General features: G+C 35.4%; 1 protein-coding gene and 1 non-coding gene across 4 annotated transcripts; one reads left to right on the top strand and one right to left on the bottom strand.

Annotated features, from left to right (window-relative positions):
• Window positions 1–14,354: 14,354 nt before the first annotated feature.
• LOC136234382 (small nucleolar RNA R71) lies at window positions 14,355–14,461 on the top strand. Its single transcript, XR_010691267.1, has one exon. It is a non-coding gene; the product is annotated as a small nucleolar RNA R71 (small nucleolar RNA).
• Window positions 14,462–53,207: 38,746 nt separating this feature from the next.
• LOC136232056 (uncharacterized) lies at window positions 53,208–61,591 on the bottom strand. 3 transcript variants are annotated; one of them, XR_010690264.1, is made up of 5 exons: window positions 61,352–61,591; window positions 58,260–60,243; window positions 57,026–58,100; window positions 56,809–56,918; window positions 53,208–53,740 (listed from the first exon to the last, which is right to left on the bottom strand). XR_010690264.1 is itself a non-coding variant. In XM_066021098.1 (4 exons), exons 2-4 carry the CDS (start codon window positions 58,435–58,437, stop codon window positions 53,729–53,731), a joined length of 1,482 nt encoding a protein of 493 aa, XP_065877170.1. In that variant the 5' UTR covers window positions 58,438–60,243; window positions 61,352–61,591; the 3' UTR covers window positions 53,208–53,728. The 3 variants fall into 3 exon arrangements, 2 of the variants coding, with proteins under 2 accessions (XP_065877170.1, XP_065877171.1); XM_066021098.1 differs by having other exon boundaries at window positions 56,809–58,100; XM_066021099.1 differs by having other exon boundaries at window positions 56,809–58,100; window positions 60,165–60,243.
• Between the last annotated feature and the right edge of the window lie 10,498 nt (window positions 61,592–72,089).

Here is a 72,089-nt window from a genome sequence, read left to right as displayed (position 1 = left end):
AGGCGAGTGAGGTAAGCAATTTTGACTCTATAGAAAACATGACCCCTCATTTACCCAATTCCACCCCCAACACCACATTAATTAAGCCTCACTGGTTTGACTCAACTACAGACCCACAAAGGACAACAACACCGCCTAATCCACTAATCAACATCTGCCCCATACCCCCAACTCTAATCCCCACTATACAAGACAAAATTCAGGGAGAAAAACAATCAACTTCTGACCTAGCCCCAAAATAACTTTCCAGTCTTCCCCAACCAATCAGCCACCTCACTAAGGATCTTGACTGCCCAATCAGCCCCAACCCAGTCCTAAATTCAACAAGAACCCCACCTCAACCCCTTGACTTACTCCCCCTAATTATCCTATTCCACTTAACCTACACGAAGTTCACATTCAGGCATACAACTCCAGCTCTGTCACTACCAAAAATGCCCTCCCCACCTCCAAACTTCTCTCCACCATTTCCAAAGGAAAAAATAAGAAATTTGGTCGAGGAAGGAGGCATGACCCTGCCAGCATTCAACCAGTTGATAGAATGGAAACTGAACCTATGGAGTTATGCTCAACCGGGAAAAGAAAGCTTAGTAGTAACCTAGCCCCTCAACAAACTGATGAAAATGTGTCCCTTTTGTCAAAAAACCTTTGTGAAGACATTGAATCACATGTTGTCCAAGGAACGGCGGAGGCTGCCAAGCAGCTCCGCCACTCACCATGAAAATACTAAGTTGGAATGTCCAGGGGCTGGGCAACCCCTGGACAATTCAAACGTTGGCTCGAATCTTGAGTCAGCACTGCCCAGATTTAGTCTATCTTATGGAAACTAGACTAAATCACAAGAGTATTGATGGTTTGAAAAGAAGATTCCCGGGCTATCATATATTTGTTGTAGCAGCAGTAGGAAGATCCGGAGGACAGATTCTAATGTGGAAACTTGAGGTCAGAACTAGCATCCTGGGATTTTCCGATCACTGTATACATTTTGGTATTAACAATGCTGAAGGAATGCTAGTTTGGAGGGGTACGGGAGTATATGGCTGGCCTGAAACTGTTAACAAGTACTGCACTTGGCAAATGATCTATGAACTTCTCCACCGCGAGCCCCTGCCCTGGTTATATTTTGGAGACTTTAACGAAATTATGTATTCATTTGAAAAACAGGGAGGAAGGGACGCAAATGACAAAATGATGCAAGCCTTCAGGGACTGCTTAAGCGATTGTGACCTTTTCGATTTTGGATTCAAATGGGCTGCATTCACTTGGACAAATGGACGCTGCCCTTCAGATATCATCCATGAAAGGCTTGACCGATTCGTACGCACGGTTGAATGGGATGTTATGTTCCCTAAGACAGTCGTCCACCACCTTGCCCGGGTAAGCTCAGACCACTCTCCAATTCTCCTTGATTCCGAAGGTTTTGCTATAAAGGGTCGCCGACCTTTTCGTTTTGAAGCTATGTGGGTTAAAGATGAGGGTTGCAAACATATCATCAACAAAGCTTGGTCTAGTAACACAGATACTTCACCTACAGATATTCTATCGAAACTTGAAAAGTGCAGCCATAATCTTATTCAGTGGAATAAAAATGTCCTGGGCAATATTGGGTCTAGAATATGAAAGCTTACAGACAGACTGGGCACGCTTCAAGTTATAACCCCCAATGATAGTCTAGTTCAAGAAACATCCACTATTTCCAAACAGATCCTGGTACTGCAAGAGAAGGAGGAGATCATGTGGCGACAGCGCTCTCGAGCTATGTGGCTGGCTGAGGGAGACAAAAACACAAAATTTTTCCATGCCAAGGCCAGCGCTAGACGGAGAACAAACTGCCTCAACAGATTAAAAAATCGAGATGGCGTCTGGTGTGATCAAGAGGCAGAAATAGATGAGATCGTGGTCTCTTACTGCTCCGAATTATTCACTTCGGCCAATTCAATTCATCCTACCAATATTTTACAGTCCATCCAATCTAGACTCTCAGACGAAGCAGTTAACAATCTCTCACTCCCTTTCTCAAAGGATGAAGTTAAGGCAGCACTTGACCAGATGCATCCATTAAAGGCTCTAGGCCCAGACGGGATGCCTCCCTTATTCATTGTGCTCTACCATCTTCTCCCACAAGTATCTGGGAAACTGCTCTATATTCAATGTGACTGGGCAGGCCGGTGATAGTTTTATCCGGCGCAGCCTGCTGTCAGTGAAGCATATCATTAGTGAAGGTGGGATCTGGCGGGTGGGTAATAGAGAGAATATCAGTATCCTCTCCTTTAAATGGGTGTCTGGTCTCCCATGCTCTCGACCCTTAGCTCTCAGGCAAGCAACCCCACCCCTCTTGTTGCCTGTCTTTTAGACGTCAACTCTAATTCTTGGAATAGTGAGCTTGTAAGACAATGATGTTTCCATGATGATGCGAAATGGATCTTAAAAATCCCGTTGAGGACTCAGACTTGTCATGATAGTCTCTATTGGGTGGATTCCAAAAACGGGGAGTATACGGTGCGACTAGGCTACCGGACTGCCCAATCTATCAATAAAGTGTTATCGGACAACGACGGCCCCTCATCGGGCCGAGCTCAAATCTGGTCCTATCTCTGGCGACTTCGCTTAGCTCCAAAGGTCATACATTTTTTGTGGGGCTTTTGCCAGAACTCGCTCCCGTCTGTGGACAATCTCATTAAACGAAAAATTATGATTGCAGGATATTATCTGTTCTGTGGATGTGTAGATTGTTCTCTTCTCCACTTATTCAAGCAGTGTCAAAGAACGAAACTAAGAAGGAAAGTCCTCGGGCTCTCAGTGAAAGTATACAAGGTTCAAGGGGGATTGGGCTATGATTGGATCAGTCAAGTTCAATGTGTTCTAAATTATGTGGAATTCAGTAAGTTCTGTGCATTTCTTTGGATGGCATGGTTGAGTACAACCAAGTTCGCCATGGTGGAAAAGGGCTGTCCAACTCTAGCTTCTTTCAAGGAATTTCCAATGCCTTAGATTGGTCCCCATCAGTGCAAATTCAGAACTTACCTGCAGAATCCTCAGCAAGCGAAGTCCCTTGGCCGGGTAAAACTTTAGTGTGATGCCTCATACGATCCCCACACAAAGTTGTCTTCAGCCGGATTCATAGTGAGATCAGAGACCGGTAAAGTTTTGTTAGCCGGTGTGTTGAGCGATTTCCACAAGTGCACGGTATACGCTTGTAGTAATAAAAGATATCGAACCCATAGGGAACACTTTTTAACTAAAAACTTATTCAATTTGGTTTTATTCACGTCTTTAGGTTTAACTAAAGAAAATCGTTTAATTGATTGTATTGGTTCGGATAAATTAGGATTAGATAAGAATATTATATTGAACTTAGAGAACAATTCTGTCTTGAGATTTTGATTACAAGACAGACGCTTTCGTATTTGGAATAAATCAAAGGTATAAAACTTATTTTCATTAAGCAAAGAAAGCAACTATAACTTTGGTAAGATTATGAACATGTAATAATACACGAATTTACGCAATTAAATGGCTTTGAACCGTAGAAATCTCTCTGGGTCGGAGCAGATTTCTACCTTAATCAAATTAGTATTTTATATCCGATAAGCTGCGGTCACGATCATATCTTCCGTAAAAACTAATTCTTTCAAGTGTTCAACAAAGTTTCTTTATAAATATGATTGTATAAAACGTTTTAATAAAAACACCAATTTATCATTTTGAAAACCATTTTGTCAGAACAATATCAAAATAACAACAAGAAGAATGTGTTGAATAAAATAAATATATCATTAGTGAATTGTGAATCTTCACAAGTTAACAGAGAGGAAGAAACATGGATAGCATTTTGACGAAAACTTTGAGATCCCGGTTGTCAATCTTTCCCTCAAACTCCGTAGGTTTGTCAGACCTCTTTGCGCTTCAGCCGTTAGTTCTTCTTGCTGAATCTTCGGAATAGAGACCGATCAGTCCACTACCAGAATGAAAACTTGTCTCTGATCAACCTTTGAAACTAAACTAATACTACTGTGTTTATAACTAATCTAATAACAACTTGTGTACATCAAGTTTGTTTATACAGAAATGAAATCTAACTTTCTGACTCTTTCTGAATCAGAAACTCAACATAATAACTCTCTGATTTCTCTATCTTTTCTAACTTAGCCAACTTTGATTTCTTGAAATGGATCACTTATTTATAGTTGGTGAAGGGTTGTAAATGAAGGGTCATGTCCGCTGGTGAAGGGTCACTTTTCTCCAAACGAACAGACGCGTTTTTTTGGAATTAAACATGTGAAATCTGTGCAGAATTCTTCGCTATCTCATATGAGATTCCGAGAATCTCAGTCGCGACAGGGGGTGAAGGGGCGAGCTGAAAACTTCGAATTTCCGGTGACTGGTGTTCGTATGTCGCGACTAAGATTCTGAAAATCTCAGTCGTGACAGGGGCTTCCTTCCCCGTCTCTCGGCTGCTTCTTGTCTTCTTTGAGTCGGTCTCCTGATTGATATGTATTCTTGGCACGTAATTTAGGTTTTTCCTCCGTTTTAGCTCCGATTTGGATTTAACCAAATAATTAAGTACCTTGCATCAAAGAAGTAAATAAAGACGTAAAAGTACTCTAAATGAATATAATTAGCACGATTTCAATGTAAATTTAATGTATTTATATATGATATTTTAGGTATATTTTGGGCTTAACAAACTCCCACACTTAAGCTTTTGCTAGTCCCGAGCAAAATTTCACTGAATTTATTCTTTAATCAATCTCTTTATAAATAGAACATATATCCATATATTCCTCTTTAAATTAGTTAAACCGAAAGAAAAACTTCCATGGTAAATTTATACGCAAAGTATCAAACTAGCTAGTGTAAAAGAGATATATCATTCGTCTTGTATCTCAATTTTTATATTGAAGTATTCGGGACGGTGTAAGCACGCATGTTTTTGAATCTTTCGTCTCAAGGCATTTAAAAGCACAAAATTTCCTTTCCCAAACCTAAACTATTACAAATATAGATTTATTAAGGACTTAGGTTTAATATATTTACTTAGTCACGCCCGTGATAAGGGTGGTCTCGTCCGTGACTTTATATGAATTAATTTGCTTTTGTGTTCGTTTAAGAGGTACCGACCATGTCATGGGTGGACGTAATCGTTACTTAAAACATTAAACACGTTTAATTTTGCTTTAATTTCTAACGTTCCTTTCATACCTCGACCGTGATAAGGGTGGTCGCAATCGTGGCCAAAAGTAAATGGTACTTAATGTTCTTCCCTTTCATACCTCGATTGTGATAAGGTTGGTCTCAATCGTGGCCAAAAGTTAAGAATACGACTACTTGATTTAATTAAAATGAGTTATAAAAATGAAAATTATAAATTGGGAAAAGAAAAATAGCACATTCATTCTATATTGACTTGAAATTCAACATATATTATGGCTAAAGTTTTCTTAAAAACTTCAATTGGTTTTTAATGTAAGACGAAAAATCATACCAAGCTAAAAAGCTAAAGTTGTTAGTTTGATTTATGCCTATAAACCTAATTGAAAATTGAAAATAAGATTTATATTTATCATGAATTCATGATATAAAATAGAGATTTGAAACTAAAGAAATTTTACTTATATACATTTACTCGAGACGTTTTTGATAAAATCGTATCGGAGATTTGTAAAAATATGTGTAAAAATATTGCTCGTATAGAAATATTATTTCTAACGATAATGATAACCTTAAAATATGCTTAACATTATTTTGAAAGTTAGAGTGTTTGAAACATATGAAATATATAGTTAACAAAAAAATTTTATGTTTATGAAAAATTGCTATTATTTTTGAAAAATGTTGCACTAAATATAAAAATGTTGCAATTGTTTTTGAAAAATGTTGCATTATATACTTTGCTTAAACTTGAATAACAACATGCATTTATACTTAAATAAATAGAATTCATTCTCATTCGTTGCATTCATTCGTACTTAAAATTAAAACGAATATGAAATATCTCCTCCCACACTTAATTTGGACCATGTCCTCAATGGTGCAAAAAGCGATAAAACACGAAAAATAGTACGAAATAAACCATACGAATTTGAATTAAAAATATGGTACGATAACATTCAAACATAATAATAAAGATAATTGTACCAAATATAAAGAGAAATATTGTACCAAACTTGAACAAAACATAATAATAATAACGAAAGATAGAAAGGATAAAACCTATCAAGGTGAACTCAGTGGTGAAGGCGTAGTCTCAACTCCTTGGCGTCGGAAGAAAGATAGCAACCGGCGACGAGTAGATTTGTGCTCACGTCTCAAAGTAGTGATATTGGCATCCACCGTGTTTATCCTCGAACTAATTTCGGTATTATTGGCAACGACTTCATCTAACCGCAAATTCATGTGACGGTTATGCTCGTTCATTTGTGTCAAAACACGTTACCATCCAACTTGTTCTTCAACATTTGGTTCCACATTTGCTTGCTCGTTGGTATTAACATCAACATTGTCCTCCTCCTCTTCATCATCAAATCCCTCATCATCTTCTTCATCATCATCTTGGGCACCTAAACCTTGAGAACTTGAAGCTTCACCACCCAAGGTAGCAAAAACACGTCTCGTACAATCTTCATAGGAGATAAATGCGGGTGGTCCCAATTTCTTCAATAAATTGGCTCTTTGAAGTGCCGTAATATCCAAGGAAGGTAAACCAACATGAGACATATTTTGATAATCCGCTAATTCACCCCGAGCACCCAAAACAATGCCGGTAATTAAATTACCCATTGGCACTTGCTTATTACGTGACTTGGAAGCTCGAACTAAATTAGTAAATATCATCTCAATACTATCAACGGTCAAATTCTTAAAAATACTATCCAACACAAACAAATCACGGACTTGCACCTTTGAACTTTCAACCCGACCAAATAAAGAAAAGGATAAAAACTTGTGAAAGAAAAAGATACAATTATCCTTAAGTAACTTACTAGAAGTGTTTTTCGGATGAAAAACATCTAAGCCGGTTAAAGTGTGCCAAACCGTGTGTGCATTAAAAGTCTTTGGTTTGGAATAAAAATTCCGAGTAGGAAAACCAAACCATCGGTTCATGGCCGCATACCCGACTTCAAAACGAATCCCATTATTTCGAAAAGAGATAATACCTTTCTTCTTATCATAGGTTAGAGTGACCAAAAATTCCAAAATATGCGATTTATTACTAGGAAAACGCATACTAGCAAATCTTGTCCAACAAAGAATGGATAGATATTCATCAATACGGTCGGTAAAAGAAAATATGTTTACCGTTTCGGTGTCAAGGAAAGGCATGTCGACGAACTCAACTTGGCTATTAGAAAAACGGTGAAATTTTCGTCCTTCGGCCTCCGTCGTAATATCGAACGGTGCTCCATATTGAACGCGTAATCTAGTGACCTCGGAGGCTTTGGTTTTGTTAGCAACTGTCTTTTGTCTAGGCATTTTTGTGTGTGAAATTTGGTGAAAGAGATGAAGAAATTTGAAAGAATGAAAGGAAAAGTAAAAGATAATGGTGGTGATTTAGGGAAGAAGAAGATGAATAAGGTAAAGATTTATGGGGAAGGTGAGTGAATCTTTGTGTTGGGAATAGTAAAAGATGAGTGATTGGTGAAAATAGAGATGATATAAATAGGTGTAAGTAGTAGGTATTGATTAGGATAGAGTAATAGGTATTGAATTAGAGTAGGAAAAGGAATAAAGGCAAAAAACCATCCAAATCCCGTCATAGCAGTCGCGTGTCGCGACTGAGATTTTCAAAATCTCAGTCGCGACAGCAAGCTTGCAGGGGGCTAAAATTCGCTGAAATTTTACTCCTTTTGCTGTCTCAACCGAGATTTTAGAATCTCAACTGAGAATCTGGAATTTCTGGGTAAAAATTGGACTGTTTTTGACAATTGTAACATGACTAATTCAACTCCTCTTGTAATTAAGTGACATTAATGCAAATTTTAATTCCTGAAACTGAGATAAACAAAACTGAAACATTAAATTAAAGGAAAACCAAAGGTTGTTCCTTAAATAAAAGAAATGAATTAAAGAATTAATGCACTTTATTAATCATAATGAAAAGAAATACAATAAAATACCTTATTACATATATACATAAAAACATCTATGGATAAAAACAACAAACATATATACACTATTTACAAACAAACAACATAAACTCAAATAGTATCCCTATGAATTGGAATACGACGAACAGTGGCCCGGTCAATCTTCGCTTGAATGAAGATTTCCCTTTCTGTAGGAGAAAGAAATTTTGGACCAGAACGAAACTCTCTCTTTACAAGTCCCCCATTTTCCAGAAACTCGTAATTCATTATGGGAAATGGTTCCTTATCAGTCCAAGGAACAGAAACTGATCCTTTGGAACCCAGAATGATTCCACATATAATATTCCAAACCCTATTGTCCGATTCTTCGAACGGGAAGCGGCAACTAATCCCTCCATCAGAATCTTTGAGGAATTAACTGTGTTACCTTGGAAGATATCACCTAGCACATACAAATCGGTATCCTGGACGACACTGCTTCGGACTCGACCAAATGGACTATGACAGAGAAATTTGTGCAAAAATAGCATGTAGTTAGAAGTTATTGCTTTGTTGTAGTCAAGACGTGGATTGAATCTCCAAAATCCCGTCAACATTCTCCAGATATCTGTAGAAGTCATATCTCTGCCAGGATGATGTGGAGTGGTGTCCCGTGGTGGAAAACCAAACCAATTATGAAGTTCAGGATATCCAAAAGTGAATATCTTCCCTTCACAATGAAAACTGAGACGAACACGCCTCTTATTGACGAACCGAACGGTAGATAGAAACTCTAGAACCCAATTCCCAATCATAGGAAACTTCATGGAAGCAAACTTGGTCCATCCCAAATTTGTCAGATAGCGATTCATGTCATCGGTTATCCCGAGTTCTTCGTTCAGGAACTCATCCAGATACAACATACCACAGAATTGTGCATATCTAAACTGCAAATAACGTTTCCCTTCGTCATGATTGTAGATTGGAAACCATGCTCCATAGCGAGAAGAGATATCAACTCTCTTGCTTCGAGCAGAAGTGTTCTTCCTAGCATTTTTCAGAGATTTGGTCATGTTTGTGAGATAAGATGGTGTCTGTAGGATTTAGAATTGAAGAAAGAAATTCAAAATTCTGAAATTGATGAAAATGTAATGAAGGAATTCTAAACCTATAGGAATATATAGGTGATATAAGTGAAAGGTTGTGTCTGTTAAAAAATAAAAGATGTCAAAGTGATACCTCTTGGATTTAACTGACTGAATTTTTGAAATGTGATATCTGTAATCTCTTACAGTTACATCAAAATGTTTTAAAATACTAAAAATCTCAACTGAGATTTTCGGAATCTCAACTGAGAATTCCCAAATCCTGAAACATGGAGAATCTCAACTGAGATTTCTGGATATATATTTTCAAAAACACTTAACACTTAATGAAAATTTTCAAAACATGACTAGATTAGAATTTTCATTTTACAAAACCTTATTTGTACACAAATTCAAAAATAAAAATAAATAAAAATAAAAACAAAAATAAATTAACCAAAAAAAATAAAAATAAAAATAAATTAAATTAAAAAGAAAGAAAATAAAAAATTATGAACATATAATAAGAAAAACTAAAAATTAAAAATATGAAAACTTAAATAAATTAATTTTCATAGAATTCGTCCACGAATTCAATTGCTTGAATTGGAGCTCATTCGTAATAAATTTTGCATCGATTACCATTAACCTTAAATCGATCGCCATTGGAATTTTCTAGCTCTAAAGCTCCATAATCAAATGCTTTAACAACCAAGAACGGTCCATTCCATCTAGACTTGAGCTTACCTGGAAATAACTTTAATCTGGAATTAAAAAGTAAAACTTTATCCCCAACATTAAAGCTTTTAATTTTGATTCTGGCATCATGCCATTTTTTAACTTTTTCCTTATAAACTCTTGCATTTTCGTAGGACAAATAACGTAATTCATCCAACTCGTTTAAGTCGAACAAACGCTTCTTTCATGCGCTTTGCAAATCATAATTAAGGGTTTTTATAGCCCAATATGCTTTATGTTCTAACTCTACTGGCAAATGACAAGCTTTACCATAGACTAATCTATAAGGTGTCATTCCTATAGGTGTTTTAAATGCAGTACGGTATGCCCATAACACATCGTTAAGTTTATGTGCCCAGTCTCTTCTAGAAGACGAAACTGTTTTCTCAAGTATCCATTTGAGTTCTCTATTTGATATTTCCGCTTGACCATTCGTTTGAGGATGGTATGGCGTAGATACACGGTGGTGTACTCCGTATTTTCTCATAAGCGACTCAAAGCTTCTATTGACGAAGTGAGTACCACCATCGCTTACCATAACTCTAGGGACTCCAAATCGACGGAATATTGCATTTAAAAACTTAACAACTACCTTAGAATCATTTGTCGGGGTTGCAATTGCTTCAACCCACTTTGAAACATAATTGACGGCTACTAATATATAATTTTTGCCAAAAGAAGTAGGAAAAGGACCCATGAAATCGATTCCCCACACATCGAAGATTTCAACTTCCAACATGTTCGTGAGAGGCATCTCATCTTTCCTTCCTAAATTCCCAGTTCTTTGACACTTATCACAACGGATAATAAATGAACAGACGTCTTTAAACAGAGTAGGCCAAAAGAATACGCATTCTAATATTCTAGCTACTGTTTTGCTTACGCTGTTATGACCTCCATAAGCGCTTGCATGACATTCCAATATTATAGAGTCATATTCAAACTCACTAACACATCTCCTAAGCATTCCATCGCCGCATGTTTTGAACAAAAATGGATCTTCCCAAAAATATTTCTTAACTTCCGAAAATAATTTCTTCTTTTGCTGAGAATTTAATCCATCTGGCACAACATGTGCAGCTAAGTAATTGGCTATATCCGCATACCATGGTGCTATGACACTTTTTACTTGCATGAGATATTCATCGGGGAAATCATCTCGAATGCCTAATGTTTCATCGATGGGACCGTTTTCATCTTCAAGTCTTGATAGATGATCGGCGACAAGGTTTTCAATTCCCTTTTTATCTTTAATTTCTATGTCAAATTCTTGTAATAATAAGACCCATCTAATAAGACGCGGCTTTGCATCTTTCTTAGCAAATAAATATCTTAAAGCTGCATGATCTGTATAAATGATGACTTTAGATCCTAACAGGTATGATCTAAACTTATCACATGCAAAAACTACCGCTAGCATTTCTTTTTCAGTTGTGGTGTAATTTAACTGTGCACCGGACAATGTGTGACTCGCATAATATATAACATGAAGTTTCTTGTCCTTCCTTTGACCTAATACACATCCTACAGCTAAATCACTTGCATCGCACATAATTTCGAAAGGTAAATTCCAATTGGGTTTCGATATTATAGGTGTACTGACTAAGGCTGTTTTCAATGTATTGAAAGCTTGTAAACAATCCTCATTAAATCAAAAGTCGAATCTTTCATAAGCAAATTAGTAAGTGGTTTGGAGATTACAGAAAAGTTCTTTATAAACCTTATGTAAAAACCTGCATGACCTAAAAATGATCTTACTCCCTTAACAGTAGTTGGTGGGGGTAATTTTTCTATAACTGAAGTCTTCGCTCGATCCACTTCTAAACCTTTTTCAGATATCTTATGACCTAAAACAATTCCTTCGTCTACCATGAAATGACATTTTTCCCAATTTAATACTAAATTCGTTTCTTCACATCTAGACAATACTTTATCTAAGTTCTGTAAACATGCATCGAAAGAATCTCCATAAACTAAAAAATCATCCATGAAAACTTCCATTATATCTTCAATGAAATCATTAAATATTGCTGTCATACATCGTTGAAACGTTGCTGGTGCATTACATAAACCAAAGGGTATTCTCCTATATGCAAATGTTCCATAAGGACACGTGAAGGTTGTTTTATCTTGGTCATCCGGGTAAATGTAAATTTGAAAGAATCCGGAATAACCGTCTAGGAAACAATAAAATGCATGACCGGCTATCCTTTCGATCATTTGATCAATGAAAGGTAGAGGAAAATGATCTTTCCTAGTTGCTTTGTTTAGGTTCCTATAGTCTATACAAACCCTCCAACCGGTGGTGGTTCGCGTAGGTATTAATTCACCTTCGTCATTCCTTACAACAGTTATGCCTCCCTTTTTAGGTACACAATGGATTGGACTAACCCATTCACTATCCGAGATCGGATAAATGATTCCATTGTCTAAAAGTTTAGTAATCTCATTTTTGACTACTTCTTTCATGTTCGGATTTAAGCGTTTTTGCCTATCCGCTTTAGGTGGCTTATCTTCTTCTAAGTGAATTCTATGCATTACGATACTAGGATTAATTCCTTTTAAGTCTGAAATTTGCCATCCCATACTTCCTATCCTATTTCTAACAACTTCTTTCAATTTTTCTTCTTGATCATTTGTTAATTTGTTAGAGATAATTATAGGTAGAGAATCGCCTTCGCCTAAGAAAGCGTACCTCAAATGACTGGGTAATTCTTTAAGTTCTAATTTAGGGGGTATTACAATCGAAGGCGAAACTGGTCCATCTTCTCGAATCAAAGGCTCTGGGTCCTTATCTTCTAATTCCTCACCCATTATAGGTTCTATTATTTCGTCATTTTGAATAACGCCATTGACACATTGTTAAACTAAATCAAGTTTCATACAGGCGAATTCCTCCATAGGATATTTCATCGCTTTGTTCATATTAAACTCGATTTTATCTTCTCCTATCCTCAAGACTACTTTCCCTTCCAACACATCAACTAGAGCACGTCCTGTGTTCATAAACGGTCTACCAAAAATTAGTGGACAATTAACGTCATATGCAAAATCTAATATAACAAAATCGGTAGGAAAAATAAATTTATCGACTTTGACTAAAACATCTTCAATTATACCATATGGTCTCTTAGTGGTTTGATCCGCTAATTGCAAAACCATATTGGTACGTTTGATATCTTCTTCTAAACCTAACTTGTTAAAAATAGACAACGACATTAAGTTTATACTTGCTCCTAAATCACAAAGACAACTTGGGAATTCGATATCTCCCAACTTACATGGAATAGTAAAACAGCCGGGATTTTTGAGTTTAGTGGGCAAATTACTTGACACAATTGAACTACAGTCTTCAGTTAACGAAATGGATGAAATTCCTTCCCAACTGATTTTCTTTGAAATCAAATCCTTTAAGAACTTACCATAGTTAGGAATTTGCGTAATTACATCCATGAACGTCAAATTAATGTGCAAATTTTTAAGTTTGTCTAAAAACGTTAAAAGTTGTTTGTCATAGTCCTTATTTCGGACTTTGTGCGGAAAAGGTGGTTTGGGTACAAAAGTTTTTGTATTTGAGTCAATTGGTGAACTTTTTGTGTTTAAGATATCTTCTTTGGGCTTTGGTAAATCAGTTCCTGGTAATGTTGCATCTCCGGGCATTTCCGGACCTAGATAATTTTTCCCTGAACGAAGAGTGATAGCCTTTACCTGCTCTTTCGGATTTTCTTCCGTATGGCTGGGAAGACTTCCCTTTTTTTGGGATGGAATTGATTTAGCAAGTTGACCAATTTGGACCTCCAAATTATGGATGCTAGATGAGTGGTTTTTAATAAGCTGATCGAATTTATTTTCGATCCGTTTAAAACCATCATCGTGATTACTTATTTTTCCACTGATAGCATCTATAAATTTGTCGATTTTAGAAGATAAAGTGCTAATCGTATCTCTTGACTGATTTTGATAATTACTAGTACGATTTTGATTAGCACTTGCATTATTATTATCTTTCCAGTTAAAGTTAGGATGATTCCTCCATCCAGAATTATAAGTAGTAGAATAAGGATTATTAGTTTGGTTTTGCCCTTGGACAAAATTTACCTGTTCGATCTCACTCATATTTTCATAATCCTCATCCGTTTGGATTGGATTACCATTGGTATCGCACGGTGCCATAAACCTATCAATTTTGTGTGATAAAGCAGAAAATTAGGCTTGTAACATCGCGACTGGATCAAGTTCCACTATACCTTTAACTGATGATGTGGTTGAGGATGATGGTTTCGCCACCGGTATATGTCCACGTTCCGCGGGCCACATACTGCTGTTGATTGCCATTTCCTCCAAAAGTTCTCTTGCTTGGGCTGATGTTTTCTTCATAAATAGCCCTCCCGACATGGCATCTAATGAACCTCTAGTTGTAGGATTTAGTCAATTGTAAAATGTTCGCATTAAAAGTTCAGCGGGTAATTGGTGGTGTGGGCATAAACGTTGAAGTTCTTTAAAACGTTCCCAAGTCTCATAAAGAGTCTCATTATCATTTTGAGAAAAAGATGTTAACTCTTTTATGACTCTTGCGGTTTTTGCTAAAGGAAAATATTTTGATAAAAAAGCTTGGGCTAATTGTTCCCAAGTTTCAAAAGTTGCGGCTGGCATTGAAGTTAACCACTCTTTGGCTCTATCCTTCAAAGTGAAAGGAAAAAGGCGAAGTTTGATTGCTTCGGCAGTCACATCTGGTATTTTAAAAGTGTCACAAATTTCCAGAAAATTTGTCAAATGAGTGTTAGGATTTTTGTTAGGTAACCCGTAAAATGTTACATTATTTTGCAACATATTAAGCAAAGCTGGCTTAATTTCAAATTGGTTTGCGGTGATTCTGGGTCTAACTACACTATTGGTTACACCGGCCACACCTGGCCTAGCGTAATCCATAAGTGTTGGTAGGTTTGCCATTTTTTCCGGCTCGGTATGTGTTTTTACTGGAGTCTTATTTTTTTTTCTTGTTTTTCTTGTTCTTTCTAATGGTTTTTTCAATTTCTGGGTCTATAGGGTCTGGTACAATGCCTGAACTTCGAGAACTGCGCATGAACCTGAAATCTTGCACGAACCGAAACTACCTACAAAACAGAATTTGAAAAATAAATAAATTAGTAAATTAAAATTAATAAATTGCAAAAGTTAAAATAAATATGTTTAAACCTAGATTCGAAATAAAACACGAAAAATCTAAAATTTTGTTAAAAATTTTGGCGTTCCCCGGCAACGGCGCCAAAAACTTGTTGAGCGATTTCCGCAAGTGCACGGTATACGCTTGTAGTAATAAAAGATATCGAACCCACAGGGAACGCTGTTAGACAAGGTGCCGAACGGCCTCGCCCGGGCGGACCGGGGGGTGGACACCTCATGGCGACGTAAGCTGTGATTGGCGCCGAAAGCAACCAATCATGGAATCAAGCTGCTCGGTAGGACCGGAGCTCGGAGTATGGAAGAGTCGCCACCCACGAATGGGAAAATGAACACCGATCCCTTGCGGGAGACCGGTGAGGGTTCGGGAAACTTAGGTACGAGCCGAGAAGGCTAGCTCCTTTCCGGAGAAAGGCTACTAGGCACCCCGACATCGCCCGATTATGAACCACCGGCCTCCTACTAAGCGTGTTAGGCGATAACGGACTAATCGCATATTTCTTTAAGTTTAAAATTCATTTGAAACCTTTTCTTTCTCGCTTTGAAAACCGTTTTGAGCATGTTATTTGAAAGCCATTTTAGTAAAGAATCACCTATTTTGCATAAATTTAAAGTATATAGGAGAGAGAGGGGGAGAAGAAAGAATTGATTTATCCACAGTGTGATTTTATGCTTTAGACTATACACTAACTCTAAGCTAATCTCATTCCCCAAAAACAAATTTATTTACATGGTTCGTACCTTAATCGCCATTGGAACGATTTAGGCACGTTTCAAAACCCCATTAATGACGTTCACTCGAATCGCCGTTGGAACGACTCGAGCGTTTGAAAACGTTGAGCAAACATTTTTAATCTAAAAGCGTGATTAAGCATACAAGTCAATTTATTTTGTACAAAAACCATTTAGTTAGGAAAACAATTCAAAACTTCATTATTCACAAAAGCAATTTTAATTACAAGGTTCGCTTAATCCGTCGTTGGAACGAATTAAGGTTTTAACACGTGATGTTTTAGGAAACGATTTAAAGTAATAAGAAAGCCTTTTATTTACATTAAGAACTTCTAGAAAACTTAAGTTTAAAAATAAGCAAATTAAACTCTCTTTTTGTGGTTTATTTTCCCCCTTTTTCACTCAATTGACCTCTAATCACAACAATTAAGAAATTTAGTCTAAATCAACCCAAATATATTTATAGAATATATACATATAGAAAACCTAAAAGGAGAATAAATATACATATTTATACATATATATAAGAAGGGTAAGAATAGTAATAATATATGTAGGTTAAATATATGGTAAGAAAATAATAGTACATATATATAAGTGAAAATAGAGATGATACTAATTAAAATACACTTTGATTTTGATTTAAGAAACAATGTAAAAATAGAGAATAAAATCCATAAATAAGAAGGTTAAGTTCATCCCAAAATAGTTTTACATAATAAATATATAGAAAATAACCCCCACCCTAAATAAAGGCTAATATAACTCAAATAAACCAAAAAACTATATATATGTACAAATATGTTACTTTACAAAACTAAATTGATGTAAATTAAGTTTAAAATATAAAGTAGATAGATAAATAATATGTAATTAATAGTTATATAACCCAAAATAATTTTCATAAATACATTACATAATTATACACATATATATACAAGGACCAAAAGTCTAAAAGTTGAGAAAGAAGGATCAAAACAGCATTTTTTACATTTCAGCAGCTTTACCGACGGAAAATCCGTCGGTAAACAGCCTTTAGTGACAGAAAACGGAAAATTACAGAACTGCTCCAACAGTTTCCAGATTTGTTCAAACACTTTAAATTAGATCTATTCTATCGTTTTGGATCTCCGAACTACCCAAATAGGATCATAGTCCATAACGGAGAATCCTAAAACGACGTTTTATTTTAAAACGTTATTTCGAAATATTTTCAAAACTTATAATTACAACGTTTTTTTAATCCCGAACTACCTTTGAATCGGATCACGGTCCGTATTGGGATATTGAAACGAGGTTTTTTATTTCAAAACAAAAACGAACGTTTATTTAATACGAGACAAAAATAAATAAATACGGGAAATTAAATAAGACGTGATAAATAAATAACTAAATAAATAAAAACTATATTAAAAAAATAAAATAAGAAAATAAATTAAACGAATAAATAAATGAAATAAATAAAACGAGTCTAGTCCTCGGATAATACCTCAAGATCGGTATTTGACGGCTGAAGTCGGTTGATTCCACGAGTTGCCTTTTTGTGTTTTTCGGTTTTTTTAGTAAAAATTTAACTTTTAGGAAATTTGGACTTTTTGAGAAAAAAAATATTTTCCTCAAAAATTTCACTTTCTCTCTCTAAAAATGTATAGAGTGAGAAAGCTCTCCCAAAATCCTCTTTCTAAATGAATGGGGATCCGTGCCTTATACAGGCATGGATCCCCGGAAACTTTGGACGACGCCCGATTAAAATTGGGCGTCGCCCAAAGTGGGTTGGGCGGACGCCCAACATATGTTGGGCGAACGCCCAACTTGTGTTGGGCGAACGCCCAACTTGGTTGGGCGGACGCCCAACTCTTGTTGGGCGCACGCCCAACTAGCGTTGGGCATTCGCGCAACGTAGGTTGGGCGTTCGCCCAACGGCCTTCGGGCGTGTGCGCCCAGCGGACGTCGGGCGTGATCCTCGCGCTGTCGGGCGCGTGCCCATCGGACGTCGGGCGTGCGCCCCGCGCTGTTGGGCGGGCGCCGATTATCGCTAGGCGCTCACACCACGTCGCTGAGCACTCGCGAGCCGTCCATTCGACGACCGCAACTCCTACTGACCTCACGTCTTTTTATTATTATATATTTTTACTTTAAAACTTCCGGAACCAACCGCTTCAACCGTCTTGTTATAGGTTTTCGTCACAGGTCCTCCGACTCGGTGTCTATAGTTGCCCCTACTTTTCTATTTTGACAGTGATGTGTGTGTTTTGAAAACGTTTTTTGCTAACGCAACACATGCAATGTAAATATATTAAAGTAAAAGACACGTATAGAGTAGGAGGAAGAATACCTGATCTCCATGCCGCATGCTCCGGCCTTGTCTTCGATCTTCGCCTTGGTTGTCCCGTCCTTGCCTCTGAATCGACTGCAGACGAACGCTCTTTCCGGCAACCCTAGTCTCTAAATCGACCGCAGGTATATAGCTCTATCTAGCGACCTTAGTCTAAATCGACCGCAGGTAAATGGCTTTTTCTAGCGACCCTAGTCTAAATCGACCGCAGGTAAATAGCTTTTTCTAGCGACCCTAGTCTAAATCGACCGCAGGTAAATGGCTTTTTCTAGCGACCCTAGTCTTCACATCGACCGCAGGTAAAGTTGCTTTTTCTAGCGACCCTAGTCTTTATCTCGACCGCAGGTAAAGTTGCTTTTTCTAGCGACCCTAGTCTTTATCTCGACCGTAGGTAAAGTTGCTTTTTCTAGCGACCCTAGTCTTTATCTCGACCGCAGGTAAAGTTGCTTTTTCGATGGACCCTAGTCTTTATCTCGACCGTAGGTAAAGTTGCTTTTTCTAGCGACCCTAGTCTTTATCTCGACCGCAGGTAAAGTTGCTTTTTCTAGCGACCCTAGTCTTTATCTCGACCGCAGTTACTCTTTCGTTTTGAAATTAATCATTCAACCCTAATCTCCACATCGATCGCAGGCGTCCTTTCGTTTGCGTATCTCTACATCCATCGTTCGACCCTAATCTCTACATCGATCTCAGGCGTTTTCATGTATTGCAGACCTCCAAATCGAACATCCGACCCTAATCTATACATCGATCGTAGGCGTCCTTTCGTTTGCATATCTCCAAATCCATCGTTCGACCTTAATCTCTACATCGATCGCAGGCGTTTCCTTGTATTGCAGATCTCCAAATCGAACATCTGACCCTAATCTATACATCGATCGCAGGCGTTTGCTTGTTTCGCATATCTCCAAATTAACCGTTCGACCTTAATCTCTACATCGATCGCAGGTGCTCTTCGTTGATGATAGCTGGGCTTTATTACTCGTCCGAGAGTTGGAATTGAGACCTCGTCCAAGAGGTTTTGACCGCAGTCGCTTTGATATTTGGGCTTTATCACTCGTCCGAGAGTTTGTGACTGCAGTCGCTTCATGCCGTAGACTGGAGTCCGTAGCGGGGCCTGTGCCCATTGATAATGCCGTAGACCGCAGTCCGTAGCGGGGCCTGTGCCCATTGATAATGCCATAGACCGCAGTTCGTAGCGGGGCCTGTGCCCATTGATAATGCCATAGACCGCAGTCCGTAGCGGGGCCTGTGCCCATTGATAATGCCGTAGATCGCAGTCCGTAGCAGGGCCTGTGCCCATAGATCGAATCCTAATTTGCCTATCGAAGCCTGCCTAGACTTGCACAAATTTTGTGGAGCTATCCAAGTATTTCTGCGTGCGGCTTGACTTAAGTCACGCCCATCATCTGGTGAGTATTGTATAACCTAGTGTAGTGATATGTATGCACATGATTATGAATGAATGTATATATATTTTCTCTTTTTTTTTTCTTCTTTCTCCTTTTTTACATTGCTTCCCTCCTATTTTTCTTTACAGGGAGGCCTCCATTCTATGGACCGAAGAGTACAGGAGGGCGTGGCGGCCGGGCGAGGAGAGTCACTACGGAATGATGACGCTCAGATCGTACATCGTTATCGAGAGATGGAGGATGAGTGTTCCAGCTGGGAGGAGCGAGGCCGGGCAACCGAGGAGAGGAGCCGTGTGGATATAGAGGTCCAGCGGGCTGCTGAGGAGAGTTTGCGGATTGCGGTAAAGGGTCATCGAGTTACCGAGGAGGCCTTAGCCGAGGAGCGGGCACCTTACTTCGGAGGCTTTGATTCGTTTGAGGGCTTTTGGGACTTTGGGATTCCTCCTCCTTGATAGTCCCGTCATTGTTTCGGTTTACAACTTCATTAGTACTACCGTGATGTATAGCGGGTATATGTGAAAAAGATATTTGTGTAGGCTTTTTATTTGGTGGTGGGGAAAAGAAATGTATAACTCATGACTTACAATACCATGCATTCAGTCGATCATAATAATTCCAACCATTCTCTTCAAATATATTCATGCCTTTGTTTATTTACAAGCAACAGAAATACTTAGCCACTTACACATTATTCCCATAATTGCGCAAGATATAACTACTGTTACCAGGGCCCACCTTTTTTCGGTTTTCAGGTACCAGTGATTTTTCAACTCTCCTTTTATCATCCCGGAATTTTCAAATGAGCGCCCTCTTGGGTTTTCACTCATTGGGATGTCCCTTATTGTTGCATAGATCGCCCTTTGCGGGTTTTCAACCTATCGGGATTTTTTATTTCTTTTTTTTATTTCTTTTTTTTTTACGAAAAGTATTTCTTAAGCCTATCCATATTGGTAGGTTCGGAGAACTCCATGTCGTCCATAGTAGTTAGCTTCACCGCCCCCTTGCTCGGGATCTTCTTCACGAAGAACGGTCCTTCCCAGTTTGGCCTAAACTTGCCCCTAGGGTCAGTGTGCGTCATTCGGATCTGTTTCAGCACCATATCCCCTTCTTTGATAGGACTGATCCTAACCTTTTTGTTGAAGGCTCGGGCCATCCTTCTCTGATATAACTGCACATGGTAAAGAGCCTCCATCCTCTTTTCATCCACCAAAGCCAACTGTTCGTACCGCTTCTTCACCCATTCTGTCTCGGGAATCTCTGCTTCTACCGCGATTCTCAACGATCGCTTCTCAATCTCAACGGGCAGAACTGCTTCTGCCCCATACACTAAGGAGAACGGCGTTGCCCCAGTTGACGTTCTAACCGTCGTGCGATAAGCCCATAAAGCGAGCGGAAGCTGCTCGTGCCAATTCTGATGCGATGCTACTGTCTTTACGAGAATCCTCTTAAGGTTCTTATTGGCGACCTCCACCGCACCGTTAGCTTGCGGGAGATATGGAGAAGACCTATGATGCTCGATACCGTATTCTTAGAACAGACTTTTCACTTCTCCCTGAAACCGGACCCCATTATCCGTGATCATGTGGTGAGGCACCCCGAACCTGGTGATTAGATGCTTTTCAATAAACTTTCTCATCTGCTTCGATCCCAGCTTACTAAACAATTCTGCCTCTACCCACTTGGTGAAGTAATCAATGGCAACTACGACGAACTTGTGTCCATTTGATGCATTAGGCCTCACCTCACCGATGATATCAATGCCCCAAGCTTCAAACGGCCAAACGGGTGCCAATACGTGCAGTTCCATAGCTGGCAGGTGATTATAATCGCCATGGATTTGACAATTGTGGCATTTCTTCGCATATTCATTGCAATCTCTTTCCATAGTGAGCCAATAGAAGCCTTGCCTTATGATTTTCTTTGCTAGCACTGCTCCTCTCTTGTGGGCTCCACAAATTCCCGAGTGTACCGACTCCATTGCCTCACGGGCTTCTCTCTCATCCAAGCATCTCAATTGTAATCCATCGGCGTGCCTTTTGTAAAGCAAATCGTTGTGACTGACGAATTACTGAGCTAACCTTCTGATCACAGCTTGATCCCTAAGTTCCGATTCTGCCGGATAAGTCCCGTTTTTCATGAAGTCCACGATGTCGAAATACCAAGGCTTTCCATCCATTCCTAACAACATCACATCTTCGTAGCACGGTTTGTGAGACCTCCTCAATATCAGAGGCTTTGAGGCAAGGTTCCGTGGATTATCCCATACCGACACCAACGTGGCCAAAGCATCCGCCGCTTGGTTCTGCGCTCGAGGAAGATGATAAAAGCGGCACTCACCGAACCTTTGTGCCAACCACCCTAGCCGGTCTAGGCACGGGCACAACCTCTCTTCCCTTACTTCCCAATTTCCTTGGGCTTGCTCGGTAATCAGCTTTGAGTCGTCCCAGATTTCAACATACGATGCTCCGAGTGCTGCTAACGATTCTAAGCCGTAGATGCGCGCTTCATACTCGACCATATTATTAGTGAGAGGGAATGACAACTTCTTTGCCATAGGGATCCTTTCCCCTTTCGGTGAGATGAGTAACACTCCTACCCCGGCTCCATTCGAGTTAACTGCTCCATCAGGGAACATTTTCACGGTATAACTTCTATCGCATTCAGATGTTTATCGGGGAAGTCATAATCTATCTCCTCTTCTTCTGCACTCAGGGGTTGACTGGCCAGAGATTCGGCTACGGCTCTCCCCTTAATAACCTTCTTCGTCACATATTCGATGTCGAATTCTGACAAGAGCAACAACCATCGGGCCAGCTTCCCTGTTAAGGATGGAGTTCGGTACAGATACTTCACGAGATCCATTCGGGAAATAATGATCACTTTGTAAGATTGAAAATAGTGCCGTAGTTTCTTTGTTAGCCATACTGCTGCCATGCACGTCTTTTTGATCATGTTATACTTAAGCTCATATTCCAGGAACTTCTTACTCGGATAATACACCGCATGTTCCACACCGGTGTCCCCTTCCTGGGCCAGCATTGCTCCAATTGCTTGCTCCTCGATCGCTATGTATAGGAGGAGCGGCTTTCCAAGCTTAGACGGTCTCAAAACTGGTGGATTAGTCAAATAGGTCCGGACACCTTCCAACGCTTGTTGGCACTTGTCATTCCAAACCATGTGTTGATCTTTCCGTAGCAGCTTAAAGATTGGTTCGCAGATTGTGGTGAGTCGTGCTATGAATCGACTGATATACTGAACCTGCCCCAGGAATCCTCTCACTTCTTTCTCATTCTTCGGTGCCGGCGTTTCCTGTATGGCTTTCACTTTATCGGGATCCACCTCAATCCCCTTGTTACTGATTACATAGCCTAGGATTTTTCCCGACGAAACGCCAAAGAAGCACTTCTTCGGGTTCAACCTTAGCTTGAATTCTGCGATTCGGGTCAAAAACTTCTCAAGTGCTACGAAGTGCCCTTCTCTTGTATCCGAATTGGCCATCATGTCATCCATATAAACCTCCACTTCCTTGTGTATCATATCATGGAACAGTGCCGTAGCCATTCGCTGATAAGTTGCCCCAGCGTTGGCATAAACCAAATGGCCTGACCCTGTAGCAGTATGTCCCCCACTCAGTAGTGAACGAGGTCTTTGCTTTGTGCTTCTCGACCATCTGAACTTGCATGTAGCCCATGAAGCCGTCTACATTTGTGTGCAAGACGCTCGATGCTGCACTGTCGATTAATACGTCGATGTGAGGTAATGCAAATTCATCTTTGGGGCAAGCCTTGTTGAGATCTCTATAATCGACGCACATTCTTACTTTGTCGTCCTTCTTCACAATTGGCACTACATTTGCGACCCAAAGGGGGATAGTCGATTACTTCGATGAACCCTGCTTCTAACTGTTTCTTCACTTCCTCTCTGATCTTATCCACCCATTCCGGCCTCATGCGTCGAAGTTTCTGTTTCACGGGCTTAGCCTCGGGGTATGTTGGAATACGGTGAGTTACGATTGATTGATCGATTCCTGGCATGTCTTCGTACGTCCAAGCAAACACTATTTTGTATTTTTTTTCTCTCAAATTCTTTTCTCTCTTCAATAATTAATTCTTGAGCAATTTGTATAAGTTCAGGATTTTCATCCGTGCTAAGATTTAAAGTTGACATTTCTATTGCATTGATTTCAAATGTAGGCATGTTATATGAATGAGAATGCATGGAATGATCAGAATCAACATCAAACAAGTAAGCAAAATCAGAATTCATTTCATTGATAGTTTTGGCGAGTACATCATCGGATTCAAACAAAGCAGTAACATAGTTGTCATCATCGGGGTTCTCGGGGTTTTCATGGGCCTTGGAGGTGTTTGGTTCATCCACCGCCCCCACGGTGGTCTATGCAGTGATAACTTGCTCCTCAGCATTCAGGTCAAGCATCATGATCCCCTCTATGAAGCAGCTTACCTTTCCTTTGCCCCAGTCAGTAACATCGTTGAAGATCTTAAATCCGGACAGATTCTTTCCCTCGGTGCCTCGGCCCGACTCTACCATTACGGCAATTTCCGGCTCGTCATCAGACTCATCCCAGATATGGATTGGATCTTTCTGATTGATACCTTCCTCGTCCGAGGAACTTCCCCAGATATCCACAACAATCAGATCCATCATGTGAGGGACGTTCGGATTTACGTAGGAAGGGTCCGACGATCCATACCGAGCCCATCCTATAAGCTCATCATAATCCTTCAAGAACACCCTGCTCAACCTCTTTGCCACAAGTGGAATAGCACCCTTTCGGATGCACATGAGTTGCTCCTGATCACTCAAGGTGACCTGACATGAAGCATACTTGAACCTCCACCTTCTTGCGTAATCCACAAATGCTTCTTCGGGAAACTGCTTGATCCTTTCTAAATCTTCCAACGACCCCATCCACGGAATGTATGTCTCATATCTCCGCACAAAGGCTTCCATGAGGGATCCCCAATCCCCTTTTGTCTTCCCTGAGAGCATTCGGTGCCACATCAAAGCTTCTCCCGTGAGTGTCTTTGGGAAATGCTGAATCAACTCACTTCGATGGAGTCCTGCATCATACATGCGAGTGCGGAAACAGTTTACATGATCGATAGGGTTCTCATCTCCTTTGTACTTAGCCATGGTTAATACTGCCTCAGGTGTCTCCTCATCGAGTGACTCATGCATTTCCTCTGGATGTCCCCATGCGGTGCATTTCTTGATGAATCTCTTAGTCATTTCAGCCCAGTTCACCTTAACATTCATCGGAAGAGACATATACCACACCAGCGATTCTCCTGCCAATGAGTTGCAAAACAAACATGTGATTTCCTCCTCTTTGAAGCCCAACGGCCCCATCACTGACAAGTAGAAGTGCAAATGCTCCATAGGGTCTTTGTTGCCGTTATACTTACTAACTACTGGCAACGGGCGCTTGATGGGCCCAGTTTGCATTGCGCTACTTTCTGCCGCTCTCTCTTTAGCCTTCTTATACTTTTCCAAGAATAAACTTGCCAATTGTGACCAATCACCCTTGATGGAATCAAGCAAGGATCGAAACCACTCCAAAGGCTCGCCTATCAACGAATGGTGGAACCACTGAGCGATCTCATTAATCCCAAACGGTTCAACAAACATAGCACACATATACTCATACAGGTGGACCTCAGGGTCCTCCACCCCACTGAATATCTTTAACTCAGGAATAATTCTCCGAGATGACCCCTGCCCGGTCTCTTCGGTGTCATCTTCGTCATATGGCGCTCCATCGCCCAATTCCTCATCTATCATCTCGCCCGCTGGTTCCTCTCCCAGAAAAGACACATACAATCCGCTTCCTATCGTCATTTTCTCATCGGAGTCCAACAGCTCCTCTTCATCCTCCTCAAAGGATTCTACCACCGTACTCTCCTCAAGCCCGGATTCGATCATACTTACCCTATGATTAGGAAATGGATTGCACCTAGTGGAAGGGTTTGCTGATGATGGATCAGCTATCTTTTTCTCCTCAATCAAATTTTGAATCTCATGCTTCAACCTCTCACAGTTCTCAATGGTGTGCCCGTAGTTGCTATGGAACTCACAGTACCCCCCAGCTTGCATCTGAGGAGTAGATGATGCTTTGCCATTAAGAGTGAGGGCTTTCAACAATCCCCTTTTCTGCAATCGTTCGAAAACTTTTGCGTAGCTTTGATCAAACTTGGCGAACTGCCTCTTCTCGATAGCGTTAAGTTCAAGCACTTTCACTGCGGCTGATTCTGTACTCGCACTTGGCCCTCCGGCACTATATCCAGACTTCGTCCACTTAGTGTAAGCTTTCTTCGGCTCTCCATCCCCCTCAACTGTCAAGGCACAACTATACATCTGATTGAAATCGGTAAAAGGCATATACCGCAGCTCATTCTTAATATACGGCAACGTGTTACCAACTACCATTCGGATCTGATCCTGCTCAAGCGGTTTCTGCTTCATGAGTGCCGCCTTGGCTCTCCACCTCCTCACAAAATCGGAAAAAGACTCACCAGTTTGTTGCTTAGTACTCTCCAGCTCCTTCAGAGTAACCTCAAGCATAGTGTTGAAACTATATTGGGCGATGAATGACTTTGCCAACTCCTTCCAATCTCTCTTCGTCACCAGCGGCAACACATGAAACCATACGAGGGTCGCTCCCTCCAGATAGGTATTGAATAGTCCCAGGACTTGATCCTCAGTTAGGATCGTGTGCTTCATTACTGCGACATACTGATTCATGTGAGCCGTGGGATCCCCGGTTCCATCGAACTTCTTCATGTCTGGGAGCCGGAATTTCAAGGGCAAAGCCGTTGCCGACAAGCAGTTCTTCAAATTATAAAAGTCTTGACTCCCGGAACTTCCCCCATGCAGATCCTGCACTTCCTGAGTGATGTGCTGCTTCCACTCCTCTTCCTTAGCCTTCTCTTTCTCAAGCTATTACTGGATATAATCCTGATAGTCATCCTCGTTCCCGAAGCGGGGACCGGTGTTCACTTCATTCTCAGCGCGCTTACTACCACTCTTGTTATCCTTCAATGCCAGCTCAGTTAGCTGGGCCAAAATTGCAGCCAACTGATCATTAATGTTGTTCACAGAATTTTCTAATTCGGCCACTTTTTCATCGGTCGCAGACATACTGGCAGAAGACTGAGTATACTCGGACGAAGATGATTCAGAAGCCACAACTGCCGATTCGGAATTGTCGATCTGTAGCTGATCAAACTGCCTGACTAGCCGGTTACTCTCGCGAAACCACAACCGCTTAATGATAAAGTCTGCGCGAACGGCATCCATCAGTATGTATGCATGATTTTATATGCATGATTCGTAGTGTGTGCGTTTATTTATTTACGGATATATAAGATAAGAAGAACAAACGTCAGTCTAATTACACGTATCACAACATCTCTCTTCCACCCTTATTCCTCCACACACTCGATGGTCCAAGTCTCTTTCCTAGGATTTTGGTTTGGGGCTCACATTGCGGTCCAAGGGACGCGTGATGCCGTCGATTATTGCGGAAAAGGTAAATCATCCATCAGACAATACAGTTCGTTTTGACGTATCAACGTCTAGTGACTAAGATATCGACCAAATGGATTGTCTTTTTGAATAAATCGTCTTTTGTTATTTCGTGAGACGCATTCGTTCGGGTTTTGATTCCCTTTTGAGCGTATCTCGGATTTAGACGCGGTACGAGTTATTCTTCTGGTTCAATTGTTCGTTATTGACAATGACCCATTCCTTTTTATTCGCGTGGGTTCGTGTCTCGATTTTTGGATTACAACGGGATCTTTTTGGATCTATCGAGAGACGTAACCACGTGTTTATTTAGTGATGAAAGCACTTTTAAGGAACGGACTCATCGCGTAACGTGTTTGTTTTTAGCGTTAAGAATCCGTTTGCTCGTTTTTGCTATGTGAAAAGACGGTGAGTCTTATTTGAGCGCACGGTAATATTTCGGCTAGCAACACTCTTTATTTCTTCCAATCTACGGGATACACCATCCTAGCATGGTTATAGAAAATCAACGTTTTGTTGAATCGCATGCTTATTCGAGGCAGGGATGTTACCGTTCTTTTTCAGTTAGGCACGAGTCAAGCAAACACGCAGATCGAGCCATACTTCTTGTAGTTTTGGTAACGGTCGAAATGATCGAGCCATTAGTCAAACCCACAGTCTCGTCCATATAGCGCAATTATGCAGTTTTAGCTTAATTCGGCTTTACGATTTTAAACGGCGTATACACTGGCTCGAGGCACGTATTTAACAACATTGGTTCATTTTCTTTAACTACCCTCGGGATGGATACATATCGTAGATACAGAATGATTTTGGTCATTTGTTTATTTTTGCTTTTTCTTTTTTTCTTAGTCACTTTTGCGGATACGTCCATTTCTCTTAAGAACAACACAAGGCGTAACGTAAGAGTTTTTTATTCAGAAGGGACGGGCCGCGTTTATGAAACTCTTTACGTTACAACGGGGTCGGTCAAAACAGAAATGTTCTTTGTTTTCGTTTTGTCATGATTTCGCTTTATCCCAACGTATTTAAAGAATGTGAATAACGGATATCGTTAATATAGTCTTTTGAATCGAGCTATAACTATCCTTAATATCAAAACGACTTGAACTAATACGTGCTTACGTCACAACGCATTTCCTGAACATGTGCCTTCTTCGGGACACGGAAAGGGACCAGGCGGGTCGCACAAGTTCATTCATACGAGACGACTAAGTCGTCTTTAGTTCGAATTGTTTCGATGTTTCGGGGTAGTTTGTATATCAGTTTAAGAGTATATATTAACGTATCGTTTCATTTTCTTTACATATTTTAGGATTAGACACGTATCATGGCAATTTGAAAACACGAACTGATTCATTCATCACATAAAAATGGTAACGGGTAATCCTATGGCAACTTCTAAGACTACTATATGCTGACACGACTGATCGCGGGACCTCACAGGACCGTATAAATTCGCCCCTAACGAATGGATGGGGACCCTTTGGCGCCTTACTGTAAGGGGGAACTTACACTAGCCTATTTTGAGCGACGAATGGACTCTCGCTAGAGGTTTCGCGGAAATTACCCAAAAGGTTTGCAATAATGCTTATGAATGCATACGAAAAGAAATAATATGATCCGTCCCCGTTAAGGGCTTAATACACGCCTTCCGGAATCAAATTTCTCGCTTCCCCAACAGAGTCGCCACTTGTTAGACAAGGTGCCGAACGGCCTCGCCTGGGCGGACCGGGGGGTGGACACCTCATGGCGACGTAAGCTGTGATTGGCGCCGAAAGCAACCAATCATGGAATCAAGCTGCTCGGTAGGACCGGAGCTCGGAGTATGGAAGAGTCGCCACCCACGAATGGGAAAATGAACACCGATCCCTTGCGGGAGACCGGTGAGGGTTCGGGAAACTTAGGTACGAGCCGAGAAGGCTAGCTCCTTTCCGGAGAAAGGCTACTAGGCACCCCGACATCGCCCGATTATGAACCACCGGCCTCCTACTAAGCGTGTTAGGCGATAACGGACTAATCGCATATTTCTTTAAGTTTAAAATTCATTTGAAACCTTTTCTTTCTCACTTTGAAAACCGTTTTGAGCATGTTATTTGAAAGCCATTTTAGTAAAGAATCACCTATTTTGCATAAATTTAAAGTATATAGGAGAGAGAGGGGGAGAAGAAAGAATTGATTTATCCACAGTGTGATTTTATGCTTTAGACTATACACTAACTCTAAGCTAATCTCATTCCCCAAAAACAAATTTATTTACATGGTTCGTACCTTAATCGCCATTGGAACGATTTAGGCACGTTTCAAAACCCCATTAATGACGTTCACTCGAATCGCCGTTGGAACGACTCGAGCGTTTGAAAACGTTGAGCAAACATTTTTAATCTAAAAGCGTGATTAAGCATACAAGTCAATTTATTTTGTACAAAAACCATTTAGTTAGGAAAACAATTCAAAACTTCATTATTCACAAAAGCAATTTTAATTACAAGGTTCGCTTAATCCGTCGTTGGAACGAATTAAGGTTTTAACACGTGATGTTTTAGGAAACGATTTAAAGTAATAAGAAAGCCTTTTATTTACATTAAGAACTTCTAGAAAACTTAAGTTTAAAAATAAGCAAATTAAACTCTCTTTTTGTGGTTTATTTTCCCCCTTTTTCACTCAATTGACCTCTAATCACAACAATTAAGAAATTTAGTCTAAATCAACCCAAATATATTTATAGAATATATACATATAGAAAACCTAAAAGGAGAATAAATATACATATTTATACATATATATAAGAAGGGTAAGAATAGTAATAATATATGTAGGTTAAATATATGGTAAGAAAATAATAGTACATATATATAAGTGAAAATAGAGATGATACTAATTAAAATACACTTTGATTTTGATTTAAGAAACAATGTAAAAATAGAGAATAAAATCCATAAATAAGAAGGTTAAGTTCATCCCAAAATAGTTTTACATAATAAATATATAGAAAATAACCCCCACCCTAAATAAAGGCTAATATAACTCAAATAAACCAAAAAACTATATATATGTACAAATATGTTACTTTACAAAACTAAATTGATGTAAATTAAGTTTAAAATATAAAGTAGATAGATAAATAATATGTAATTAATAGTTATATAACCCAAAATAATTTTCATAAATACATTACATAATTATACACATATATATACAAGGACCAAAAGTCTAAAAGTTGAGAAAGAAGGATCAAAACAGCATTTTTTACATTTCAGCAGCTTTACCGACGGAAAATCCGTCGGTAAACAGCCTTTAGTGACAGAAAACGGAAAATTACAGAACTGCTCCAACAGTTTCCAGATTTGTTCAAACACTTTAAATTAGATCTATTCTATCGTTTTGGATCTCCGAACTACCCAAATAGGATCATAGTCCATAACGGAGAATCCTAAAACGACGTTTTATTTTAAAACGTTATTTCGAAATATTTTCAAAACTTATAATTACAACGTTTTTTTAATCCCGAACTACCTTTGAATCGGATCACGGTCCGTATTGGGATATTGAAACGAGGTTTTTTATTTCAAAACAAAAACGAACGTTTATTTAATACGAGACAAAAATAAATAAATACGGGAAATTAAATAAGACGTGATAAATAAATAACTAAATAAATAAAAACTATATTAAAAAAATAAAATAAGAAAATAAATTAAACGAATAAATAAATGAAATAAATAAAACGAGTCTAGTCCTCGGATAATACCTCAAGATCGGTATTTGACGGCTGAAGTCGGTTGATTCCACGAGTTGCCTTTTTGTGTTTTTCGGTTTTTTTAGTAAAAATTTAACTTTTAGGAAATTCGGACTTTTTGAGAAAAAAAATATTTTCCTCAAAAAAATTCACTTTCTCTCTCTAAAAATGTCTAGAGTGAGAAAGCTCTCCCAAAATCCTCTTTCTAAATGCATGGGGATCCGTGCCTTATATAGGCATGGATCCCCGGAAACTTTGGGCGACGCCCGATTAAAATTGGGCGTCGCCCAAAGTGGGTTGGGCGGACGCCCAACATATGTTGGGCGAACGCCCAACTTGTGTTGGGCGAACGCCCAACTTGGTTGGGCGGACGCCCAACTCTTGTTGGGCGCACGCCCAACTAGCGTTGGGCGTTCGCCCAACGCAGGTTGGGCGTTCGCCCAACGGCCGTCGGGCGTGCGCCCCGCGCTGTCGGGCGCGTGCCCAGCGGACGTCGGGCGTGCGCCCCGCGCTGTCGGGCGCGCGCCGATTATCGCTAGGCGCTCACACCACGTCGCTGAGCACTCGCGAGCCGTCCATTCGACGACCGCAACTCCTACTGACCTCACGTCTTTTTATTATTATATATTTTTGCTTGAAAACTTCCGGAACCAACCGCTTCAACCGTCTTGTTATAGGTTTTCGTCACAGGTCCTCCGACTCGGTGTCTACAAACGCTTTTTAACTAAAAACTTATTCAATTTGGTTTTATTCACGTCTTTAGGTTTAACTAAAGAAAATCGTTTAATTGATTGTATTGGTTCGGATAAATTAGGATTAGATAAGAATATTATATTGAACTTAGAGAACAATTCTGTCTTGAAATTTTGATTACAAGACAGACGCTTTCGTATTTGGAATAAATCAAAGGTATAAAACTTATTTTCATTAAGCAAAGAAAGTAACTATAACTTTGGTAAGATTATGAACATGTAATAATACAAGAATTTACGCAATTAAATGGCTTTGAACCGTAGAAATCTCTCTGGGTCGGAGCAGATTTCTACCTTAATCAAATTAGTATTTTATATCCGATAAGCCGCGGTCACGATCATATCTTCCGTAAAAACTAATTCTTTCAAGTGTTCAACAAAGTTTCTTTATAAATATGATTGTATAAAACGTTTTAATAAAAACACCAATTTATCATTTTGAAAACCATTTTGTCAGAACAATATCAAAATAACAACAGAAAGAATGTATTGAATAAAATAAATATATCATTAGTGAATTGTGAATCTTCACAAGTTAACAGAGAGGAAGAAACATGGATAGCATTTTGACGAAAACTTTGAGATCCCGGTTGTCAATCTTTCCCTCAAACTCCGTAGGTTTGTCAGACCTCTTTGCGCTTCAGCCGTTAGTTCTTCTCGCTGAATCTTCGGAATAGAGACCGGTCAGTCCACTACCAGAATGAAAACTTGTCTCTGATCAACCTTTGAAACTAAACTAATACTACTGTGTTTATAACTAATCTAATAACAACTTGTGTACATCAAGTTTGTTTATACAGAAATGAAATCTAACTTTCTGACTCTTTTCTGAATCAGAAACTCAACATAATAACTCTCTGATTTCTCTATCTTTTCTAACTTAGCCAACTTTGATTTCTTGAAATGGATCACTTATTTATATTTGGTGAAGGGTTGTAAATGAAGGGTCATGTCCGCTGGTGAAGGGTCGCTTTTATCCAAACGAACAGACGCGTGTTTTGGAATTAAACATGTGAAATCTGTGCAGAATTCTTTGCTGTCTCATATGAGATTCTGAGAATCTCAGTCGCGATAGGGGGTGAAGGGGCGAGCTGAAAACTTCGAATTTCCGGTGACTGGTGTTCGTATGTCGCGACTGAGATTCTGAAAATCTCAGTCACGACAGGGGCTTTCTTCCCCGTCTCTCGGCTGCTTCTTGTCTTCTTTGAGTCGGTCTCCTGATTGATACGCATTCTTGGCACGTAATTTAGGTTTTTCCTCTGTTTTAGCTCCGTTTTAGCTCCTATTTGGATTTAACCAAATAATTAAGTACCTTGCATCAAAGAAGTAAATAAAGACGTAAAAGTACTCGAAATGAATGTAATTAGCACGATTTCAATGTAAATTTAATGTATTTATATATGATATTTTAGGTATATTTTGGGCTTAACATGGTGCATGCCCCCTTGATCGGTGTTGGTCTGCTGTACACGCAGAGGTTCTCGCCATTCTCAACGGGCTCACCTTTTCCATCAGTTACGGGTTTCAGTCCATACATGTCTGCTCTGACTGCAAAGTGGCTATCAAATCCATCAATCAGCCGCGAGACATGAGCTACATCGACACTATTGTTCAAACCATTCGTGAGATCTGCGCATCTATAGGACCTACCTCATTCACATATGAGGGCAGAGAATACAACCACGCAGCTCACTTATTGGCAAAGTGGGGGTATAAACTTGCTTCTCCTTGTATTTGGCAGGAAGATTATCCTTCCTTTATTTCTTCTTATATCAGTTGTACTGTTCTACCTCTTTAATGCAAGTCTTTGTTTCTTATAAAAAAAAAAAAACTTTAAGAATTTGCAGACCAGTCCAATTATGTGTCCACTAGAGATGCTTTTAAATTACAACTATAAACCATTATAATAATTTAATAAACAAATTACTAAATTAGGTTTTTTAAATGTAAAAATTTAAAAAATACATATAAAATAGTAATGACATCTGCTATCTTACGCTACTATATATAAGTATTAAGAATCATATCTTTAATTTTCAATTACTTATTACATAATTTTTTTTAAACAACCTATATACTCTAAGAACATATTTAATGGTTTATATTCACAATCATTCAATATACCGGTCGCATCATCAATTTAATAAATATCATCTTATTAAACTATCTAACCCCAATGGTTAAACTCTATAACCACTCCACCAATCACAAAAGATCCACCAATTAATTAAACCAATGATAATGAATCCACCAATTAATTAAACCAATCATATTATTTTAAAAATAAAAAATAATATATATATATAAATAATCAAAAGCTCAATAAACATTGAGTGGTTGATAAAAGCTAAATATATTAAACTCACTCCAATAGGAGCAAGTTTATTAAAGGGGTATAATGATTGGTTCATTATACTCCATTGGAGATGTTCAACTTAGTCGGTATATATTAGCTATAGTCATATTTCGGTTATTTCGTTAAAAAAACCGAATCAACCGATATATTTCAATATTTAAAATCAAAACCGAACCAAAAAACCGAAATTCATCGGTTATTTTGATCTGATTCGGTTTTTGAACACCCCTAACTAAGGTAAGCATGTCAAAGGATAAATCATTGATGAGTGCTCCCAATTTGAATGTGAGTAATCTTTTAACAACAATATATGTAGATTTTTCTTTTCTGTATTGGTGGCCCTGATGGCTAGGCACCCATTAGAATTGAAGGCTTGCATGTTATGGAAGTTGGAGAACAACCTTGTTGCTATCAAACAGCTTGTGAATGTATTAGTGATCAAATTAAGACTATCAACCTGTATAGAATTACACATGTTGGATGTTGTCACCATCATTTGTTTTTGTACATGACTGTCTGCTCTTATCAGACCAAGCATTTTGAGCTGTTTCCAAGCAAGATCGCCATGATCACCAATAGTAATAATCACACATCCCTCTCCCGAAGCCTCATCCGGGTTAGTAGATAAAGAGATTGCTTTATAATTATTTGTAGACTTGATATGAGTGAGTGCCATGCCAATACTACATTTATGCGGATCAGGCAAATCAAGCCTCCGACGAGTCGCTGGATTCCTGATGAAATACCTTGATGAAAAATATGTATGTTGTAGTCCATGACAACTACTTTTCATTACATAAATATCATTGAGCAGTTCATAAGAAGTCGGATGATGTGGAAGTCCTAAAGCATCATTCATGTAAGCAATGACAAAAAATTTACCTCTCCGCAAGAGCTTTTTGATAAACTTTGGATCCTCAATCATGGCATACCACTCCTTGCACACATTTTTCATTTTCAGTTGTGTGTGTACTGAGAACCAACTCAATATATCAAGAAACATTTCCAATGGTAAAATCGGTGTAGCCGTTTCTTTTCCTTTAGCCAATCCGTTTGCAAGTTAATTAAAAAAGGCAAGTTAGATAAAGTTTAATTACAACTAGGACCAAAATTATTATCCTAATTCAACACCACTCTTACTAAAAGCATAACAACTTTATCTTTTTATATTTGCTTAAGACCCAAATTTCCTCCTAAACTATACCTTATATCATTCAATTGAATACCTAATCTTCTCAAAGCATCAATCAATACCCAAACAACTTATATCAAAATTGCCAAGCAGGCCCTCCCCACAAAATATGTTAAAGCACGGTTAAATTGGGTGGCTCTACAAACATCAAATAATCAATTGCATATACTATCTAGACTAGAATAACATCAAGTGAGATGATACAAACTAACATGTAACAATAATTTCTAGCTTTTATTTATTGCTATAACAAAATATAGTAACATATATATTCCTTTTGCTAATGTGGTGGTTTGTCTACATTGTACAGTTTTTTTTCAATATCTGGAAATTGCTCCATTAAAACTTTAATCAATGTAGTTTGAAAAAAAACCATTCATTAAAGTACCAAATTTTCAACTCAATATATCGTTTTCGCAAAAATTGGCTAGTAATTATGTTAAATACTCCAATAAATAGAAATTGACTATTAATTCCTTGGATTAATGTAAATCTTAGATTGTGTACGGTAACAAATTCCGAATCAAACAAACTCGAATTGGATTTAGAGTGGCTTATAAGCTTATAATACCATTTTAAAGATAAATTAAAGCAATTAAAACTCAAGCAACTTTCATCTTCATCAACCACTTGAATTCAATAGGAAATTATAGCCTTATGTGATGGATCAACTTTTAGGTTGAAGGAAAAACAAATAAAATAAAAAATAATTCCTTTAACAATTTTTTTTCAAAGCTAGCCAAAGTTATGATGGGCAGTCCCTGTATGGCTCTGTTCTTTATTACTGAAAAAAACTGAACTGAACTGAACTGAACTAAACTGAACTGAATGCTACTGAACTGAACTGAACTGAACTGAATGATACTGAATACTGAACTGAACTGAATTTAACTGAATGCTACTGAACTTAACTGAATGATACCGAACTTAACCGAATTTAATCGAACGTAACAATAATGATGATATTAGACTTTAAAATAATTTAATGATAATATTGGACATTAATAAGCTTATAATAATAATAATAATAATAATATTTCTACCAAAAAAAATAATATCAATAATAAATAAACATATTATTAAAGATTAAACTAAATTAAATATCAAATAAAATCTAGGCTCGATAAAATCCTATGACATTAAATAAAAATGAGTCTAATTTAAATTAAAAATATAAATTACATACAAACACAAATTTATATATAATTTAAAGCCTATGAAATTAAATACAAATTTTTATATGAATACACACTCTTAACTTTTTATTACAATTAAGTATTAAGGTACAAAAATACCTTTAACGTTTTGGGTCCGGGGTTATTTTACTCCTAACGTCTAAATATGAATTTTCATATGAATACAAAATCTTGACTCAATTTATCAATGTTAAGGGTAAAATTGCTATTGGCTTCTAATATTAGGGATAAAATTGCACTATTTGAGATATTAAGGTAGTTGAGCCAGTTAATTTTTTAGAGCATTGTAATGTAAACGTATTAATATAATATTTATTTACTTTTCACAAAATTTGCAAATAAGTTGTACCAAATAATTATAATTATAATAAATAATGATAATATATATAATGACAAAGCATAAATTATATATAAATATAATTATAATGAAAATAGATAAATTAATATATAATAAATTATAATAATTATAATAAATTGCTGAAATTATAAATAAATAATGATAATAATAATAAATTATATATAAATAATAATAATATATAATAAATAATGATAAATTATTGAATACTGAAACTGAATACTGAACTGAACTGAACTGAACTGATTGTTACTGAAATTAAGTAATAAAGAACATGGCCTATGATGATATGGATAAAATAACTCTCTTGCTGAACTAGAATACTTAATCACCCGCATGGCCCATACGGTTGGCTGATTACCAGCGGAGCCTTTACTGTGCAAAGTTTACTGTATATTTGAGGACTCCAATGGAACATATGAAGAAACATTCAATCCTCTAGATGCAACCTAGTGTGGCCTTATAAAGCATTATATGTTAGACTCGTATTCTTGCTCATTCAAAGTCTCATCAATAAGGTGTGAACACCATGAATATCAAATTGAAAACTCATATATAAATCAGCTGAGCATATAGGAGATAACTTACATCATGAAGACAATTGGCAGTAAAATCTACTAAAATAGAAGCTCCAAGGCTTGGTCCAACTAATAACAGTGGCCTTCCAATTTAGGACTTCCAAAACTAATATTAAAGGATCAGGGCTGTTCCTGACCTTCTAGAGGCCCGAGGTGAGATGATAAATTTGGGCCCCCATATATACATTTTACTCTTTTTTTTTTTTTAAGTTAGAGGCTGAATGATTTTTTTATTATAAGAAATAAGGTACTAATTTAGTCATATGGTTATTAGGAGATAGTAATTAGCATTCATACACAAAATAGTGCAATTTTAAGCTTAATGTTTATCAATTGGTACATTTTCAAGCTTAATTGACGAAAATGCGGTCTTTTATGTGTAATTTCTTATTCTATCCTCACTCCAACCTCCACCGATCTAGTCACTCAATATGGAAAAAAACTCATTTTTAATGTTAATGGAAAAAACTCATTTTTAATCAACTAGGTTTGAAATTGCACCAACTCGTAAACTTTATGTTTAAGATTGCAATATTTTTTATACGGAAGCTAAATTAGTAGTACAATAGTAATGAGTATACTAACTAGAATTATTTGTTTACTAAAATAACAAGTATATGTGTCATGTAAAATTGCAAGAAGTAAATAAATATATTATTTTTCATAGTGATAAACTAAGGTGAGGGGGGAAAAAATATTTGAAAGTAATTAAAAAATGAGCAATATTTTTTATACGGAAGCTAAATTAGTAGTACAATAGTAATGAGTATACTAACTAAAATTATTTGTTTACTAAAATAACAAGTATATGTGTCATTTAAAATTACAAGAAGTAAATAAATATATTATTTTTCATAGTGATAAACTAAGGTGAGGGGGGAAAAAAATGTTTGAAAGTAATTAAAAAATGGAAAGAAAGAGGTTGGAACTAGAGGTGGCAAAATGACACACGACCCGATTACACGACACGAACACGACACGGATTTTTAGTGTTAGTGTTGAGCTTAATAGGTAATGGGTCATTTTTGGGTTGACACGAAACTGACACGCTAATTTTTGGGTTGAGTTAGTGTTGATATGTGAACCCGAAAATGACACGAAATGACACGGATATTGAAAATTATTGTTATATTCTCTCATGTTTTTTATGTCACTTTATTAATAAAGATAATAAAATTATAATTATTAATTGCAAATATTGATTTGAATTTCCTAAATTGTTATAAACACATTACATGACCCTCTAATATGATATTATCGAACTTTTCGATAATTATTGTTTACATACTAATCTAAAAATGATATAAAATGTTTAAAAACAGTATCATATCTTCTTATATTTTTAAGAGTTATTATTAATATATATGCATAAAAAAATTACATGTAACCCGAAAACACGACACGAAATCGACACTAACCCGAACAGGTTAACACGACTTTGACACGAAAGTTTTTGGGTTGGGTTTGGGTTTACTCTTTTTGACACGAACCCGAAATGACACGACACGAACACGATAATTGCCAGGTCTAGTTGGAACCATCAACCTCAATAAATGGAAAAAAATATATATATTTGATAGTAATAAAATAAGGTGGGTGAGGAAAAAAATATTTGAAAGTAATTAAAAAATGGGAAGGAGGAGGCTCGAACCCTCAACCTCAAGTTAAAATGAGGTCACTAGGAAACTCCTCCTACCAATGAACCAATTAATTCTAATATTACATAATCATCTCTATATTTATATATACACTATAAAATTATTTTATAAAAACACTAGGAAAATATTTTTTGGACCTCTTATCGTTATGGGCCCTGGACGGACGCCCCTCGTTTCATAGCCCAGGGCCGGCCCTGTAAAGGATTAAAGTCAGTTATCAAGCACTATAAAACAACTGGCAAAATAAGTTATAAGATATAGATAAATACATTTTGGATTATTGGACGTGAGACAATGGATCACTTCATATGTAAACTATAAATAAAAGATGTTTGGTTCAGAATCAAAACTCGGAAGTTTATTTCCACAACTGAATCATGAAGCAGGTTGAGCAACAAATAATGTACTATAGGGAATTAAGTAGCATAGGGTGTTGAAATAAGAGGGTGAGCCTTGGCGCAACGGTAAAACGTTGTTGCTGTGTGACCTGAGGTCACGGGTTCGAGTCTTAGGAGCGGCCTCTTGCCAATTAAATTGGCAAGGGAAGACTTGCCCCCAATACACCCTTGTGGTGGGACCCCTCCCCGGACCCTCGCTCAGCGGGGACGCGTAATGCGATCGGGCCGCCCTTTTTTTTTTCAGGGTGTTGAAATAAATGTCAATTAAAAGGCTAATGTTAAAAATGTAATATAAATTTGAGAGAAAAGTGCCTCAACATTAATGGAGGGTTTCCCATGTGGTCTTGCTCAAATCACCACTACCCAAATAGAAATAAGTATGTTTACAAGTTCTCAACAATTAAAAGTATGTGAATGATATTAAGAATCAAAATCCATATCTGTATAATTGAATGAGAATCCCTATTTGTATAATTAAAACTTCGGAGTTCTTATTAATGCATCACACGGGGAAAAACTTCCAATTTGAGACTTGAGAAAGGAGAGTATATCAGTATAAAATGCTACTCAAATGGAGGAATGCAAGCTAGATAATTGAATTTGTTTTAATGAAGACCTTAATATAAATCCCAATTTTAGCTAACTCAACTACCCATTTAACATATTACTCTAGAAATTCACAAATTTTAAGCCATAACTCCAAACAGATAAAAAAAAGCTAATGGAAGAAACCCAAAAAAAAAAAAAAAAAAGTAAGACTAAAATTGCATTTTAATTGAAGAAATCTAAGACCAGGTAATTTTTAAGTTATTGAAGCAAATTGGTAAGAATAAACTTATAAACTCAGCAAACAGAACCATGACCCATAGATTATGAGAACCAATTAAACTACATCTTATGAGCAACATATACAGAAAGCAAAAATTCAAAAATTAGGGTTTATAGTAAACAAAACCTAAGCCTTATCTCTAAGCTGAACGACGAGGCAACTCCATCCGTACTTGGATTCCTTAAATATTCTGAATTTGTCCAATAAAGAAAATGATTAGTTCTTTAATCTCACCATTCAACAAAAGAACAAATAAAAAGGAAAGTAAAAAGAGGGATGAAGGGAGGAGGAATACTGCGGGAGTTTAGCCAGAGATTTTAGGAATGAAAAACACAGAAGACGAGTTACAGCAAGAAGACGGCACAACAAAAGAAAATAAAAGACCTAAGTGAATGAAACCCCGCTTGGTTTAGAATTTTTTATTTTAGAATTTTAGAATTATTATTATTTAATGTTAGGACTGAATAAGTGGTAAGTAAATTACTTTTCAGTTGCAATATCTCAAAAATTAGACGTGAATTTTTCCTCTCTTCATATTGCAACTACTTTAATGTTTGGGACAGATGTTACTTCCAAAATTGGAAGTGAATTTCATTCCATTGCAAAAATCAGTTTCAATTTCAGTATTTTCTTGTAGTATATGTTCGGTAAAAAATTTTTTTTTGGTTAGGGGTTTTAATAAAAACCAGTAAAATTTTATGTAGATTTTTTTATTAATTTATGTAATATATTTTTATTTTATAATATTTTTTTTTATTAATTTAAAATATATTCATATTAGAAATTTTACATAATATAATTTTACCAAACACAATAATTAGGTTATAGAAGATAATTAATTTTGTATAATAATTTTAGCTATTAAATTTGTCGTTGAATGTTATCTTTTGTGCATTAATTTGATATCACAAATTTGTGGTGATAATATTCTTCAGAAGTGCCACATTAATATAATTTTCTAAACCACCATATCTTTTATAATGGATCACATAGCTTTAAAATCACTACAAAAGAATTAACTATTTAGGACAAAAAAAATTAAGGACAATTTAAATATATCGTCCTCAAATAATTTTTTCCAATTTTAATTGGGTACTAATTTAATTACTGTCTTTTTTTCTCTTTTAACTCACAACAAGAAATGAGAGGAGCGCAAAAAAAAATATAACGAAAAAAAACTATACTCCACTCTTAATAATATCACATATATGAAGATCACGGGTGATAGGCAGCAAAAATATTGCTCAAAACAACGACAAAAATTGAAATCCCTAATGAGGAAATTCGCCAAATTATCAGGGAAACGTTGAAATTGTTTCTTGCCGATTAAGCTCTCTAGAGCTTAAAGATAAATTAGTGGTGCACATATATTTCAAAGGTTGAAGAAAGAGTTATGCTTTAAGTTTTTCTTTTACTTTGTTGTCCTTTACTTATACAAAACGTCGCCGTTCAATCTAAGTTGGCTGCTATCTTTCATGTTTAAATGGTGTCGTTTTGTTTTGATGGGGGAATCTTTGGTTTTAATTGGTTGCTATCAGTATCTTTCATGTTTCAAATTTCCCTTTTTTAATTTAAAAAAAAAATGTCTTCAAATTCCCTTTTTAATCGCCCTCTTTTCTATTTTTATATCTTAAACGTATAAAGCTTTGAAATTTTGTATTGTTAAAGACTTATGTTATATCAGTAATTACATATATACTAATATATAAATAATTTTAAAGAAAGCTATAAAAAATACTATTAAATATGGTATATACTACTTAAATTAAATCTTTTAAAAATGTACAAAAAAAACCTCATTTTTATAGAACTTAATTTACTCAAATTTTCAAATGACAATAATAATAATAAAAAAGAAAAAAATTCTCTCATATTTAATAAATAATGATAGTAACGATAAATGAAAAAAAAAATCTTTTAATATATATAAGTATTGCAATCCTTTAATTGAAATAGCTCTTAAAGTTAATCTTTTCTAAATTAGCGGTTTGAGTCAAATTCGTTATATATCTCAAATTGTTTTTCATTAAACACCGTTATAAAGATTTTGTTTGAGTCCAATTCGTTATTTCAAATCGCTTACTAAACACTATTATTAAAGACTTTGTTTGAGTCAATTCGTTATCTCACTAAACACTATTATTAAAGATTTTGTTTGAGTCAATTCATTATCTCAAATCGTTTTTCACTAATTATTAAAGATTTTGTTTGAGTCCAATTCGTTATCTCATACAAGAGAATCATTATAATCAGACAGAAGTAAATCTCACACAAAGATAATGAAAAGCACCAATCTCACACCCGACCCACAAATTAATATATTGTGGCAGAGGAATCTCAAACAACACGAAAAATATAAATTGAAAACTTACATGATAGAGTGAAGACCGAGCTTTTGAAGAAATGAGAAGTTCAGAGGTCTAAAAGATGGATTAGGTCGGAGAAGAAGAGAGGAGATGGATTAGGTCGGTGAAGAAGAGAGGAAAGGATTGGCTTGAGGGCTTAGATCGGAGAAGATGCCGCCTGAAAAGAGCGCTATTAGGTCGGAATAGAAGAATCGTTAGGTCGGAGAGCACAGAAGAGTGAAACCGCCGGCTTGTCGAGCTCGAAGAGGAGAAGAGAGTAAAGAGAGAGATTATCGTTTTGTGTTCACTTTTTATATTTATTATTTCTTTTTTCTTTTATTTTTCTGTCTTATTTACTTTTAGTTACTTTTTCTTTTTTCTTTATTTGGCTAAAATAGGCGTCAATTTTACTTTCACTCTTGCCGACTAGGAAAATTCATTAGCGACCGAACTGGTCGTAATTTAGCGACCAATATTGAGTTGGTAGCTAACTAATTGTTTTATTGTAGTGTCAAATCGTCTTTCATTAAACACCATTATTAAAGAATTTAACTAGTCAATCTTTTAAAAGTAATCCAAAAATTAGATTTTTCCTCAAACCTCTATTTATCAAATAGGAACAATACGTATTAAGCTTTTAAATTTTTTATGCATACTGATTATAGTTTTGCGGTTTATTCCATCAGTAGTACGAAATTATAAATTCTTGGAAAAAGTTTATTTATATTGTAATTGAAATAATTTATTTGCATTTTTATATGCTTTTATTTGTAAATTTATTATTGGTTGCTTTATAACTATTTGTACTATTATTTTACATTTCGGACAAACCTTTTACGTTTCAACATTTTGGTGTCACTTTAATTTTTTTAACTTTTTTTTAGCAGAAATTTATTTACTTTTGTTCTGATATTAAGTTGTGACATTTGGAATATTTTTTTACACTCAGTTCTGCTTATTCTCTTGATTGTAGGTTGTTAATAGGTCCCAACTTATTCTCAAGCTTCTCCAAAGGGGTTCAAGTATTATTTTCAATAAAGAGAAGTCGTTCAAATTTGAAATATAAAATTATATAAATACAACATTCATCAACAAAATGTAGTCATAATTATATAAGAAGATTAATAAGAACTCTAATTTATTTGTTTATTTATTTTTTAGATTTTGTTTTTTCTTTTGTTTTTATCATTTGAATATTCGATATGTAATGGTTGTGTTGAGGGTAAATATAATTTTTACATTTATTTACATTTTTACCATAGGTTACAATTATAACCTAAGTTTGCCAATTTTTACATTTATTCACGTTCAAATCATAGGTTATAATTATAACCTATAGTTTGTCATTTTTATTATTTTAGTGTAAAAATAAAGGAAATAAAAAGAAAAAAAAAAGAAATACAAAAGAAAAGAAATATAAAATAAAAAATAAAAAAGAAAGAGTCAAAAGAAGAGAAGAATGTGGATTAGTGGGTGACAAAGTGGAAAATGCCACTAAACTAACTTCTAAGTGCAGGAAAATCCGAAATAGGTCACTGGCCACTTTTGATTAAATTATTCGGGGAGCTAAATGTTCAAGAACTTCAGAAGTGAGCTCGGATCCAGAAAATAGACGTCCCCAGCTTTCTGGATCCATCTTCAGCAGCACCATAGGACGAACATAGAGAGAGCATGAATTTTACGAAGTCAGCCGCAGAAACACAATGCAATTTTGGGTCAAACTACACAAGCCAAGTTGAGGCCTAAAATCAAGGAAGCACTACTCCATTTTGTTCAAAGTGGAATCATGGCATGAGTAGTGGGTAAGTGTGTGCTTAGTGAGTGTAAATCTCTCCTATAAATATAGATAGATAGATTAGCAAAATGTAAATAGTAAAAGAAGTTATTTCTATCAACTTAAAATATTGAGGTTTCATAATCAAAATAGCTGTAGAATGAATATCCCAAACAAACAGACATAATGGAAACTAAATCAGAAATAGAAATACAAACTGAGCATGACAAAGCCAATAGAGCTATTAGAATAAAAAAGCCTTCAAAACTTCATTCAAAACTTTCTCCTTCATCGATAGTCAAAGAGTTTCCAGTTTCTGGGCGCATTCCATTCAACGACACCAAAGTGCAAGGTTTGGAATAAATTCTGTCCGAGAAGCTGGAATTTCAGTATGGAAGACGGTCTTACTGGTCGTATCATATTCGATCAATATTTCTCCTCCGACAAGAGCCATAACATCCCCATTTGAATAAAAAGAGGGACGACTTTCTCAACATCTTCGGAAGGAAAGCATGTCAAAGGATAAATAACTGGTGAGTGCTCCAATTCTGACTGTGGGTAATCTTTCAAGAACAATATATGTAGGTTTTTCTTCTCCGAATCGATGGCCCCAATGGCTAGGAACCCATTAGCATTGAACGCTTGCATGTTATGCAAGTTGGAGAACACCCTTCTTGCCATCAAACAGCTTGTGAAAGTATTAGTGATCAAGTTGAGACTATCAACCTGTATAGAATTGCACATGTTGGTTGTTACTAGTTTAACAAAGTGAATGGCTTTGGATGTTGTCATCATCATTAGTTTTTGTACTCGACTCTCTGCTTCTTTCAGACCAGGCATTTTGAGTTGTTTCCAAGTAAGATCGCCATGATCACCAACAGTAATAACCTTACATCCCTCTCCCGAAGCCTCATCCAAGTTAGAAGATAAAGAGACCACTTTATAATTATTTGTAGACTTGATATGGGCGAGTGCCATGCCAATACTATTCTTATGCGAATCAGGCAAATCAAGTCTCCGACGAGTCACTGGATTCCTGGTGAAATACCTTGATGAAAAATATGTATGCTGGAGTAATAGTCCATGACAACTACTTTTCATTACATAAATATCATTGAGCATTTCATAAAGAGGCGGATGATGTGGAAGTCCTAGAGCATCGTCGATGTAAGCAATGATAAAAAATTTGCCTCTCCGCAAGTGCTTTTTGATGAACTTTGGATCCTCAATCATGGCATACCACTCTTTGCACACACTTTTCATTTTCAGTGGTGTGCTTACTGAGAGCCAAGTCAGTATTTCAAGAAACAAGTTAGATAAAATTCAATCACAATTAGGACCAAACTTATTATTCTTATTTAATACCACTCTTACTAAAAGAATAACAACTTTATCCTTTTTTATATTTGCTTAAGGTCCAAATTGCCCCCTAAACTATACTTTAACATTCAATTAAGTACCTAACCTTCTCAAATCATCAATCAATACCCCCAACAACCTATATCAAAATCGCCAAGTATGCCCTCCCCACAAAATCTATTAAAATACTATTAAATTGGATAGCCTTACAAACATCAAATAATCAATTGCATACACTATCTAGACTAAAATGACATCAAGTGAGATGATATAAACTAACATGTAAGAATAATTTCTAGCTTTTATTTATTGCCATAGCAAAACATAGTAACATATATATTCCTTTTGCTAATTTGGTGGTTTGTCTACATTGAGCGGTTTTTTTTTCAATATATGAAAATCACTCCATTCAAACTTTAATGAATGTAGTTTGAAAAAATCATTCTTTAAAGTACCAAATTTTCAACTCAATATATTGTCTTCGCAAAAATTGGCTAGTAATTATGTTAAATACTCCAATAAATAGAAATTGACTATTAATTCATTGGATTAATGTAAATCTCAGATTGTGTGTGGTAACAAATTCTAAAGCAAACAAACTCGAATTAGATTTAGAGTGGCTTATAAGCTTATAATGTCATTTTTCAGATAAAATTAAAACAACTAAAACTCAAGCAACTTTCATCTTCATCAACCATTTGAATTCATTAGGAAATTTTAACCTTATGTGATGCACCAACTCTTGAGATGAAGGAAAAAAAATGAAAAATAAATCCCTCTAGTGTGTATTTATGTTCATGCTAGAAATCCACAAAAACACTTGGCTACTAAAAAAGTCACTCATGTAAAAGAACTATCAAAGAAATAAAAAAAATATTTATCTCATGTTTTAATTCATGCATAGAAATCTTAAACTAAACAAACAATATAAAATAAATATTTGTTCCTATATATAAAATTGATATTGACAAGAGCTGTAAAATCAATTTCCATAGAAGATGTTATTTGTTCTCTAGACATATTACCATGCGTATTCACAAAGATAAGGAGACACTCAATAAGGTAACAGTATAAGACTTTCACCCTTCCACATAGATAAAACAACAGAAGCATTCAAGAAATAAATAAGCAGTTTGATGTGTTCACTATAATTAATAATGCAACTATCTAACAACTAAACACATCATATGCATTTAAGATAACAATAATGTAAAATATTAATTAGGCATTTTGGGAAATCACCTTTCTTCACACGTTATATGACTCGTCATAGAGTTGTAAGTCCCAATATATCTAATCACATTCTGAAGATGCATATTTCGACAGACGTACCTATTTGCAAAATAGATTGTGAAAGCATGCTACATTATCACAACATTAAATAACATAACATATTATTATGATTACATAAACTCAATAACCTAATTCCATAGGCAAACCAATATCATTTTTCCAAAACATCAATCATCAAGGTACCGTAGGCCTACAAGTTTTCGTATGCTTTCTCTAATAAAGGAAACCCATGAGAGTGGTGCTCTTATTTTACGAGTTTAATTACTAAAAAGCAATTTGTTTAGACTAATAGTTTGAAATTATAAACACTATAAGTGGGAGGAAAGAAACAATATGCATAATGAAATTATAGATACATCCAATGGATGAACCATAAGAATTTCTTCGTTCATATGTATTCAATTGAGGGGTAAATCCAAAGCAAGCACAATGAATCATTTTTACCATATCAACTCACATGATGTGTTGCCTCCTACTACAAACCACAAACTCTTTCACGCTAGCATGTCACGTCCGTGTTTAAATTTCGAGAATTTATATTTTGATATTAGTATATATTATAATTATTGGGTGTGTGAAGTTAATTTGGTGCTATGAAAAAAGTTTGGAGTTAATTCGATAGGTTTATGTGTAAATTAAAAGTTTATGATAATTTTTAAAAGATTATAGAAAGATGGAGGATCAAATGTGATATTTGCCAAACTTTTCTCAATCATTCCAGAGAATATCGGATGATCATCTGATATATCTAAATCTTTTCTTTTTTCTTTTTCTATTCCTTTTTAAAATTCATCAATTTTCTCTGAACCGTTTCTTCACCGTTTCTTTGATTTACGGAGATTCGACCGTCCGAATCACTCGAAATTTAAAACATAGCATCCCTATGTATAGATCTAAGTCCTAACCGAAGAGTTTTTGAGTTTCGGAAGTGTTTGGAGGGAAACGTCTTAGACAAAATTTAACGGCGAATCGATCGAGTGTATTTTGTTCAATTAGTGATCAAGGTAAGTAACTATCAACTATATTTTGAGTTTTATGTATATGGATTTATTTATATCAAAGAATTTTCAGAAATTGCTATTTCAGGATTTATACGGGTATTTTGTAAACTTGAGGTTTTTCATGATTTTGCTTTTTATTGTGAAATTACGGTTCAAATGAAGCTATTGATTATGCTTCTATGTGAATTTAAGATTTTACTTGATTATGTTGATTTAAGGCTTAATTTGGTTGATTTACATATATACATATATGTTTTTGGTTTCAATATATATCTATATTGAACAAAATGAATTTGATGATTTCTTACGAATTGTTTTTGGATTGAAAAATCTGTTGCGGTTATTGTTGTTATTATTTTGGATTGAAGTCCAAATATGATTTTTATGATACAAAAGGACTAATTGAAGCCAAATGATTTATGGTTATGAAATGGTTTGGAATTTGATTGTGAAAGGAAATTTCAACACGTTATGATTTTATGATTTTATATCCATCGAGAGTTATCCGGATCGGTGGTTCTATATTTGAAGACCATGATCAGTGAGGGGCATGGCCTGTGTACACAGTCTTAAGACCTATTGGGTATGGCAGCGAAGTGTTGGGTAAGACCATATGGGATAGGCAATGTTAAGAGACGTCTTGATTATATATGTGGTTATGTATTGATACTTAAGGGGAGAAACTCGAGGATGGATACAATGTTTTAAGTTCATTTGGATTATGTTTTCGGTTACGATTGATTTTGATATAAGGTTTTACGTTTGATTGAATACGAGTTGGTTTTGGTTTGATAAAACATTTATTTGATTATGAATTATTTTGATGAAACGTTTATTTGTTTTGATTCGTTTTAAGGATATGTAGCTATGTTAAATAAAGTTGGTTTTTTTTGTAGCTGATAGTTTCTTACTGAGATTTTTGTCTCACGTTTTTAAATGTTTTAATGTTTTTAGGTGAGAAAGTACAGAATATAAAGAAGGTTACCGACCGTTTAGGCGAGATTTGGAAGTTGGCTGCTTATTGTTAGAATTATGATTAGAACTTTGGTAGTTCAATTGTAATATAATGATATTTGGTTAAATTGGAGACTCCTAAGTATTGATTATGATCTTTCTATTTCACGCCCGATGCCGATTGAGGTCGTTTAGGGTCGGGTGTGACAGTTTGGTATCAGAGCTCTAGGTTAAATTCTTCGGACCTAAGGTTGATAGTAATTGAGGAATATGAATATTTGGTGATAGCTGAGAAATACTCGATAGTAATTGAGGAATATGGATATTTGGTGCAAGCTAAGAAATAATTTGAAATTTTTCGAGGATTTGATGGTTAGTAAAATATTGGGTGTATGAAAATTTGCAAATTATTTGATATTTGGTGATATGGGTTACATACTTGATATTAAGTATGATTTGGAGTTGATATTTGAGAGTTTAATAGTTAGCTTACAACCATATATAGCTGAGATATGAGTAAATTTTAACTTTGAGCTAGAGATACAGAGAATTGTCTATATAGGTGCTGCTGGAAAATCAGATTCATACCTGAATCTTGTGATGCATTTTTCGACTATATATAGGCTGAATCTGTCATGGAGTCCTAAATGAAAGTTTTTTATTATTATCTTACGTTTCCAAGGGTTTTTGAATCGCCTTAATCGGACTCCGTATGAAAAAGTTACGATGAAAACGGCATATGTTGGTCATTTTAGCGTTAAACCAGAATTTGGTTTTTGCTTTGATTTTTCTCCTTATTTGAGAGACATTGCTACTGGTTTACATGATAAGTTGGTCTTCTTAGGACTATAGGAGATTGAGGAAATGATAAAGTGATCAATTGAAGATAATAGATATGGGATTGAGAAAGATAAAATATGGAGGTGTCATTTAATGGGTTTGGAGGTTGATTATAAATTGGAGATTATGATAGGAGTTTAACAAGTTATGGAATCTTAATTGGAATAAATGATATCCGAATTCAAAGTGCAGATCTATTGTTGAACTTCATTGGGTTGAGGTTTAGAATTATTAAGACTTATATAAATGATGGTTAGAGAGATACCGATGTTAGTGATCAATGAGAAGTAAAGTGGGAGAATATAGTAGAGTTCATGATTTGATGGTTAAATTTGAAAATTTGGTCAGCTTAAATAGTGTTTGAGGAAATAATTAAGATATGAATTTTGAGGACAAATTTTTCTGATCTTAAGCACAGTTTAAGGTAGGAAATTAAGAGATAAATATGATATAAGAGGATATATATATGGTGATAATTGAATGATCTATATTGATTTTTCTTATTGTAAGGATTTGATTATAGAGGTGTTACGAAAATAAATAAGTCAAGGTAATATTCATAGAGGAAATATGTTATCAATATAAGGTTTCTATTTGATTGATGATGATGACGACTTGGAGTTCATATTCATCATGATTGGAGTGAAAAATTCTAGATATAAGTATTATTATTATGATGAAGTAAGCTTATATGTTGATGGAAATCATTGATTCAGATTATTTAAAGGTTAAGGAAAATATAATGTCGTACATATTAGTGGTTCAAACGTAATTATTTTTGAAGTCTATAGAACTTGGAGATAGGTGAAATATATTTGATATATATGCAATTGATGAAATCAATTGTGATTTAAACCTATTAAAGTGAGATTTGGTTTAGTGATAGGAAGATATGAATATAAAGTGTATCATATCATATAAAATTGAATATATGATATTTGAAGTTTTATTGTGGATTTATTGGTGATGGAATTACTAGGTTGACGTTTAGAGTTACTAAGAGTTATATTTAAATGATTGTTACAGTGATGTGGATATGGATAAATCATGGAGTTCATGGAGGGAAACAATAGAATTTGTGGTCTTATGATGATTACGAGGAATCTTGATAATTTGAAAATGGTTTCAGAAGGAACTTAAGATAGACTAGAGAATATGAATTTTGAGGACGAAATTTCTTAAGGTGGGGAGAATTGTCACATCCGTGTCTAAATTTCGAGAATTTATATTTTGATATTAGTATATATTATAATTATTAGGTGTGTGAAGTTAATTTGGTGCTATGGAAAAAGTTTAGAGTTAATTCGATAGGTTTATGTGTAAATTAAAAGTTTAGGATAATTTTTAAAAAATTATAGAAAGATGGAGGATCAAATATGATATTTGTCAAACTTTTCTCAATCATTCCAGAGAATATCGGATGATCATCTGATATATCTAAATCTTTTCTTTTTTCTTTTTCTATTCCTTTTTAAAATTCATCAAATTTTTTTGAACCGTTTCTTTGATTTACGGAGATTCGACCGTCCGAATCACTCGAAATTTAAAACATAGCATCCTTATGTATAGATCTAAGTCCTAACCGAAGAGTTTTTGAGTTTCGGAAGTGTTTGGAGGGAAACGTCTTAGACAAAATTTAACGGCGAATCGATCGGGTGTATTTTGTTCAATTAGTGATCAAGGTAAGTAACTATCAACTATATTTTGAGTTTTATGTATATGGATTTATTTATATCAAAGAATTTTCAGAAATTGATATTTCAGGGTTTATACGGGTATTTTGTAAACTTGAGGTTTTTCATGATTTTGCTTTGTAAACTTGAGGTTTTTCATGATTTTGCTTTTTATTGTGAAATTACGGTTCAAATGAAGCTATTGATTATGCTTCTATGTGAATTTAAGATTTTACTTGATTATGTTGATTTAAGGCTTAATTTGGTTGATTTACATATATACATATATGTTTTTGGTTTCAATATATATCTATATTGAACAAAATGAATTTGATGATTTCTTACGAATTGTTTTTGGATTGAAAAATCTGTTGCGGTTATTGTTGTTATTATTTTGGATTGAAGTCCAAATATGATTTTTATGATACAAAAGAGCTAATTGAAGTCAAATGATTTATGGTTATGAAATGGTTTGGAATTTGATTGTGAAAGGAAATTTCAACACGTTATGATTTTATGATTTTATATCCATCGAGAGTTATCCGGATCGGTGGTTCTATATTTGAAGACCATGATCAGTGAGGGGCATGGCCTGTGTACACAGTCTTAAGACCTATTGGGTATGGCAGCGAAGTGTTGGGTAAGACCATATGGGATAGGCAATGTTAAGAGACGTCTCGATTATATATGTGGTTATGTATTGATACTTAAGGGGAAAAACTCGAGGATGGATACAATGTTTTAAGTTCATTTGGATTATGTTTTCGGTTACGATTGATTTTGATATAAGGTTTTACGTTTGATTGAATACGAGTTGGTTTTGGTTTGATAAAACATTTATTTGATTATGAATTATTTTGATGAAACGTTTATTTGTTTTGATTCGTTTTAAGGATATGTAGCTATGTTAAATAAAGTTGGTTTTTTTTGTAGCTGATAGTTTCTTACTGAGATTTTTGTCTCACGTTTTTAAATGTTTTAATGTTTTTAGGTGAGAAAGTACAAAATATAAAGAAGGTTACCGACCGTTTAGGCGAGATTTGGAAGTTGGCTGCTTATTGTTAGAATTATGATTAGAACTTTGGTAATTCAATTGTAATATAATGATATTTGGTTAAATTGGAGACTCCTAAGTATTGATTATGATCTTTCTATTTCACGTCCGATGCCGATTGAGGTCGTTTAGGGTCGGGTGTGACATAGCATATATTTTTAATTGGTGCAACCTACATTTTCCAATTCACTTTTTATTTAGCCTTTGTATTTCTTTACATGCACTTCAAAATTCTCATTTGACAAACTTTTTATTTTTTTATAACCAAACATAAATACTATAAGTAGCCAGTGAAATCACATTTGCACACGGAAAATAATAGCAATTGTTCATCTTAACCACTAGTCTTACTTTCATGCTTTATATTTATCATACAATTTGTCATTCTTGTTGCATTCAATCTAATCATCAAAAGAGAGCACATTAAAGTTGTTCATATTGATATTCTAACATCATCCACTTATGTAACATGATAATCTAGGTCTTCGAAATCTTCGAAAGGATGTTGTTTTAGGAAATTACTTTTGTTTCAAAATGTGACATTTTATAAAATCAAAAGGACATTGAATAATTTTGTCTAACTATGTCCTTATATTTAATGTTGATTAAAATAAAACAAACAAAATGATTGGTATTCTCAAAATATTTATAGGGATATTTTTAGTAAAATAACACCATAACTAAGGCACTCTAATAACTTTCTTAATTCATGTGTCAAACTCTTAAACACGACCTTTTAAAAAAACAGAAGGAGTATTGAATTTGCAATTATGCAAATTCTAAATATTATTTATAACTCGAAATTTTCAATTTTTGAACTCATCATCTAAATATATTGCGATTCAAGATGATGACAACACTTTTGATCAAACAAGGAAAAAAACAAAGTTAACAAATAATAGAAATAGCAACAGACATGTTGTCCTATTAGGCATAACAAGTAAACTAACAAAGGAAAGGTAAAACTTAGATTGTACAACAATGGACAAATCAGAAAAGGGTGCAAAGAAGTAGTTCTTACATGTCCCAAAGAGGGAATAAAGAGCACTCATTCTGAAGTTCAAATATTTCCTCTTTATTTATGTCTCGCTCTGAGGGCGAGCCTTGGCGCAACGGTAAAACGTTGTTGCCGTGTGACCAGAGGTCATGGGTTCGAGTCTTAGGAGCGGCCTCTTGCCAATTAAATTGGCAAGGGAAGGCTTGCCCCCAATACACCCTTGTGGTGGGACCCCTCCCCGGACCCTCGCTCAGCGGGGACGCGTAATGCGACCGGGCCGCCCTTTATTTATGTCTCGCTCTGGTAAGAAAAACAAGTTTTATCAATAACCAAAGAGACTAGACATTATTACAAATGAAAATGAAAATACTATTATCAATGCACGGTGAAATTACCATACCAAATATAATGTTGTTTCCTGTTAAGGGATAATGTGAGAATTAATATAAAACTTTTTCTTTTCCTACATAATAAGTAGGGAATCAACATTACACACACTGAAGATGGAAAACATAAATTTTGGATTATAAGACTTACAAGTGAACTAGCAAGGCACAACAAGTTTCTAAATTTCTATCATAATTGACTTTGTTAGCTTCATAAAATTCTCCATCATTGTGGTAGACTACAAATAGAATTTACTTTTTAGAGTTGCATATGCTCAAGTTTTAATAGGCAATATAGGTTCATAACCTTCAAAACTCGAAGGCTTACTGTCCTTCCGAAAGCACAGTAATTCTTCTTAGTTATCACATTGAAAAGGGACATCCAAAAACAAAACAAAAAAATGGATAATCTGCATCATGACAAAATACAATTTGCTTTTGAATGTCATCTTCACTTATACCCTCATAAATAGTGAAATGTCTATCATAATGTATTAATTCCATAAGAAGCAAAACTCTTCAATTAATCATACAAAACTCCTCAATTATCTGATTCGATGATAATATATCATAGAAAACAAAACCTTTTTCCAGGACTAACAATAGGAACATAATGGCACATTAAAGAACATCCCCCCCGATGATTTCAATCTTCATAAGACTCAAATTACATTATAAACAACAATTTAAAATTCAAGCTTATAGAAACTAGCATTAAGATCTATTTTATAAACAATAAAGGAAACGTCATTGGATGGACATTATATATTAAAATGAGGGGCATAAGGAAATTTAATGAGAACAATTTTACTAACAGAAAATTGAAGAAGGTACCAAGCTGACTGCATGCTAATCTGGAAGATGGCAGTAACAGAAAAAAAGACATTCAAAGCAGTAACATTTAAAGGTGATCTAATAACTGGGTATTTTCTTAAACCCTCTTTGTAAGACATATATACACCGGAAATCAACAATTTTGATACGCAATCCATAGTGACCAAAAAAATGAGAAATATAGAAGATGAGAGTAACGAAAGGACAAACTACATAAGAGGTAAAATGCTTTCAGTGAGTTACACAATGGTAGAATAAATCTTTCAATCACGGTAATTAAATAACTAAACTATATAATTTAGGTCAATGTAAAAGATGTTAATTTTGACCTTCAGGCATTATGACGACCATACTTCATTTTCACACAAGGAAGAACCAAGCTTATGTAATTGTGACACAGACTAAAGTATCTAGTTAATGTGGCATAAAAGCAAAGTTGTAGTACTGCACATTAAGACTTCCTCTAATGCCATATCAATGAGCAAAAACTGCAGCTTCTACAAAATACAAGTTCACCCTTACTTGACAACTCATCATCTAGTTCTCTAATGATGAAGTGCTTAATTAAGCCAAAATAGATACCAAGCACAAAGAAAATCAGTAACAAGATAAGCCCTTCATGTTACAACATTAAAGCACGTGCAAAGTAGAATAGTCCGAACTACATGAGTGATTGAATTAACAAACACATAATTCCTAAGGATGTAGAAAGACACGTTGTAACATCAACTAAGTAACAACCAAATGACACTATGAATGTCAAGGTTTTAGAGAAATATAGCAAATTACCAGTTGTTAAGAGTGCTAGAAAATGATAAGTGCAGTTAGGTCCTTTAAACATGAAAAATTGTGCAACGGTAGGGCCTAAGTGTTCTAGCATAAATAGAAAGATTCAAAACAATGGTAAGAAGCATGAATTTGTTGTCCTGGTCTACGTGAATGTATATGAAAGTTCACAACTTAAAATGCAGAAAGGTCCTTTAAGTTTTAAAATCTTTTAAAAACATGACTTTGAGCTTTGTTTCTAACATGAGTTCCCACAATGCTACAACACTTACTATATTCTAGTTGCTTTTAGTCCTAACAATGCTAGGCTAACAAATTTTTTAGCAATTAATTTTATCTACGTTGGATTTTATTCCCTCTTCAAGTATGAGTTGCCAATGCTCAATTTCACCTAACAGAACTCTAAGATAAAAACATCCTAGTGATAGTCATTCAAGGCAAAATTTGCAGAATGGTCCTAGAATTTTTAATCTTTTACCAAAGGAATGTTCTCTAGAATATATAACTTCTGTTTATATACTCCCTCCGTTTTTGAAAGGATGTCACAAAGTACAATTTTTCATTTTTTTGAAAGGATGTCATGTTAGCAAATCAATAAAATATTTAGTCATTTTTCTCAATTTTACCCTTCATCATTTACCAACTCATGTGATCAATTCAATTAATGATTTTATAGATTGTATCAAAAATCATTTACCGTTTGAATTTTTTTTGCTAGAAACAATGAACCCTTCACATTCCTTACGCCTATGCATCTCCAACACATTCAAATCACTTGACACCTGCTTATTTAAATTCACAAACTACACATTTCTTTGACACTTGCACAAAGCATATTTCATTTATTTTTAATCTAAAAAAATGGAGAAAGAGCAAAGTATGGAAAAGTGCAAAGAGATTGCAGAAATGGACTTCAAGTCACCGGACTCAAACTTGAATTCTGCTGGTGAAAAAAAAATCAAACACAATTTCGACTTGAATTTACCAGCGGATCTTGGATTTGATTTGAACAAATTTCCCGAGGAAGGAGCAGAAGCTTTTGAAGACAAATGGCTACAAGAAGTATACATGAGCATGTTAAAAATATTACTTCCTGACTTTTATTAGTTATTCCTTCATGTGATAGTACTATTCATGTACTATGGTATTTTCATGTTCCAGATTTAATCATTGATATTTTTCATGTTCCACATTTAAGATATAAACACTTCACTTTATTTTGCATGTTCATATTCGTACAGTACTTTTTATTTATATATGAATATAAATACTAAAATCAATGAAAGAGTAAATTAATTTATATATAAAACATCACAAAATATTTCAATACATATTTTAGATATAGTTGAGAATTTCTTGTACCAATTCTGAATCACATTTTAGTTGAGTAGGAAGATTGCCTTGGCGTTCCAACATCACTTTGTTAATATGTGGGATCTTGTACTTGTTTGAACCTTTGGCCTTCATAATCTCTATCATACACAATTGCAGAGATAAAAATATGTGATTAGACTTGACTGGAGAAAAATCTTCGAAACATTTTATAACGGCACCAATCAATTCATCAATATTATCAGACCTCTCCTGTTGTTGCAAAGCTTGAATAGCATTGAAGAATCCAAGATCTAAAATATTCAGATCAGGAGAATTTGGAGGTTGACACATTAAACGAATATCACATCCATCTTGTTTAGCTGCTATGCAAAATTCGTCGTCATTGGAGTTAATATGTGTTCTGGCATTGTCCTGTTGAATGTATATTGGATTTCTTAAGTCCTCTCTTGGCCACTTTTCCCTTATAGCTGGAAGGACTTTGTCAATCAAATAACGCCTTATAACTTGCCTATTTACTGAAGTTATCGGTTTTGTCTCCATAGTACCCGCAACCCTATTAGCACTGGTCCTTTTAGCTGGTTCTTGGGTCACTAAAGGAAATAAACCGATCTTTCCAGAAAATATTACATTTCCATTTTCATCAAACCTTGGACGGGCTACAGCAGCTAAAAACATAACCTTACCTATAAAATTTTTGCTTTTACAAGAGCGTATAGGTTCTTCCTCGTCTGGCAACAAATAATATTTTCCAGACCTTTTTGATATCAAAAACCACTTCTCATCAATATGAACCATATTATACATTCCCTTAAAAATTGGATCATGTGGTATGCTACTACCAAACATTGATATGCAAAATTGTAGTCTTGATATTTTATTTTCGTCCTTTAAAAAAGGCTTTATTGCATTCGTATGTCGCCGTATGGCTCCGTCCTTTAGAAGCTTATGGCACGTGCTTTTACTAACCTTCAAAGAGCTAGCCAATGATGCAAGTGTTGTGCGTTTATGCAATTGGATCTCTTTGATTTTAGTTAAGTCAATATGCATTCTCTTGCGACCACAATTTCCTTTCATTTTAAGAGATACATCACCGTTAACTTTTGATTGCTTCCATATACGTTGAATAGTACGGACAGAAGTTGAAAATTGTGATGCCACAATGCTAAGTGATCCCCTTTTTAACTGTCCTTCAACACTTATCTCTAAAAGCTTGTTGTATATTGCTATTCGTGTATTATTGTCTAAAATTTGTGATTTGCTTGCATGATTCATATCTTGTGATAGTTCTCCATTTTGAATAATGTCATCAATAAATTCTTCTGTTAAATAAACAAAAAATAATAAAGATGTGTCACTTATATTAGCCTCTAAAAATATGTCACTTATATTAGTATTGTGAAGTGCTCAATGCCAACTAAAAGTGAAAACAAATTTATTAAAAAAAATAATGAATGAATGTGTAAAAGTTTTGTACATACCAGTGTTTGAATTTGTCTCAGCATGCATGTCTTCCATGTTAACATCATGTTCCACATATGGTTCATTCAAATCCAATAAAAAAGTTGAACTCAAATTAAAATTGGGTCCAAGAATTTGTGCTTCCTCATGTTGATCAATATCAAATGTTATGTTTAGATCAATTGGAAGTAACCGCATTTTTGTGGATTGTATAATTGTAATTAGTCTAGATTACATGTATTTATAATAGTTCATTGGTGGGAAATTAAAAATTTTAAATTTTTTGTAAAGAAAATTTTGTTTGCAATTCAAAATTTTAGAATGAAAATGGGGGGAGTATTTCAACAGCAAAAATAGTGGAGTACGTAGGAATAGTAAATGATTTGTAGAAAATGTAAATTAGGAGGTGAGATTTGAGAGCTAATTATGGAGGTTTATTTTTTCAAGACAAATTTTGGATTTATAAAATTGCAATTAATAAGGTTAGTATAGTAAAATTAATAGGAGTACATCATTTTCTTAAGGGTTGTGCCATTTCATTACATGACATCCTTTCAAAAACGGAGGGAGTATTTCTCAAATATGAACTTCAAAATTTGAAAAGCTTCAAATTATTTCGAATGATAATAAGCTTCCAAATTTATACCCTACATTGCCTTTTCAAATCACATTCAAAAATCTAATCAATTGAAACAGGACATGTTTTAGTTAGGTAGTGAACAATAAATATTAGTATTGTTAATTAGCTCAACCATTTTCATTTACATTAATTTTCTTTTCAAAATCAATATTAATTATTGATTAAGTGTTCTCAACAATTTGATTTTAAGGGGAAGGATTTGTTTCTTTCTTACAAACCCTTTTGTAAAGGAAATGTGGTATCTTACAGAGCATGACAATCTAGCCTGAAATAAAGAAAAGGATCCTACTTTAAATCCACGTCAATGGTCATCATCTTATTGACATCTAATTCCTTTGTCATTTTTTCACAAAGGAATTAATGCAATTTGAATTATCTTGATCACATCTCTTATATATTCCTCAAGCTCCAATTCAATTTCAGAATTGACCCAAACTTATTCAAAATAGCTACTTTGTGGCAGCAAGTAAGTTGTATATAAATGAAAAAAAGAGTAAGAAGACAGTGGTTCGTTCTTGAAGCTACAACTTTTCTAGGAAGAGGTAAACAATTTGATTGCCCCAAGGAAAAGGAAAAGAAAAAGAAAAATGGCCAGATAAGAAAGATAATGGCCATTTCACAGCTCTTTCTCTTTCAAATATATTGAAATTGAAGGAAGGAGGTAGATAGTGGGATTTATGATGATGAATGACCATTAGTTTCATGTTTTTTCTTAATTGATAACTTCAAAAGTTTCAAAAGGAAAAAAAGTGTAAGAATAAACAAAAGGAACTTGTCTGAACTATGATTGCCTTCCATTACTACAAACAACATAAATAGGCACCGCAAGTGTTAGTAACTGACTTGTATTTGGTTACATCAAACTAACTACTCACATAGGAAATTTCAGATTAGGACAGTCAATTTCTGATACGACAATACAACATGTCTGAGACGACCAGTTTGACACGATATTTATTTATGTGGAACATATAAATGACATAACATAATTACGACATGAAAATCGTTTTGACACCCATTATCACTCATTAAACATCTAATATAGCAATTAGCAGATGAAGATAAAACTTGAGTTAACTAACATATACTATTGAATGCTGTACCGACCATTTAGTATAGTTCAGACTACTGAACCATCTATAGCATTGCATTAGCCAATGTCACGAATAAATAGGATATGGATGAAGAGATCACCATTTTTCCAACATCCTAAAACAACCACCCACCCAATATCGCGAAGTACCAAGCAAACAAAGGAAATTGTGGTTATTATTATAGCACATACCTATTTTGGGATCAGAAACCTTGCCTAATGCAGCAATATGGCCATCTGCTAAGTCAACAACGTGAATGTAGTCACGTACCTGAAAGGAGATGAGTATCAATGTGATGATCAGAGACTGAAAATATACGTTAGAAATTCTTTCTTCCAAACAAGTTCATTCAATATTAGATATTGCACAATCAACAAGTTGGTGAAGACAGATCCACAAAGCTAAAATTGAGAATAATAGAGACAACGCTAAAAATGAGGCACGGCTATTTCTTTCATCCGCACCCTTTCAAACATCCTCGGTAGCAATGAGGCTGCTAAGGATTCTTTGGTTTATAGCTACAAAAATGCTGCCTGTGGCTTCTCAGCCAAGCTCACCCCTCAACAAGTTCACCAACTCTCAAGTAACCATGCATCATTTGGGTTTTGGCTACTTGGAATATGTTACATCTTTTTCTTAATTGCAGGACAACCAGGCATCCTTCAAATTTTCCCCTCCACATCTCAGCTGCATGGGATTCGATATTAAAAGTTGCATCAAATCAACAACCTCCATGACCTCATTAAATAAAAATAATCTATTACCCTTTGTGTAGTGTTATTTTGACCTTTTCTTTCTGTTTTTCTGCATTTTACAACTACGAACTGATGCATCAATTCAAGTTTAAAAGGATTTTTCTTTGCCATTTTCTCATCTCAAACTATAATTAACCTTTTTTTTAAGATTTTATAAGAATCATATTAATCAACTACACAAAAATTAATGGAGGAGACACCTAAACTCACAAACTGCTCAAATAAATACCACCAAGTTAATTTATTCTCATGAAAACAGAACACATCCCAGCAGTTTCAAATATTATTATGTTCAAGTTTAACTCTCCCTTCTAAACATCAAACTACGGCCTGGCAAGCTAGAAGCCTAAAACCAAAAAAGCCTAACGAATAAAAACTGAACACACGACTTAAATCACCCACACATGAAGACAACAAATAATTTGAAAGAACGTCATCGTAAAGGCAGTGCAAGCATACCCCAGTACCATCCTTGGTCGCATAATCAGTACCGAAGACAGTCAGATGAAAAAAACTCAAACGTATTTGACTAAACACACAAACCACCATCTTCATAGCTAAAATCCATAAAAACTCAAAAACCTAGAAAGTTAAACCACAAAAAAGAGGAAATAGGCTCTTACTTTCTGTAGAACAATGAATTTGAATCTTAGTTCAAGATGTACAGACACTCTTCATAACAAAACCCTTCTTTCCTTTGTATCTTCTTCTCCTCCTCTTCTCCTTCCCACCTTGTGCGAAACAAAATTTTAAAAAAATGGGGTTCTAGAAGACATGGTTGAGTTCGATGATAAGAAACTCTAACACTAAAATGTATTTTTAGGAGAACAGAGAGAAGACATGAGAGGAGAGAAGACAGTGAGAGTTTTAGGTTTTACTGGCTAAATCAAAGGGTCTATTTTTTATTTAGGTTAAATCAAATGGTTCTGATTAAGGTAGTGAAAATATCCAATAATGGTTCTGATTAAGGGGTAAGTAGTAATTTTCACTTTTTACTTTATACTAATATATACATCTCCCACTTTAATTTTGGGAATAAATTGTAATTGATTGTTTTCTTATTTTTGGTAAGACTAAAAATGTGGACATTTATTTACTCTTTGTTATGTAGTTGAGATTTTAAGTTGTGGGTTCTTATGTTATAGTTTTTCTTCTTTTTCAAGCTGTATATTATGTTATAGATTTATTGATCTTTAATATTTGGTTATATCATTTGTTTGATCTTAACTAATGATTTAAATGTGTGGAATCAACCTTTATGAGGATATGAGAATTCTAATCACATAGTTTTATAACTCATACATTAATTAAGGATTTTGGATCCATTAATTAATATATATATTTCAAATATAAATTTTAAATATTACTATAATAATATTTTCTTATAATAAGAAGTTACATTTTGTATATGAAAAATATTATTTACCTTATATGCATTTGCAAAGGTGTGAAACTTTTATTGCAAATTGTTATTTGTGACCCGAAAAACAAAACAAATATTTATTTTAAAAAATAGTGTTCACTTCACTCTTCAATCTAATTTAAAAATATACTTTTCAACTAATAAATTAAATAATATTTTTGAATATTAACCCTGCACAATTCCATTGGAAATCCATCAATTTTGAGTTAATCAAAATTGATTTTTTGCTAACCATAATCAATGTGGTCTTAATAAAGTACTATGAAGATATTAACCATAGCAGAGGTGATGGTGCTCAACGGATAAGAAAAATCGGAGATGGTGGTCCAAGAAGGAGGAGAAAAAAGAGGCAGATATCTATTTGGGTGAACAGACATCATATAATTAATTATAACTCTATTATTTGTTAATTGTGTTTTACACATATCTTATTTTCATTGGTCATGGCATACCATATCGGATTTTGATGTGGTATGCCTGACATACAGTATAATTTCTCATTAATATGTCGGTTTAAAAACATAAGTTAAAGAATAATTTTCGTAAGATTATAACTTAATTGATAATATGTAGAGTTTATAGAAATAGCTAGGAAAATTAATTTATCCAAATAGAAAAATAAAAATTTTAAATATTATTATTAATTTTTAAAACTTTAAATATTATATTATTAAAACTCGAAATTGCTAAGTATATTATATAATAACTATATATATATATATATTAAAAAAAAAGTTGTGCGCAATGCACTTATATTAAAGAAAGGAAAATTACATTGGAGACAAAGGAAACCCTCTACTCATCTCACCCTAATGTGATTCGAACCCATGATCTCTAGAGTCATAGGTGAGCTCTCAACCTGATGTATATATAATTATATACATATACATATATAATAATAATAATAATATAAACTTTTTATATCAATTGAAATTAAATCTTATTATGAGTAAAATAATGTAAAAAAAATCATTATTGAAAAATAAAATAAAAAGTAAAACATTAGTATAATATTTTAAACTATCAATCAGAAAATTATTAAGCATATTTTATTACCTGCGCAACGCGCGGAATTTCGACTAGTAGTAAATTATTTTTCAATTTCCAAGTAAGAAATAAGAAAAAATGAATAAAAATAACCCCTTTAGTATGGAAGACGGTCTTAGTGGTGATATCATATACGATTAATTTATTTTCTCCGACCTAGAGAGCCATAACATCCTCGTTTGAATAAAAGGGGATGAGTTTATTAACATCTATAAAAGGTAAGCATTTCAAAGGATAAACAACTCGCGACTACTCCCATTTTGACTATCTATAGTGTTTCAATAACAAGATATGCATGTTTTTTTCTTTGTATCGATGGCCACAATGCCTATGCTCCTATTAGCATTAAAGGCTTGAATGTTATGCAAGTTCGAGAACGTCCTTGTTTCCATCAAACCGAAAGTATCAATAATCAAATTAAGACTATCAACCTTAATGAAAAACGGGTATGCTATAGTAATAGTCCATGGCAACCACTTTTCATTTACATAAATATCATTGAGTAGGTCATAAGGAGCCGGATGATATAGAGTCTTAAAGAATAGTCGATGGAAGAATGACAAAACCTTTGCCAATTGACAGTCTCAACTTGGCATAAAAAAATTGACATAAAAAAATTAACTTGGCATAAAAAGAGCAGTTCTACGATTTGTTGAAACAAAAAGCGGCCTCGACAGGCCTGTGATTTATTATTGGATTTATGATTACAATACTGTAAGATCCCATATTTCGGGAAAAAAACAGGGAAAGTTTCCGAAAAAGGAATACATCAAAGTGGCTTCAAAGCTAGTTATAACCAACTTTAAGTGTAAATCATCAGCAAAAGACCAACATCATTCTAGTTGGAACTTCTCGCGGGACTACTGCCCTTATTTCTCCTTTGATATCTTTCCCACATTGTAGGAAATAACTTCTTTAAATATCTCCCGTTTATGACTCTTTGATGTGGTTCCCCCTCCAAACTAGCTAGCCAATATGCATTTCCTTTTAGTACTTCGTGGATCTTAAAAGGGCCTTCCCAATTTGGGGACCATTTGCCAAATTCTCTATATTTTGAATCCAATGGTAGGATCGATTTCCATACTAACTCCCCTTCTTCAAAGATTTTTCTTCTTACACTTCTGTTGTACGATCTGGCCATATTTCTCTTCTGGATCAACATTTTGTTAAAAGCGCTCAGTCTGGCCTGTTCCAAATCTTCCATTTCTGTCAGCATGGCTTCAGTGTAGCCTTTTACAGTTAGACCTGCTTGCCTAGCTACTCTGCATGATTGGACTATTAGTTCCATTGGCAACATGGCTTCGTGCCCATAAGTTAACAAAAACGGGCTGGTTCCGGTTGCCTCCCTTTTAGATGTTCTGTACGCCCATAATGTCTCTGAAATAGTTGCATGTTAGTTCCTCAGATTTTCTATCAGCATCTTCTGTATGATTCCAATTAAGATCTTATTGGATGACTCTGCTTGATCGTTCGCCTGGGGATAATATGGGGAAGAGTTGAGCATTCGAATCTTATACTCTTTAGAAAACTCTCTTATTTTATCCCCAGTGAAGATGGTTCCTTGATCCACATTTAATGTTTTAGGATGCCAAATCTGTGTATGATGTGATTTTTGACGAAATCAATGACATCTTCTTGATCTACTTTCCTCATAGGAACTGCCTCCACCCATTTTGTAAAGTAATTCGTAGCTACTAGGATGAACGAATGCTCTTTTGATGAAGATGGATGAATCTTTCCATTGAGATCCATGGCCCATCCTTGGAAAGGCCATGGCTTGATCAAAGGATGCATGACATCAGTAGGAACTCATGAGATTGGACCATGTCTCTGGCACTGTCTGCATCCCTTTGCATAGTGTATACAATCTTTCAAAATAGAAGGCCAGAAATATCCATGTCTCATCAGCAACAAACGCATTTTGATTCCTGCTTGGTGTGCTCCGCAAATGCCTTCATGTGCTTGGCTCATAAACTTCAATGCTTTTGGCATCCCTAAGCACCTCAGTAATAGCCTGTCATTATGATAGGGATAAAACTATCTAACTCCTAAAGAGCAAGCAAACTCTATCGTATCAAGTAGTAAACTACTAATGCCTTACTCGTACTCGAGTTCTATATTATCTAAGGATTGAATTAAGTGTTTTGAGATTGTTATTTAACTACTAATAAAACAATAACATTAGCAAAGTAATTAAATAATGAATATATTTAATGAATGAATGGAGGACTATAATTCAGGATCCCCGTGCTAACTCCTATGAATCGATAAGTGAATGTTGTGTGAATTTAAAGGTTAACTCGAGACGGTGATTCTCCATCACAAGCCTATCCTACTTTTAAGGAACAAGCCAACAATGATGCCACCAATAAGAACACTGTTGAAACACAAGCCAACAAGGGCCAACCATCCGAACTAACAGCCTCTGCTCCAAATTCCACAATTCCCACTTAGCATGCTTTGGAACTAATGTCTGAGCAACCTGACGCTCAAGACTCTGGTGTGGATCAAACCTCCATAATTCCTCCATCTTCCACTATAAATCCATCTGAAAAGGAACCTGACACTGAAACTATCACTGAATCCATCCCAACACAGCCATCTACAAATGAAAATCCGCAGCATGCTTCAACCTCTGCATTTTCCAATGCCTCTACTGAAGGACAAAAGATACTGAAAGCTGCTCTTGATCTGATCTCAGATATGGCTAAGTCTCAAGCCTCCGCTTCCACCTCCACACCACCCTCTAAGACTAATCCTCTCTCTGAGACAATGCAACTGCTGAAAGAACTCTCCACTATAAAATCCTTACTCAACAGTGTTGCAATATTAGTCTCTCAGTAGGACAATCACGTCTTTGCTGAACGAATAACGACACTCCAGCTCATGATGATTCAGCACATGAATCTTCTTGAAGCCAAAATTCACGCTCTGCCTCAGAATGTGCCATTTGTTGAACAACCCTCTTCATGTCTATCCATTGAATTAAGCCAGATGAACTCCGAACTTAACAAGATCCAACAGATAATTGAGACAACTTCCTCATCTGCTGTTGATCAAATTTTTGAATCCATCCGCCTTCTCAACATTTGTTGATCAAAAGGCCTCTATAATTTTTCAACATAACTTTGATACTTTTCGACAAGTTCAGACTCTGGCAAACCAGAATCGCCTACTGGATCAGGCATTAATCAACATTCATCAGAAGTACATCTCTACACTTGTTGAATGCATTGTCTGGCATACCAAAGCCTTTCAATTCGTCATCACCTGCATGAGCAACTCTAGCAGTGTTCCTCCTTCGCAAGTACAAAACGGCAAAACCTTATTTATTGGATTAAATACCAGCACTAAGAAGCTGACTGAGTTTACTCAACAACTCAATGTTAGACCTATTAGCACTCCTTATGTCCCTTCGTGATCTTTACCCGTTGTTGATACTGGAAAAAGGGGGAGAACAATAAGGACAACGCGAAGTCCTCTGAAGGTGATTCACACAATACTTCCAATTCTGAAAAACCAGCATCCTCTAGGCAGACTACTACTATTGACACCTCCACTCAGCAACAACAAACTCAGAATCCTAAGAGGCATTCTAAGAACATTCAAGCCAATATCAAACGATAAGATGAGGGTCTTGCAGTCTTTCTAGCCCTCTTAGTGATTACTCCAATAGACTGTTTGGTCTTATTTGATACTATGTTGTATGTTGTTGTGTTAATATAGTTCTATCTTTCCATAATCTTCTATTATTAATTAAATGTCTTATTCTCTGTGCTTAATCTTTGAACTCTGAATGTTGTATGCTAATTCATATGCTACTGAATTAAATCAAACAACACATAAACTTTAACCTTCCTTAACAATGCCACTGCCTCTGATTTTAAATCCTTACCTTTGAAGGTAAGACTTTAAGTTCAGAAGTTTGATAGGGGTCGAAAACCCCTATCCTTAGGTACGGTTTTTAGGATAGTTTTGTCTAGTTTGCATTCAATAAGCGAGCAATTCTTGCATTTTTATACATGCGTGCGTGTTAGTTAACTTTAGTCTATGTTTTATTTACTTTTGTAGTTTGAAGTCGTTTCCTGGTTGTTTTCAGGCAAATATTGCCAAAATAGCATATACATGAACTACTATTTATTTACTGTGGCTGAATGATCCACCAAAGGTCGCACCAAATGGAGTTTTGACTCAAATATAGCAAATGGTGGGCCAATTTAGCCTTTGGACTGACGTTGTTCGGAGTTTATGCGTGTGTTCATGTCAATATAGGATCAATTTTGGGCGAAAATCGTGTCTCGGGACCCCCGGCAGTCGCTCAGTGCGTTTGGACATGTGTCGCCCGTCGAACTGGCCCTTATAGGCCAACTCGGCAAGCTGGAACTGCCAGTGCAGTGAGCTGGCGCCTAGCTTGCACCGAGCTGGCTCGCCCAGCTCGGTGAGCTGGGACTCGAGAATTAGTCTTTTAACTAATTCCCGGCCCCACGACGCCACGTTTCGCTTTTGACTTCTCCACTTACAACAGGAAACAAATCCGATTAGGTTTAGGCTTCAAACAACAACTATAAATAGAACTTTGTAACATATGTATTATTATCTTTTATTTCGTTAAAAAACCCTAGCCTCCATCCTTGAAGAATCCTCTCCTTCCTCCCATCCACCATTGAAGAACATTCAAGCTCCGCTTCCACCGAGGATTGTTTAAGGCTCCATCCTTAAGTCCTAGGAAGACGTCTGCATTGGTAGACAGGTTCCCTAAAAGGGATTTTCTTTCTCTTTTATATTTTGTTTACCTCTGACCCATGCTATGAATCCTAGGCTAATTGTATCTTCGTGACAATACTTTTCATCTTTAATATTAATTCAATTTCTTATTTTGTTCAATTGATTGTATGATTTAATCTTTGTCTTATGCTTTACTTAATTGGTTTAACTTATACATAAGTCTAAACAATCACTTGGCACATATTGCGAGCTGAATCTGACCCAGTTAGAGCCTATAGGATTGACAACCTTATAGAAGATTAAACCTAAATTTCTGAGCCTTATAGCTAGTTTTGGCCTTACAAGGGAATCACGCGCTAGGAACCATACATTATGCCATTTTTCCTTTCACATGACAGAGATTTGTTTTCGTGTCGTCTGATTATTTTTCGTGACAGTATATTAAAATCTATCATCTGAAAGCGTAAGTTTAAATCAGCTCAATTCAAATGTGGCCTTCCGATGAAACAACTCTATCATCTATAAAAAGCAAGCATTTAATTCAAAATTTACTTAATCATTAGATGACAGTAGTTATAAATAACTGTCATTGTTTGCGGAAAACAAAAGAAAACGACAATGAAATTTTCACTTACGTGGCCAATGAAAACTTATCGCGCTCAATATGTTTGACTGAAATTTCAGCTCATATATAAACCCCTCTCTCATTACAAATCCCTAACTAGGTTTCGCGCAGCTCGTCTTCATCTCTCTCTCACCCCTCTCTTTGGCTATCTCCGACCGGTTGCTTTCTCACTAGGTCGAAACAAGGTAATGGTAAGCCATATTTACTTCGTTCCTGGATGTATTAGAGTTTTATTCTTCTTTACTATTCCTTTTCCTCATCCAATTTACTCTTGTGTATGTTGATTTCAGCAGCTGGAAACGATATCTATTATATCGTTGAAAAGGTTAGATCTCTGGTCTTTATCTTTTTTAACCTAGGGCAATATATACTTTGTGATGCTATTATAGGTGATGCTGACATAGGTAAATATTGCTCTTTTTATTTGCAGGGATAGTAAGAGTGCTAAAGTATATAGGACGGCTGATGGAATAGATGGTTTCATGCCTACAACATATGAGAAGATTTCTTTAACTATGTTGAGTACATGTATTGTTATGTTGGTTACATGTATGATGTTGTTGTATGCGTTAGTCTGACATGAGTATGTTTATAAAGGGTTGTGTATAGGAATTGCCATGAACTGAATTCGTTTGTATACAATAGTCGGACATGAGTATATGATAAACAATGGTTGTATAAGAGATTTCACTTAACCTATCTATTCGGAGTTAACTCGGCCTGTACAAGTAAAATGAACGTCTCACTATATGTGACTTGACATAATCCATAGTCATAAGATTCAGTTCAAGGATGTACTTGACAAAGGATCGAATTATACTGTAACTAACACGGAAAGGTCAACGACAGAATCAACCTGTCTTCTTATAGCTCTGGGGGAATGTTTATGGTTCTGCTATTCATAGTCCATGCACTCATTCCGTTATACAAAGATTAAATGTAATTTTGGGAAATTAATTTAATGCACTATAAGAAATCCTTGTTTATGTGACAACTATTTAATTGTCACATAAATTGTTGTAACAAAAAGCATATTATTTGTGATAATAATTTTTTAATTATCACAAAAATAAATTTTGTGACAATTTTTTAAAAATAATAATAAAAAAAATTTGTGACAATTTTTATAAAATTATCACATATGGATAAATGAATTTGTAACAATAAATCTTTACTTGTAACTTAAATAGAGCAGCCCTCCGTAGCTTATTCTTCAACCAGAAAAAGGCGACCCCTACCCAAATCGAAAAAATGGCCTCGAATGAGTAAGATATTTTGGCCATCTTTTCATGATGAGACTACTACACTCATGTTTATTCTCGTTATTTAAGGAATATAGTTAAGATATAAGAATGTGTATCATAGCTAGTTTTGCTTTTTCTTACCCAATTTAATTTCATTTACCTTTTCAGTCTTACCTTAGATTATTAGTTGCTAAATCACACAGCAAAGAAAAGTATACATTGAAAATGATCAGTTTTCACTAGCAATAGTCAGTGATTTCATTAACAAATATGTTGTCGACTGTCAGTTCAATAGCTTAAGGCTGAAGCAGTTAAATCTAACTCTTTGATTGCAGACTCAATTGTCTTTGAAGGAATTAGCTAACTAGCCTAGCTGATAACGCATGGCATGAACAGCGTTCTGCTAATTTCACTCTTAACTAATAAGTAAGCAGTTTCCACTCTTCCTGGAATCCATTCACTAAAGTGGCTCACTTATCAAGGACCACTTTGTTCACTTATCTTTATGCATTCAAATTCACCAAAAAGCATATAAGTATAAGATAGTCTGATCCCAAATTCAACTTAGAGGCTTAACGAAAGCCTTATTTGCCACTTTAAGCCAATTCCTCTCTATGTGCATTGAGTTTCTCTTTTATTATTTCAGGTGAAAAAAATCTTTATGTGGGCCTTCTACAATTTACTCACGGTGTCTACGATGTTGGCAGTGATGAATGCTCTGTTCAGAATTTTGATTAATAGATTGAGAAAGTTTGCAATTCGGTTAATGAGATTCTCAATCCTTACCATCATTTTTACTGCTAGATACCAGCATTGAAATGTATGTGTATCAAGATATAGATACGTTACCAAGTTCAACTAGATATGGTGGGAATCAATATTTTGGATAGGGAATATGTATGGTGTGAGTGAGATAGTTGAGAGTTCCAGGCATATTTTTAGGCAACTCAATTGGGTGGTTAGCCGTTAATGGCTATGTAAATTGATACTTTATTGAAATTATTTTAATATAAAAAATTTAATCATTTATATGTTAGTTATATATAGTTATATATATATATATATATATATATATATATATATAAAATTCTCATATGTGACAACAAATAAAATAATATGTAAATATTGTCACTCAACAAATTTATTTGTAAATTTATTATTGTCATTGATATGTATTAGTTACAATAACTTCTTTTACAGATCTATATATGTTACCAAATGATGCTTCTTGGATATATAGCAAAATTAAGGTCAAGTATGAACCTATCGCAACAAGTAATAAAGTGTGCAAGCACAGGTCGAACCCGCATGGAGACAGGATTGCAGAGCCACTAAGTCTAATCAAACGTCCAAATGTCAAGACAAACAAGATTGGGATGGAATTGGCATTAACTAAATGTGCAACTAATTGTAAGAAAATGAGAATTAATACTAGGGATGTCAATTGATGAGAATAATGGATGAGAAATCTAGGATTTCGGATCCCTTGGCCAAATCATATATCTAGGTTGAGAGCGATGAGTTATCAAATCATGTCAATACATAACGGCAATCGTTCTAAAAAGGGCATGAATATGATCAGTATTCTAAAACCCATATCCACATGTATTCAAACAATAGCTTGGTTAGGCAATATGTTCTCAGACATGCGAAGCAGTATCAAGTCTTGTTCGATTGAACTCCAAACCGTAGCCCGAGTAAGAACCGCACTCCTAGTATCCTAGCGAGGTCTGACTGTAAGGGTTCAGATTAGATTTTCTCCTTTCGGTCTCAAATCTATCTAAAATCCTATCTCCTCTCGGAATCAAGGCATTAAATACAGACAATCAGATTACAGTTGACAATCAAATCAAACCCTGACTCTAAATCCCGATATAATCATTCATACCAAGTTCACCTCCATCCTAGATTGGATGGAGATTAGCTCATAAATAGGCAAATCAACACATTCATAATAATGAAGACGAAATCCATAAATATATTGAAATTCAACAGAAAAGTACAAAGGATAAGAAAACTAGACTGTACTCTAGTGATCGTCGATGAATCTCCGATTGAAAGTCTCAAGGAATGGAAGGAGAGCAATTGAAAATCCTAGAATACAATGATTGAGTAAAAGCCTAGCTTCTAAAAATATTCTAGAACACAAAAAATGGCAAAAAGGGAAATTACAGGAATAAAAATTGATATTTCCAGGTCTTCATAGGGCCAACTTAGCATTAAGAGCCAGATTTGCTCTTGCATGCGATAATCCGCATTTTGTCTCGCCGAGAAGGAGGTTGTCTCAGCGAGACAAG

The sequence above is a fragment of the Euphorbia lathyris genome, chromosome 6 (assembly GCF_963576675.1).
Source record: "Euphorbia lathyris chromosome 6, ddEupLath1.1, whole genome shotgun sequence".
Classification (NCBI taxonomy): Eukaryota; Viridiplantae; Streptophyta; class Magnoliopsida; order Malpighiales; family Euphorbiaceae; genus Euphorbia; species Euphorbia lathyris.
Note: the sequence above shows the minus strand (reverse complement) of the source record. Positions and strands in the feature narration are given on the sequence as shown.

Coding starts and splice junctions, on each gene's coding strand:
- LOC136232056 (XM_066021098.1), bottom strand. CDS start 58,437: ATGCGGTTACTTCCAATTGATCTAAACATAACATTTGATATTGATCAA. Junction 58,101..58,259: donor TGAGACAAATTCAAACACTG/GTATGTACAAAA, acceptor TTTATTTAACAG/AAGAATTTATTGATGACATT.